The 72,089-nt window shown below is 35.8% G+C and overlaps 6 protein-coding genes and 1 long non-coding RNA gene across 9 annotated transcripts; 3 read left to right on the forward strand and 4 right to left on the reverse strand.

Annotated features, from left to right (window-relative positions):
• Positions 1 to 14,922: 14,922 nt before the first annotated feature.
• LOC125674955 (allograft inflammatory factor 1-like) lies at positions 14,923 to 21,650 on the reverse strand. 2 transcript variants are annotated; one of them, XM_048912354.2, is made up of 6 exons: positions 21,355 to 21,650; positions 19,938 to 19,999; positions 19,438 to 19,504; positions 16,664 to 16,705; positions 16,370 to 16,532; positions 14,923 to 15,154 (listed from the first exon to the last, which is right to left on the reverse strand). In XM_048912354.2, exons 1-6 carry the CDS (start codon positions 21,374 to 21,376, stop codon positions 15,070 to 15,072), a joined length of 441 nt encoding a protein of 146 aa, XP_048768311.1. In that variant the 5' UTR covers positions 21,377 to 21,650; the 3' UTR covers positions 14,923 to 15,069. The 2 variants fall into 2 exon arrangements, with proteins under 2 accessions (XP_048768311.1, XP_056014391.1); XM_056158416.1 differs by lacking the exons at positions 19,438 to 19,504; positions 19,938 to 19,999; positions 21,355 to 21,650 and adding an exon at positions 18,786 to 18,864.
• A 5,701-nt stretch (positions 21,651 to 27,351) lies between these two features.
• LOC125675032 (uncharacterized) lies at positions 27,352 to 30,318 on the reverse strand. Its single transcript, XM_048912502.2, has 6 exons — positions 30,159 to 30,318; positions 29,774 to 29,909; positions 29,285 to 29,406; positions 28,763 to 28,913; positions 28,451 to 28,593; positions 27,352 to 28,089 (listed from the first exon to the last, which is right to left on the reverse strand). Exons 1-6 carry the CDS (start codon positions 30,199 to 30,201, stop codon positions 27,533 to 27,535), a joined length of 1,152 nt encoding a protein of 383 aa, XP_048768459.2. The 5' UTR covers positions 30,202 to 30,318; the 3' UTR covers positions 27,352 to 27,532.
• On the forward strand, positions 27,903 to 29,458 carry LOC130052693 (uncharacterized). The gene is made up of 3 exons (XR_008801076.1): positions 27,903 to 28,112; positions 28,447 to 28,998; positions 29,276 to 29,458. It is a non-coding gene; the product is annotated as an uncharacterized LOC130052693 (long non-coding RNA).
• A 4,875-nt stretch (positions 30,319 to 35,193) lies between the features above and the next one.
• On the reverse strand, positions 35,194 to 38,544 carry LOC125677260 (mucin-2-like). 2 transcript variants are annotated; one of them, XM_048915265.2, is made up of 6 exons: positions 38,490 to 38,544; positions 37,961 to 38,108; positions 37,626 to 37,747; positions 37,088 to 37,241; positions 36,746 to 36,888; positions 35,194 to 36,634 (listed from the first exon to the last, which is right to left on the reverse strand). In XM_048915265.2, the coding sequence occupies exons 1-6, from the start codon at positions 38,530 to 38,532 to the stop codon at positions 35,292 to 35,294; spliced, it is 1,953 nt and encodes a 650-aa protein (XP_048771222.2). In that variant the 5' UTR covers positions 38,533 to 38,544; the 3' UTR covers positions 35,194 to 35,291. The 2 variants fall into 2 exon arrangements, with proteins under 2 accessions (XP_048771222.2, XP_048771221.2); XM_048915264.2 differs by lacking the exon at positions 38,490 to 38,544 and having other exon boundaries at positions 37,961 to 38,446.
• A 4,881-nt stretch (positions 38,545 to 43,425) lies between these two features.
• Positions 43,426 to 47,017, reverse strand: LOC125677442 (uncharacterized). Its single transcript, XM_048915508.2, has 6 exons — positions 46,808 to 47,017; positions 46,467 to 46,608; positions 46,074 to 46,195; positions 44,916 to 45,057; positions 44,520 to 44,653; positions 43,426 to 44,228 (listed from the first exon to the last, which is right to left on the reverse strand). The coding sequence occupies exons 1-6, from the start codon at positions 46,911 to 46,913 to the stop codon at positions 43,864 to 43,866; spliced, it is 1,011 nt and encodes a 336-aa protein (XP_048771465.1). The 5' UTR covers positions 46,914 to 47,017; the 3' UTR covers positions 43,426 to 43,863.
• An 8,468-nt stretch (positions 47,018 to 55,485) lies between these two features.
• Positions 55,486 to 56,927, forward strand: LOC125676353 (uncharacterized). The gene is made up of 3 exons (XM_056160961.1): positions 55,486 to 56,038; positions 56,367 to 56,473; positions 56,850 to 56,927. The coding sequence occupies exons 1-3, from the start codon at positions 55,486 to 55,488 to the stop codon at positions 56,925 to 56,927; spliced, it is 738 nt and encodes a 245-aa protein (XP_056016936.1).
• Positions 56,928 to 66,991: 10,064 nt separating this feature from the next.
• On the forward strand, positions 66,992 to 71,080 carry LOC125674868 (plasminogen-like). Its single transcript, XM_048912229.2, has 3 exons — positions 66,992 to 67,685; positions 68,806 to 69,042; positions 69,825 to 71,080. Exons 1-3 carry the CDS (start codon positions 67,361 to 67,363, stop codon positions 70,058 to 70,060), a joined length of 798 nt encoding a protein of 265 aa, XP_048768186.2. The 5' UTR covers positions 66,992 to 67,360; the 3' UTR covers positions 70,061 to 71,080.
• Positions 71,081 to 72,089: the final 1,009 nt, after the last annotated feature.

Here is a 72,089-nt window from a genome sequence, read left to right on the forward strand (position 1 = left end):
TTCAACCTCCCCATCCCCCAACGATTCAACAGATCAGATATTTGTTAACAATTCTTGAATAGCCTACCATTCACAGCAGAAATTGACACAAGAAAACTTCGTGTCTTGGGAAGACTTTGTCGAACGGACACCAACTACCTTCCTAAAAGATTTTTACATCACGCTTGTTCTAGTCTCTGTATCAGCTTTCCGAGAACCAAATGAGCTTTATTCCGGATGTCTTGTCTCTCCTGCAAACTTACAAACTGTCAGATTATCTTTATACCTGGATTTCAGTCGGACCATTCCCTCCAAAATCATCCTGGAAGTCTCTAGTTCGCTCTTCCGTGTACAAAAACCACACTACTCAACGCAACAACCAAAACAATCTTGATGCAGATTTCTTCTGCTTCAACATCATCTTCTGCATTTCTAAAACAACCTGCATGTGGCATTCTACAAGCTCACTCAGTAATATTAACAACCTTAAAATTACGTGCAAGCGTATTGCGTCTAAAACGTTAAAAACACCAATAATTGTTGTGCTGTGTGGCCATGCTATCACTGACGTTTTCATCTCCGGTCCGTTACTTACAAACAAGCATTCTGCATGGTGGAATTCCATATCAAACTTATTTGGCGTATACGTGGAAGTTAAACCTTGCTCCCTGCTAGAATACAATCTATTCCTTACTCTCCTCGGACGCTCCACAGTCCTATCACATTCGGACATCATCGAACTCAGGAAACGAAACGCTAAGTACATAGTCACCTCTTGTGCACTTTACAATAGACAATACAAACATCTAGTCACGTAAAAGGAATGCCCTAGTCGGATTCCATTTCTACAGTAAGTATTCATCACAATTCGAAATCATTATCTCCATTCTATACTTGGGTATATATAACCCCTTCTCATCTCTTTTCCCCTTTTTATTCTTGAATGCACAATTCATCAACAATAATTTAATTCCTTAATTTTTTTGAGATATTTGTTTTCGTCGCCTATAATGTAAGACTATATTTTATCAGTTTATCCTTTGTAAATGTATATATGTTGATAATCTCTGTAATAGAGGAAATAAAAGACGAATGAATGCTTTCACATCCTGACATTTTCCCTCAAACCTGCTCTGAATTTCCTCCATTCTCGTGTTTGTCGGTAATTCAGGGCACTGGGAATTTAAAGCCAATGAACCGGTCTGTCCTATATACATGTATATACTCTCAATTCGTTCTCCTTTGTCACCTCTACGGTGACTGAACACAATGCACTAATCCTGCCGATCATTCTATTCATAGTACATGTGATATCCATGGCAGCCAGCGGCGAGGCGACTTTAACAAGGTGGCGATGACTAAACGTGGATAATTCATTCTGTCGATCTATATTTTAAGTCCGTAATGGTTTCGAAATACGATAATTCAAAATAGTTGTTGTGAATTGATCAATGTACCACATATTTGATGAACAATATACATATTCATTATTTGATAACTTAAAAATTCATACACTACGTGTATTCTCTTTAGAGAAGTCGATAGGCATAACCTTCATCGACTTCTCTTCGCAAGCATTCATGTTTTGATTCTGGAAAACGTGTAAATGCCGGAGTCGGTGACGGTTTATGCTTCGACCGACGTTTCGACTCAGATGTGCCTGGATTTACGCAATAGACAAGTTGTTTTCAAACATTTAACAGTATTGCTCAAAACTGTCACAAAGAAATCAACACGTACTTGCTTTTAATCCATTTTCAACATGTCTCCTGTCCCGGGTTTACGTTAACTGGTCTTAGGAGCTGTCACAATAGGGGACCAGTTAAGAGAAAAGCAGGCTGACGTAATCAGAGTTGTGATTTAAACCCGGGACAGGGGCATGTTGAAAATGGATTAAAAGCAAGTAAGTGTTAATTTCCTTGCGACGGTTTTGTGCATTGCTGTTAAATGTTTGAAAACAACTTGTCTATTGCGTAAATCCAGGCACATCTTAGTCGAAACGTCGGTCGAAGCATAAACCGTCACCGACTTCGGCATTTACACGTTTTCCAGAATCAAAACATGAATGCTTGCGAAGAGAAGTCGATGAAGGCTATGCCTATCGACTTCTCTAAAGAGAATAACACTACGTGATGTAAACAAAGCATATTCCATTTAATGTCAAAATACATTACAACATGCCTTCCTAAACAAACTACATTTCATTTGGCACATAAGTGTCTAATCACTTGTATCCAGACTTTTATAAACTTGACAGTGTCTAAACAAAGACAATCTTATACAAAATCTTGCTCTCTTTTTTCTTTTCTTTAATTCCTTCTCTCCTCGTGGAGAATAGGGCCATGAACAAGTCCTCTCCATTTACTTCTGTCCTGGGCTGCTGCCTCTGTCCATGACCCAAAACCTAGTTCTTTCCTCTCTCTTTCTATTGTTCTTCTCCACGTTTCCTTCGATCTTCCTCTCTTTCTTTTTCCTTCTGGTGTCCAACTAAGGGCTACATATGGGTGTGCGTGGCCCTCCCCCCCCCCCTCTTTTCCACATGGTTCAGCTGGACATGTCATTACTGGTGATTCCGATATAATCGAAAATGGCAATCTGACGTCACTTATTTTTTAAAGTCCGAAATTCAGTTTTCAAGTTTTGTATTCTTCTTAGAATGTATGAAATTGACCACTGTTCGTTATCTTCAGTGTATGTTAACAATAGGCACAGAGGCTTTAATGGTCACCTGAGCATTAGTTAAAGGAAAGGTGAAGATAACGAACAGTGATCAATCTCATAATTCCTATAAGCAATACAAAATAGAGTTGGGCAAACACGGACCCATGAATATACCAGAGGTGAGATCAGGTGCCTAGGTCTAGGGCTATGATATCTAGAAAGGCATTCCTGTTTTGTATATCTAAACTAAATTTTGATATTCAGTAACAATATGGGAGTGTCTATACTGATGAAATACATAATATATGTAACATGTAATCCGTCCTATCACTAATTTGGACTCGTCCTAGAATCACAACTCTGAGGTTGCGAAATTCACAATGTTGGTACATCACTTTGTGCTTTTCCTAAATATGCATAATTTTGGTTTTCATACTGTATCAACAAAACTTAAAGAAGTCTATCAAATGATGAAACTAATAATCATTATAATAATTTGGCCTCACCCCGGAACCACAACCCTTATCCCTGGAATCATGAAATGTGCAACTTTTATAAAGGACTACCTACTCTTTCTTAATATCTATTTAGTTGCCATTTAGTATCAATGGCATTAAAGAAGACATTATTTAAATGGTTTACACACATACTCTATATATATATATACCAAATTTGGCCTCGCTCTGGAGTCGGAACTTCTACCCAGGGGATCATGAAATTTGCAAGTTTGGTAGAGGCCTCCCTGCTCTACAACGCGATGCGTTCACTTTTTTTTTCAGACGTGCAATTGTAGAGAAGATTGTTTACTTGTGGTAAATTTTTGACGGATTTTGCCCCGCCCTAAAGGCCCCAGGGTGCAGGAGTCATAAAATTTACGATTTATGCCCCCTTCTTCCAAAGCTGCTTCATTCCGAATTTGAAAATAATTGGAATGGTAGTTACGAAAACACTGTTCAATACTCGTAGTTCACGCCTGACGGACGAATCATGCAACTCGGGTAAATTTATTAAGAATTCCTTTGAAATTAGAAATACCAATGTATAAGCATAATTTCTATTTTTCTTGACCTTTATATGATTTTAGATTTATTACATTGTATATTATGTCTATATAAGTTGTATTTGCTTATGACTAATAAACAACAACAACACCGAATCACGTCGCATGCCGACAGACGCTGACCGATTGCAATAGGTCACCTGAGTTTATAATGAATACGGACATTGATTAATCATTGTTGAACACAACCTGTGTGCTTGGAGTTTTACGAAGAGGCTTACTTTTACAATCGACGGCTGACTTTTAGAATTTAAAGGGGCTAACTCCAAATATGAAAAATTTGGGAGTAGTATTTGCAAAATTCAAAACTTTTACGACATTCAGTTGTTGTATATTATTTAACGTCCCACTTGAGAATTTCTCATTCGTATGGAGACATTACAATTGCCGGTGAAGGGCTGCAAAATTAAGGCCTGTGCTCGTCGCTTATGGCCTTTTTGCAGAGAGGGATCTTTATCGTGCCACACCTGTCGTGACAGGGGGCCTGGGATTTTATGGTCTCACCTAATCTAACCCAGACCCTCACGGGGTACGGCATTTGGGACAAGCACATGTCAAATGCTTATATCGATTATGGACAGTATATACTAGTATACCAGGGAGTGCGATTTAAACCTATATGTGTAGATCTGCTTCTTTTAGCATACTTGATTCTAACGATCCGACGCACCTGGGTTAATCTGCGATGACCGGCGACACACTTGATTGTGAGCTGGAATTGCGCACGCATCATGCCGGGTAAGCCTATTGTTTGATAGGCGAAGGCGGCTTCAAGCTCAGGTTGGCGTCCTTGGAGACAGTAGTATCGGGAGTGGCTTATTCTAAGACAAAATGTTTTTAATGTTTACTCTGGTGAAATAGACATGATTTGTAAATATGTTGGTCATGTCTATGCGGAATAATGTTTATACAATAGAAGGTCAACATTTTCATTACTGTACTGTGGCCGGTTCACTTTATTCATAGCGCGTCGCCGGGTATACCCGGCTTAGTTTGATTCGGCCGGATGTTTTCAGAATCAAACATGCTATTTAAGTCAAGTTTTTCAAGGTATTTATGCGTTTACCTGATCGAGACGTAGGGCACATGGCCGGTCGACAGGGAATGCTTACTCTTCCTGTCCACCTGATCCCACCTCCGGTTTGTCCATGGGTCGGTGTATGCCCAACTCTTTATTTTCCTTGTGGGAGTTGTGGGATTATCTTCACCTTTCATGTATGTGTGTGTTATTCAAACTTGGGGTGTCATAAATTTGTGGAAAAGGGGGAACCCTAAATCAAGGAAAACTGATTTACCACAAATATCGTTGATTCTATCGTGTATCTTGATATACATGTATACAATATACACATCACATGTTGGTTGTCTTCACATTTAGACCTAGAGAGAGTTTCAACACGAAAGAGAGATGTACAAAGACGTTGCGGGGGGAGCCAGAAACCCAAGATAAAATATGTAAAGAACTTTCAAGAAATTATAGGATAACTTGAGTTCGTCTGATTACATTCAGTGCGCTGTGGTACGCTTACAGTAATGTGTTCTTTTATGGCAATTTTCTGGGTCCCTTTATACATTTCTCAGCTTCTCATTTAACCTAATTAAATTAGGTCAAAATGAGTAGCGCATTACGAAAGTGTCGAACGAATATAGAGAGAATATAAGAGTTGCTAAAGAGTTTACAATACTCTATTAATAAACATAATTGTCGGTTTTGGTGTTTTTACGGAAGCAGTCTATATACATGTATTTATTTCGGTCCAATTTCTGTAGTTGGAGACGATCCTTTTAAATTGTAAAAGTCAGCCGTCGATTGTAAAAGTCAACCTCTTCGTAAAACTCCAATAGTAAGCAAGTAACTAAATATTAAAGTGACATAAACAATACTCAACACATCTTCACACAATTTTACAATGCACAAAAAAAAACCACCGCGGAGTCCATCTAATCTATAAGTTATTTGAAGATAAAATATAGAAGAATATGATGTGTTGTAGATAGCCTGTAGATTTTGTATAGAAATTACTTTTAGAATCTGTTTTACTTGGGGTTTGTTTGTTCCCAACGTCAATTCAGTAACGGCCATCAAGAGATTTCTAAATTTCTAATAACCTACACATGTACTTGTTAAATTGAAATCATTCCAGTTATCAACCTCTTGACGTTACCTTTATTGACTTAACCTATTGAGCCTGTGTAGGAGAGTAGTATAAAGTTTGATATGCTAATCGGATTAAAAAAAAAAAAAACTAAGAAAAATACAAATAAATCATAGCATCGGTGGTATGGTCCAAACGGATCTGTAGGTGTTGACTACTCGAGTAAATCATTTCTAATCTTTTAGAGAAGTTGAACTAGACCTTGGACAAATTTGCAAAATTTGATGTATAGCAGGCCGTAAGTGCAAGCCGAATATCAAAAGACAAATGCCATTACAACCAGATTTTATATGGATTCTTGAAATTTTGATATAAAATACGAAATTATAGAATGAAAAGAAAAATGTTGCATAAAGAAACGCGCAGTTGTAACGAAAAATAAGGGCTTCAGTAAAATATTGACCGTGAGTCCACATCCTATGTAGCGTTAAGACCAGTTGTATATCCTGGCATGTCATGTTTTGACTGTATAAAACCTTCAGGGAGAAAAATTACCCTTGTATACACCATAACACCTAAATATTGTCTTGATATTCTGGAGCAGGGCTCAGATCTATTGTAATTTGTTAACCTAGTGTAGGAGTGGTTTAAATCTAGCCAGTTATAGTTTCAAAGGCTTACTTGGACTTTGCAGACACTTTTGATGTTGTTAAAAGTTCGTTAGGAAGAGAACAAATTGCTCGTTATAGACTTAATCCAATAATATTTTCAATTCAGCTTCCGATGACCCTAAGATATCATGCAAGTACTGGAAATCTGTTAAATACAAATATGCATGAGGATTAACTCGGAGTGCTCTATTTCCAAAATGATAAGGATGGTTTCTATTGCTATTATATTGTAGAGAGGTCGTGGTATTTACAGCGTGCATAGTTGCCAGTTAGTGACGGTAATCGTGTGACGTGTTAGTGACGGTAATCGTGTGGCGTGTTAGTGACGGTAATCGTGTGACGTGTTAGTGACGGTAATCGTGTGACGTGTTAGTGACGGTAATCGTGTGACGTGTTAGTGACGGTAATCGTGTGACGTGTTAGGGTAGAGAGCTATCGATGAGTCCCTATATCTATCGTGATTTTATACAAATGATTAGGAAATATACAGCGCACGAGTCAATATATAAAGATTATACCTATCCAATAAAAAAAATGTACGAGTCAATATACATGTATACTGATATGTGCAAGATTTCCTATCTTTATAATAAAAAAGTAATTCTATCAAAGTAAACGTAATGAGGAATTATATGTCTTGAGATGACTTAGGTCACGTGATTTCATTAACCATTCAGTACTTAGTGTAACGTGATTCCTTCAATGCAACGATTTTCGTTTTCATTATATTTCATGGATTTTCAATAATTTGGACTAATATTTCGACACAATATTTGTGACTTTTGAGGAAAGGGATCAAGTTTCAACTTGAGTTTTCGGTCGTAGTTTTGTTGTTTTTTTTTTTTTGTTTTTTTTTGGCCACGTGTGTTTATTTTGGATCAAACTCTTTGAACCTTTTCTACACTTCTTTTTATTACATAATAGGTCGACATGGCTAATAGATCAGATCGTATATACTACGCTGTCTTCGACAGTTTAACTAGATGTAGAGTGTTCGTCCCGCATGCTGAAGGTCGGGGTTCAAATTTCGGTCGCGACAAACCTAAGTCGTTAAAACAGGTAGTGACAGTTCCATCGCTAAACGCTCGACATCAGGTGTGAATGTCACGGGTCCTTGGAGATGACCTTGAAAATGGATTATCCTTTTCACAGCAGGTGTAACACGCCAAAGGACCCTCACTGCGCAATGGCCGTAAGCGCCGAGTATAGGCCCAAAGAAGCCCTTTACCGGTATTGGTGATGTCTCTATATGAGTCAACAATTCTCGAGAGGGACGTTAAACAAGATACAATCAATCAATCTTCGACTGTCGATTGTTTGGTATCGGGGGGGGGGGGGGTTAATCCTACAAAGACAGAGACTTTCATGTTTTATCTGTCGACGTTCCTGAAGCAGCAAGAGAGGAAATAGTCCAGAATTTTGTCATTTCCCTCAATGTTGGCGGAGCTTTCTCTCCCAGTTTCGCGCCACGAGACACAAAATGGCGGCCGTGATCTCAGCGCTGATTCCCAAAAACAAACAACATGGCAGCCGCCAGTGCGGATAAAGATGATCTATACTGGAGACGATTACTGTAAACCAACCTCTATTCGCTTGCGAGAAATTTTTTGCGAGGTTAGCGAGAACCTCTTCATCGCGAATACTTCTCGCCACGAACCAGTCATTTAATGTCTCTTGTATTTGTTTAAGATAACCTAAGTCGCGAAAAGTAGACTATGTGAACCAGTTCATTACTAGTAAAGCTCGAAATAAAGTAGTCGCAAATAAAAGTTGGTATACCGTATTTTCAAAACAGATGTAACGATTCCAATAAAATTACACATTTTTTATTTGGCGTAGAATGTATGTCAATAGAACCAATAGAAAATTGGTGTTGATGACAAAATCAAGAAGATATATGATTTTAAAATTGTTGGCAGGAAATTGCAGGGTAATTATCCATCCCCATATTCATCCAAGAAGGGACCTAAATTTTCGAGACCTTTCAACAAACATGGAAACAAGATAAATGGTTCATTTTGGGCAATCCTACAGACAGGAGCAGAAGTATGTTTTTTTTGTTTTTTTTTTTGTTTTTTTTTAGAGAAAACCAAGGGCAGGAGACTTCCAACTCCAGCTCAGCACATAACAGTCTGAAGTCCCTACATTATGTTTACAGCATGATCACAATATAATTAAATCAGATATCTGTTGATTACAGCATGATCACTATGTAAGTAAACATATATCTGTTGTTTACAGCATGATCACAATATAAGTAAATCAGATATCTGTTGTTTACAGCATGGTCACAATGTAAGTAAATCAGATATCTGTTGTTTACAGCATGGTCACAATATAAGTAAATCAGATATCTGTTGTTTACAGCATGGTCACAATATAAGTAAATCAGATATCTGTTGTTTACAGCATGGTCATAATGTGAGTAAATCAGATATCTGTTGTTTACAGCATGATCACAATATAAGTAAATCAGATATCTGTTGTTTACAGCATGGTCACAATATAAGTAAATCAGATATCTGTTGTTTACAGCATGACCACAATGTAAGTAAATCAGTTATCTGTCTTTTTTTTTCAAAACGTACACTTTAAAAATATCCCGAAAGAATTTTGAGCAGAGAAAATTAATGACCACTTTCCAAGCTGGCAAGATTTGTCTTCTTATCGACGAGTTTTGCAAACTGTACTAGGATACAAGTTAGAATTTCTACAATCTCCTATGCAAGAAAAAATTCCACATCAGATAAGATTTTTTAAAGATGAGTAGGTTGTCATTACTAATGAGATTCATTCCCTCCTCAAGAAACGTGTAGAAATTGTTGAAAGGAATGATGATGATGATGATGATGATGATGATGACGACGACGACGACGACGATGATGATGATGATGATGATGATGACGATTACATTTCCAACATATTCACAAGGAAGGAGCGAGTTGGTACATACAGAGTTATTATCAATTTACAACATTTAAACAATTACACTGAGTACCATCATTTTAAAATGGAAACAATTAGAAGTCCTTTGTGTTTAGTTAAACCTGATTCATGGTTCGCGTCAGTAGACCGTAAAGATGCCCATTATTCTGTGTCAATGCGCTCAGTAGATAGGAAATATTCAAAGTTTATATGGAGAGGACAGTGTTTTCAGTATACATGCCTTCCAAATGGAGTATCATCTGCAACACGTGTTTTTACAAAACTTTTAAAACTTATTTTAGTACATTACGAAAACAGGGATTTGAAAGTGTACCATGAAAGGCGAAGATAACGAACAGTGGTCAATGTTATAGCATACATTGATGAAATTTTTCTTCTGGATGATAGTTATGAACATGGTCAAATAATGTGGTGTCTATTTCTACACCGTTTGACAACTTGTAGTTCACAAAATCAGTTTTTGAGCTCTGTGCAACAGATAATGTTTTGGGGATTTCATACAGATTCTACGAAATTGAATGTTTCACTTACACCTGAGAAGGCTAAAGAAATTCAAACTTTGGGAACAAAGGTCATTGGCAAACGAGAAATCACTATCCGAGAATTAGCAAAGCTTATCGGGAAAATGGTTGCTTCGGAACCGGCCGTTCAGCATGTACCATTGCGCTATAGAGAACTTGAACTGTTTAAGATTAATATGCTTACACAGTCTCGGGGAAATTATGATCAAAAGATTTTGTTGACAGTAGAAGATATTAGAGGAATTACATGGTGGTGTGAAAACATTAGCAGAAGCTGCACAGACATTGGTGTACGAACAGTAGACTTTGTATTGGAAACAGATATTTCTGAGAGTGGATGGGGAGGCTGTGTTGTAGGTTCATAGACCATTATTGCCAAAATGTAGCTATACGTGGGATGTGTCTGTAGTTTTAGAATTTGTGAAAAATTGGTTTCCTTTGTGTACTTTGTCTTTGAAAGACTGACTTGTAAAATATTGATGTTGCTTTGTTGACAGAACAACGAGGTCAAACACTGCATATGTTAACTGTCAAAATAACTGTTCATGATGTATGTTTAGATGTAGCTGCTCAGTTTGTAGAAAGGTATAGCTCATTATTGAAGCCATCAAAGCCAGGAAAGTATGGCATTAGTGTTAAACTAACTAGGTGTACCAGAAAGGACTTGTGTATTGTAGAAAATGTGGATGCTTATTTAAAGAAAACAAGAAAGCCGAGAACTGATAGCATGTTATTGTAAGCACTATGAAACCGCACAAAGGTGTCGGTACAGACACTATCAGTCGATGGATAAAAGATACAATGATGCTTTCAGGAATTTTCTCCACATTCAACAAGGACTGCGGCTTCAGCATACCGAGCAGGGGTGTCATTAGACATGAAACAATGCTAGTACGTTTCATAAGTTTTATAACAAGCCTATTGAACAGCGTGTACAATTTAGTCATAGCATTTTGAATAGTGAACAATAACTTGATATGATTATTTGCATAAAGGGTTATTCAAAAATGCTTTATGTTATTATTTTAATGGAATTATAGCTTCATATGTTCTGAAATCTCATATGATTCCTCAGTACGTTTGATTTGATTGAATCTTTAAATTAAAGGAATATAAAAGATGGAGTTTGTAATTCTATCAAATCAGATTAGTACTGAGGGATCAAATCCATTCCGTTATCACCTGAATATGGTGTTTTTATATCTCTCAACTGATTCGATACGCAAGAGCTTGTTCTGCGTATGATCAGTTTTTAAATCAAAACAAGCTACTGACACTGTCGTATTTACCACACAACAACGTATGCTTACAGAATGGTTAGACTTTAGTAAACAGATGTGCACACTGAAGGTCCGGAAGCAAGCTAGGCATGCGCAATAAAGTTTCGGAAGTCAATTAGTCAACTACTATGGTTGATGATCGAACTAGGCCCTTATCTTATTTCTTTACTTTGCACAATCCTGAAAACAAATCCCTATGCATACTACATAAATTTAAATGGCCACAAATCGTGTATAAACATGTAACACGTGTCATTTGTCATTCAAAGTTGAATGTTTGTCTAAGATAATTCCTACGCCTCATCTCTCCAATATAAAAAAAATCTTACTGTGTGTCCTTACTGTAACTGTCAGCTTCATCAGCTGTTCATGGGATACGTGAGTGAAATATATTAGATGGGTATACAGATCAACATGTATGTTGCGGCCCCACCCACCCCACCCTAATATTTTCAAATTTAAGGTACATTGTGGTATCTTGTTTAGAAAAATGTACTAAACGATGAAAGAGGTAATAATTTCTTTCACTCCCGGAGAAATAATGACAAAATCTTTTGATTTCTTGAATTACTGTAATGGGAGAACTTCATTTTCCCCAAAACCCCTTAAAATTTGCGTCATTGCATTAATTTCACCTTTCACGGTATGAAAATGCACTTTAAGTGGCGAAGTATCATACAGGAAGAAGAAATTGATTGGATTTTCATTCGTTTAGAAACAAGACTTAGCAGATAAAGAAAGATAACTCTAATTATTACACCGAAGAAAAAGTGACAGTACAAAACACTTTGGCATGGTGCCTTTTTAAACCTTAATTTAATAAAAATGATTGAGATTTTTTACTTTGATATTAAGATCTGATATTCCTCGACATTATTTTTTCTGCACGTACATCATTCTGTTGACATATATAAATCACAATCAAATGTAAATGCGGAACCACGCCTCCGTTTTCCGAAATGTGATATCTTAACGCTATCCATTTGATTTTTACATGGCGATATGAGAATGAATGTCCGTTTCAATTCCTTCCTGGGTGTTCTTATCATCTTATCAGTGAAATTTTAAGTTGAGATTTTGTGTTTTTAAAAAAAGGAGGGGGTAGAGATGATTAAAGCTTTAGAAAAAAAATCGGTTGAAGAACAAATAACCTTTTGGCGGATGAGAGCGTGTCAATTACATTGTACATGTCCGTGAGACATTCAGTATACATTGACTTTTCATGTACGTAAAGGTTTTACAACGATCCAAATGTTCAACATATGGAATTACGGGGGCAGCCGAAAGTGGGGGAGACGGATGGGAAATGGGGGGGGGGGGGTGTTCGGACCAATTCAAGATTTCCACCAGCATCATAATATTTCTTTTGTGAGGATCTGGGTTAGAATAGGTACCAAATTATCATCAACAAATACATGGTACGCTTGTGTAAAAAAAAAAAAAGAAAAGAAATGTTCACATTTCGCTGCTCCAGTTACTACAGATATCGTAGAACTTTGTGTTCGCTGCTACAACGTTACAGATATTGACGCAAGCTTCAAAGATCAGCTGCAAATAATGTTTTATTTCACCGACCGTCATGAATTTGTCATTTTTTCCTCATCCTCTCTCCTTTTTCAAAATTATTGGAGCGGCATCTATTAGTTCCTTATTGAGATTGCATCTACATAGACCGGCGTAAGTGGTGTACATATACATGCATCCAATTTATGTACATTGTACATGTAAATGATATCATGACCAGTAGAGATTCATATAAAACTTTGTCTCGGGATATAAGATATATCACACATTACAAGTATGCATTAATCATATAAGCAAAACCATCAAAATCCAGTTTGTTACTTTCGTTTTACATTTACATTGTGCAAAGCCTTCTCTAAAATATTTTTTTCAGATATAAAATGTAAAATTTAATTGTAAATCACATGTATCGTATCATAGTTAATAGTTTAGCATCGTTCAAATTATTATCCAAGGTTGTAAATATGCTCAAACTTCACATGTCTTATGAAATTATGATAATGTATGATTTTTTAAGATTTTAGGGGGTGTACTTGTTGTAGAGCTGATAGCTTCTAAAATAATACGTCAACATATGATTTTCTTACTTAAATCCTTATTCTAAGATAATAATCTGTAAATTAAAAACAATTCATTCAAGGTTTAGTCCATAATAATTGGGGAAAAGACCAATATTGACGTCAACTGGTATTTCCACAGTATTTCTTTTAACATGTTTGGGCTCACAAAGTGTACATTATGAAAATATGCATTGCAATTTATTAGAATAAATGATTACTTATAATTAAATAAAGGGTATATAGTCTATGTTGCTTATTACAGCCCATTTGTTTGGGAAAATAATAATTATTAAGAAAAATAAAGAAGGAGGAGTGCATTTTCATTAATGTTGATGGGGTGCCTACTTTTGAGAAGCAATAACAATGAAAATAGCACGTCAACATATATATTTTTCAATGTCTATCTATTACTGGAATATATATTTATCTTGTAAAGGCAATTTTTTTCATGAGTGAGTCCATTTAAGGCCGAGTATAGATCTAAATGGTCGAGTTGGCTTAGTGGTTGAACATTCGCTTCATGATCGGGAATTTGTGGGTTCGAACACCCCTTGTACCTTGTCCGCGATAAAAATAGGCAGTAGCTCGGAATTTAGAAGCGAGAGTTGTACGTCTTTTGGATGAGACCTTAAGGTAGCTCCACCCTCATATGCCTTATCAATATTAATGGTTGAAAGTGGAAAAAAAAACCTATTAATTTCCACTCAATATAGTTTGATTTAATTAGTGAGCAACGAAAATGTATATGTTACCACCTATTTAAAGATGTCAGACATGCAAAAACAGAAGTACATGTCAACATTAGAAAATCACACATTTGTGTAACACTTAATATAGATAAATGTTAACATGACGTTTTTTTTATATCAACTTTTTTTGTTTTTTGTTTTTTTGTTTTTTTTTAAACTGCTAATTTATAAATATGTATAAATTATGTATAAATTAATAGTGGCTATCAGGGAAATCATTCGATAATGGACATGCAGTAGAGGGAATAGCACCATAGGATTTATTGCCCATGACATTTTTAAAGGAATAATCAAATTTATATAAACGTTTTCGCCATAAATAGTTTCCCATTTTTTATTTTATCCAGTGAATAAAACTCCTCTGACAGATATAGTACAGTCCTGGGTGTCAAGCATAGGTCTACACTAGTGATATTACCTGCAGTAGGTGGTATCGTGATACGAGTGATAAATTCTCAATGAAAGTGATATCATGAAGTACAATTATTCTGCTGGCACGTTTTTCATGACATTCGCATCATCAAGCGAAATATTTCAGTTTATAATGCCAAGATCACTGATGAATGTAGTTTTTTTTTTTCATTTCTAAATATTAGTATTTAGAGGAGTACGTGTGGGGGTTGTAACCCACCTTTGGTGAAACACATTAAACAAAAAAAGTCTCTCTTATTTGTTGTTGTTGTTGTTGTTTTTTGGCCATTTTGGAGTCTTCGATGCTTCTTTTTGGGCAAAAAATAAATAAATACAAACTTGGGTCGCAACCCCCCCCCTCCCCGCTCATTTAAACATTTTCTGGATCCGCTTCTCCACCGGTCACTACTTGCTCCAGACTGATCATGCGTCATCCATAACCTCGAACTTGACGTGTATTCAAATTTATTTTTGATTTAACTTTATTTACTAAAAACATTCGCCTCAAAGAAACAAAAACAAAGCCCAGTCATTCAATACACCACATTCCCAAGGATCGTCTTTCACCCTAAGCTATGTTAACCATTCACACTCGGGTATTTCCGGGGTATTTACGGAAGGTCTGTGAGGGATTTCTTCGGGGGAAGTCCTGTCGGCTTGGCTTTTTCCTTATTTTTTTCTTCAAACATCAGTATACTGCAATGAAAAATTGATTTCATTTAAGTGTTGATTTTATTGAGACATTGGCAATTAAACAATTGCCATATTTCTTTGTCAATTATCTAAACTTACTTGTTATGCATGACAAAAATGTTTCTAAAGTCAATATCTTAACATATCTAGCCATGAATGTTTGTCGTTCATCAGCTGTAAGACCCCGTATTTCATGTTGGGCAAGCACGTGGAAACAGGGAACAGGCCATCTTCCTCTATTTTGACGACATTCATTTTCCATTAATTTTACATGCAAAGGTAAAATATGTAGCTATTTTCACATGAAAAATAAGATAAAATGTTGCCTCCTCCCCCGATTGGGAATTTTGAAGTTTGGGCAAAAAAGATTTTTTAAATGCTTGGCAAGGATTCAAGAGAACTGTGAAGTCATTTTCTCCATCGGCTGCCCCCTCCTTCCCCCGTCCATTGAAACACGATAAGTACTACGTGCCTTTAGGGCATAAATTGTTTTAGAAAAATATCTGAAGATTCCATTATTTACAAAAACTACCACATCAGCAAATAGAAAAGCTAGACACGTCTACCGTTAAAGGGGCATTAGCTGTGAAAGCGATGACAACCTTTTTTTTTTTTTTTTTTTTTAATCTTTCAATGGCATGGGAATATATATTAATGACTAATAGAAACATTTATTTTGTACAAAAACAAGAGAAACCTAATAAAACTACGTTAGATAACCGTTTTTAGTGTAAAGAAATATACAATGTATACGGAAGAATTATTGTCTTGCAAGACAATAATTATTTAATCACCAAAATCACATATTCATGTGCCTGTTTTGTGGGTAAAACGTTTTTGAATTCATTAAATACTGGTTTTATTACTGAAATATATAAGATGGGACAATTTTCATTGAATTAAATTCTTGATGACAAAATGACAGCTATTATGCTCCTTTAACTTTATTTAGTAGAAATATACATGTAGTTCAAATAGTATGCATACCTACTTATCAATAGAAAAATATTCAGAAATCATTCGAGCTTTTTATATCGGAAAGTCACTGAGTATATACAAACATTATTTCATCTAGATCTTTGTAAATTATGATAAGAAAGTCGTGGGCATTATTTAAGAAAAACCCCAGTGTTATCATACTCTGCATTCTCTTCACCTGTCAATGTACCTGCCCTACGTGTGTGGGAAAATGTATTGTTAATTACATTGTATACTAACATTTTAAGGATGGAATTCTTTTTCCCCAGCATCATGTTGAGGAATTCTGTGTAGTTAATGGTGTTCGACCCATCTGTGTCGATTTCCGCAATCATTTTCTTTAACTCTAGGTGAGTCTTGGCCTGTCCTAGTTTCTCCATCATTTGCTTCAATTCCATGATATCTGTTTCGATGCAAACAGAACAATTTAATAATCTCAAAATTCTTAAACATTCAAACCTATTCTAACTCGCTTACAAGTTCAGAGTATTTTCAATCTATGAATGAATTAGTACACTGTAAATTGCAACTTACCGATGTCACCGGAATTATCAAGGTCATATTCCATAAATTTAGCTACAAATCAAAAATATATGACCATTAGCATTGAAGCGACTACACAATGTACTGATGATATCGAAACACACTAATATTTTTGAACACACCAAGCATCACTATAAGGCATCAGGATTACCGCCCCTCCCCAATCAGCATCACTACGCAGGTACATTTAAACTATTTTCATCTTCAGAAATCTGTTCATTTACATAAAACACTATTTGTTTCTACATACTATGTAAATGTATGTTTAATAATGTAAATTTCTGGTCATTTCGTTTGTGTATAATTATGAAATGTTTTCAACATTGTGGGGCCGTTTTTGGTCCCCAGTATTCATACAAAACGCTGACATCCCCTGGTATATAATTGTATAATGTTCCATCTCCAGCGCTCCGAAATTTTTTTATTTATCATTTTACTGCACATGACTTCTGAGTCATTTGAGTTTTAATTTTGGCTGGTGACAATAATCCTACCGAGTTAATAAAAAAATAAACAACTATTTACAGCGGCAGGCTTTGTAGGAACACGGCATTTTGTTTAATGATGTCATGTACATGGGGAACATATAAGCCTAGAACACATTCCATTTCCATTCAAGGGCCCGCGAGGGGCAGCGTGAAAATACATACAAACGTATTACATATATCAGTAAAGAAAGAGAAGTGTTTACATGACACATGGTTTAAGCACAATGTCACAATTGTTAATTGCATATATCCTATTGTTCAAAACATTTCCCAATTAGAGTTAGAATAGATGGCTCTTCAGAATATAATATGTATATGAATTTTTGTTCATCATTAAGTGTAGGAAAATTCTGTATTTTTTTTTTTTAAAAAAAACCCTCACAAAAACGTTTTCTTTTATCAATATCGATTTCGTATTTCGATTGGAACGCTTTTTAATCACTAAACGGTGAATTCATTCTCGCTATCTACAAGACATGGCTTTTTCCCCCAGATATCTACATGGAATATCTATAGGTACTGTGTAGGCCCTACCGTACCAAAGGATTTCATGTCAATCGTCAAGGAAGTCTGAAAACCCGCAAACAAAAAAGTTCGTAGAAATACAAAAATAAACATTTAAAAATATGTTCCTAAACTACATTTTGGGAACCATTTTCATTTGAGTCACGAGTGTGTCACTAGAACAAGCTACAGATCATGTGTGTGCCCCTGTGACGTCTCACTAAACCTCTTATAGCATTGGTACTTCATTAGCGGTTGACATTTTCAAGACGGTAAATATTGTAACAGCCTAAATGTACTGGTTTTAGTAACATTGATATCCGATATTGAATTTACACGTCAGGCAAAATTTGCATGAATTTCATGTAAGACCAAAGAATAAAGGTATTTGTTTCCTGTTACAAAGGCCAAAAAAAAAATCCAGGTAGGATTAAAAACAAATCTTTCCTAGAGGTTGGTTCACGCAACTTCAAGAAAAGGACCTAAACTAAGAACTAAATAACAAGAGTTGATCACACTTATAGCATAAGTCACAATCTCAGAACTAAGATTCTAAAAGTGATTGGACTGTGCACCACAGGAGTATCCTTGCGGCGGTGGAGCGTTCGATTCGTAACCAGGAGGTCGTGACTCGTGAGTTAGAGCTCTGCTCGTGTCATGGCCGCGTCACACCTTTACGATAGGTAGTGATTGTTCCTTTGTGGTAATGATAAGCGAGAATCACTGGTCTATCGGGACGGAGGTCCAGCTTCATGCTGTTGAGATTAATATCTAAGAAAGTACCAGAGTTACTAACTGATGTAATCACCGAGTTCTCATTGTGACGACTGTATTCCCATGCCACTGGGAGCTGCCATTTTGTTTAATATATAAGCTAACCCGGATCGGAATTAAGACACATTCCGGAAATTATTTTTCTCTGAGAAAATCCAGGTTGGCAACTTGGAATCCAGAGAGGTCGGGTAACAGGAAACACACATAATTATATTATTTGGCCTAATCCCAGCTGCAACAATCTGTGTTCCAGATATTTCATCTACAATACCTGCAATTGTCTACACACCTTTGTAGTCCTGTAATTCCGTCTACACACGTTTGTATACTTGTAATTGTTTACACACCTTTGTATTCCTGTAATTGTCTACATACCTTTGTATTCCTGTAATGGTCTACACACCTTTGCATTCCTGTAATTGTTTACACACCTTTGTATACCTGTAATTGTTTACACACCTTTGTATTCCTGTAATTGTCTACACACCTTTGTATACCTGAAATTGTCTACATACCTTTGTATACCTGTAACTATGTCTACAGACCTTTGTATTCCTGTAATTGTCTACATACCTTTGTATTCCTGTAATGGTCTACACACATTTGCATTCCTGTAATTGTTTACACACCTTTGTATACCTGTAATTGTTTACACACCTCTGTATTCCTGTAATTGTCTACACACCTTTGTATTCCTGTAATTGTCTACACACCTTTGTATTCCTGTAATTGTCTACACACCTTAAAGTTTGTACTCCTGTAATTGTCTACACACCTTTGTAAACCTGTAATTGTCTACACACCTTTGTATACCTGTAATTGTCTACACACTTTTGTATTCCTGTAATTGTTTACACACCTTTGTATTCCTGTAATTGTTTACACACCTTTGTATTCCTGTAATTGTCTACACACCTTTGTAAACCTGTAATTGTCTACACACCTTTGTAAACCTGTAATTGTCTACACACCTTTGTATACCTGTAATTGTCTACACACCTTTGTATTCCTGTAATCTTTCTTCCAAATCTTCCACATCGCTGTATGCATCTCCCTCCAGAAAATCCTTAAAGTAAACAATGTTAGGTATTAGCTAAAATAATTATAGCCCCAGATAAGTGAACAAAGAGACGTCAATACTACATGTACGTATATTAAGTTACAAATTATCATGAAAACCTTTTTAATTCAAATTGTCCAGTTCTACATCCCTTGGATCAGCACATTTTATCACTACAGTATATGTGTGGTTTTGAGATTTCCTACCCAGGGATATGCACCTTTTATCACTATATGTGGTTTTGAGATTTCCTAATTTGGGATCCGCACCTTTTATCACTATATGTGGTTATATTGGGATCCGCTCCTTTTATCATTATGTATGGTTTTGAGATTTCTTACCTAGGGATGCGCTCCTTTTATCTCTATAAAGGGGTTTCCAGATTTCCTATATTGGGATCCGCTCCTTTTTATCAATACGTGGTTTTTAGATTCCTTACCTTGTTAACTTCGTCCAGTGCATCTTCCTGTTCCTTTCGAAGCTTACCATATCTTTTCCCTCCTAAAATGTACGCATGCGCATAGTGTTAATTAATACCAAGAGAAGAATCACAAAATGTGGAAGTGAGTCGTTATTCTTTTTAATGAAAGTTAAGCATGAATTCATTGTACACAGTCGGATATCTAAACACACTCCTTCTTAAGAGGCGATTAGTGTGTACACATATGTACTTGTAAACGATACCAAGCATAAGTTGATGATACTTGTGAGACGGAATTAAACCCGGAAAGGAATAATTTGACTACCATTCTTATACACATGATTGGTAGAACTTGATCATTTCAAGTACACACTGCATCGACTATCTGTGGGAAATCGTTGACACATTTTGCGTTAGATTTTTAATTGTGAAAATAAAGACGGATAGCATTACGGAGTCGGCGAATTTTGCGTGTTCCAACAATGTGATAAAAATACCTCAGTTTGCGATTGATGTTTGGCATGGCCTAGATACCCGAACATTTCTATGTCACTACAAATTGCATTGGCGCATGATTAACTAGCTATCAGTGTCAGTGGAATCGTCGTAAGCAAAGCGAGGTTCAACTCCACTGATTGCAAATTAGACACCGGGAAATATACCGAGACCGACCCTTTGTACCTTATAGAAGAAAATGTAAATTACGAAATTACGATCATCAATGGATTCAGCGAGATATATTCTCTCTCTCTCTCTCTCTCTCTCTCTCTCTCTCTCTCTCTCATAAATATACACCCACAACTATTACGTAAATAATTTAAAATATACAGTATTACTCATAACGAGGTAGATTTACTTGAAGTAGGTCACATCTTAATAGATTGCTTGACTGACAAAGTTTGGCCTGGGGGAAATCCGTGTGGTAAAAGCATTACTACACACATTTGTACAGCTTTATCTGGCGTCCTGTATTCAAACGTCGTACTGATGTGATGTTTCTAAACATTACAACGTATTACAACCCATTTTATGAAGTAGGAGGAGCGTTTCTGTGTCAGCCCTGCTTTAAGGATGTGTGTAGCTTTTTGTTACGGGCCTGTTGAACTGATACTCCGTGATAAAATGAATTTTAAACTGTTTCCATTACGCTGGGATATATAGGAAGTTTAATTTACTCTGTGTGTGCTTTGTTCTACAGGGGAAAGCGAAACGCTTTATTCAACAAATGTACAAATGTATCAGGAAGTTATATAAAGGAAATTAAAATTAAAATCCATTTGTTGGCAATATCGTTATATACTTGGAAAGAACCTCTATCGTTTTCCATAATAGAGGAATTGCAATAATCAATTCATTGATGGAAAGAAACTTATTAGGAATAAAAACATTGAAAAGATAGCATGCCTAGGTTTGAAATCTTGAAAATTTCCATTACCTTGTTTGTCAGCGAAGTCCATGTTGATTATATGTAACGTCCGCCTCAAACTTGAAACACACAAATAACTGAATAACGACGGTCGATTTCCCGTAAGTCTTTAAATACACGAGTGCCCGGAGTCAATGATGGTTAGGTATCTAGTGTGTATCTCAAGCTTCCTGTTATGTCACGTGGGGTCCGTAATATAGATGACATGTACAATTAATGAGTAACTAGTTTACTCAAACATACTCTCGTAATATGGTTTCCTTAACTGGAAAACATTGATAATCGGTTGTGTTAGTAACAGTATATTATTAAAATATCTACTTTTTAAGGAGCTACGCGAGATTAGACAATATTAAGATTTACAAACAATACACAAAACCGGTTATATCACAATACACAATATCAGTTATACAGTATATCTAGGGGTCCGGGGTTCGTGTTTACCCTACTCTCTATCTACATGTAGTATTCCCTATAGGAGTTATGAGATTGATCACTGTTCCTTATCTTCACCTTTCAGCAATACACAATATCGATTATATCGCGAAATACTGATTGTTTTATAGATCGCGGTAGCCTTGGGCGACCTCGGTTCGAACCCGAGTACGTTCCTAGTCAGTGGGGGTAAATACTTTAACGCTCTTTATAATAATCCAGCCAATCACATCTATCGTTTGAAAATTGACACATGCGCAGTATCATTACACTACCGCCATATTGCTACCTCACTAACCCTAGTAGAAGGCAGGGTTAGTGTTGGGTAGAGCTCACATGTCACAGAACGTCAAAAGAGTTGACACTCTCTCCTTTCGATTGCAATTCGGGTAGTCTGAGTTTACACCCGAGTACGAAATGAAATGGCTCATTGTGGTTAAGGCTACCGCTTCCTAGCCTTGAGGCCAGAGTTCGATTCTCGAAAATGTTCAACGTAGGTAGTAGGTGTTGACTGTTCCTTCACTAAGCGCCCAGCATTAGAGTTGACAGTCACGGGCCATTTTCTACCCAGAGTTCCGTGCGATACTCGCGCTTTACCTCTGTCAACGCTCAGTCAACGGCTTTTTACAGAAATCTTGTAAAAGTTTCCAATACCCAACATTTATGTTTTGGACTAAATGTTTAGTCATATCATGAAAGGCTTTTGGTGCAATTAAATTGATGCTTACTGTAAATTGCTTAAAATGGCTGTTTTCTGATCCTAAGATTGGAACAGTTACTACAGTGTTCCCTCGATATGCCCCGCACCCCCTCCCCGCCGCGGTGGCCGAGAGGTTAGAGCGTTTGCCCCGCATGCGGGAGGCCGGGGTTCGAATCCCGGCCGCGACAGACCGAAGTCATTAAAACAGGTAGTGAAAGTTCCATCGCCAAACGCTCGGCATCAGGTGTGAATGTCCTCGGAGATGACCTTAAAAGCGGATGACCCGTGTCACAGTAGGTGTGTCACGCTAAAAAACCCTCACTGCTCAATGGCCATAAGCGCCGAGCATAGGCCTAAATTTGAAGCCCTTCACCGGTCTTGGTGACGTCTCCATATGAGTGAAAAATTCTCGAGCGAAACGTTAAGCAAGATACAATCAATCAATCAATCATCCCAGTATAATGCCACACTCGTTAATTGTCTAAAAGTCCTAAAGAACAGATTGCTCCCCATGTTAACCCCCTGTTATAATGCCAACCCCGCATAATGCCATATGTCATTTATTTCCACATACATATGCTCAAATGTTATAGGGTGTACCCTCCATAATGTCAGTTACCCAACACTCCTCAATAATCACACATGTACAGAGAATAGAGCGGTAAAGTGTGGCATTATGGACAAAGTATTCAGGTGGTTAGGTTAATTACAAATAATTGTTGAATTAAACTCGAGATTATTCAACTGTTTATACAGAATGGAACCCAAACGCATTATTGTATTAGAGTCTTAAAGGGACATGGACACGATTTGAGCTGAAAATTTTCAAATTTTACTTTTTGATTTTTAATGTTTAGAATGCTTAACTAAGGTATTACTAATGATCAGCAAAAATTTGAATGTCAGTAGTCAAGGTACATGTACATGGGAGATACAGAGGTCACAAGTCCTTGTAATATAAACAAGGCTCGTGTCATGTTTTTGTTTACGTAGGTTAAATGAACTAGTAAAAGTTTCGTTTAAAGCAGATTTTTTCAATTTATAAGTGAATTATTAACACAATTAAATATTTTCTAGTGTTTAGCACATCTCATGTTCTTTTAACACACTATTTTCTATTAAACAGCCTAATGTAAACAAAAACACGACGCGAGCCTTGTATACATAACCATGAATTGCAAGTGCTGTATCTCACTTATAACTCAACAACTGATATTCAAATTTTGGTTGACCATTAGAAACACTTTCGTAAGCATTGTAAACAATACAAATGGGAAAATAAAATTTGAACTTTTTCAACTCAAATCGTGTCCATGTCCCTTTGAAAATTTCGGATTATTAAGTTTATCATTCGGACAAGTAAAAGTTCAGGTTTACTTGCCCGAAGATCAAGTGACATAAAAACTTCATGGCTATTCCTGACTGCTCATTGAATTGCATGTAACGGTAAATTCGTTATATTGCCACCTTATATTGGGCTTTATTGCCCAAATTGGTCTTGAACAAAACTTGGCAATATATCGAGAAATTTTGCAATATCCGAATGAATGTAGAACATTCACGTGATGGGGATTTAATGTAAGCATAGAATCAAAAAATAAGGAAGGCTGTAAAAATATGATAAAAATTTTCAAATAAGAGACAAACAGATAAATGGTAAAAATGCACGTAACAAAGTGTCAGTGGGCCATGAAAAGAGCCTGATGTATCAACTGTTGCCAGAATTTTTAAAGGGAAAGGAAACCGAGATTGAGTTTTGAAAAAGTCCTTCCTCTATGCAATTTGTGATTTCCCGCGCTTGTGCGGGTTTTTATCTAGTAGCTTTATAAAATACGACACTGGGTATCTAAGGTACATGTAAAAGGTATAGTGTTCAAAAGTAGCAAACTGTGGTAAACTATGTTCAATATGTTGATGCTGCTAGTAATATCCTTGTTTTTCTAGTTCATTCCAAACTCGGATATACTGACCCATCAACAGTGTTAGAGTACACACAAAACATCCGCAAAGGGTCAACATAACAAGTACATTCCAATGCACATCGCACTACAAATGTGATGATGAAATCACGATTCAGGGGGGTCTTAAATTTCACTGGAGCATGTAGTCGCCGTCATGTCTGTCCGTCCGTCCGAGCTCGTATCTCCTAAACCTTTCATCACAAATTGATATACTCAGCGGTAATCTATCACAAATATTTCTTGAGACAAGGATGTTTGAACTAAGGTCTTTCAATGTCATTTTGGAAAGGTCGAGGTCACTCAGAACATATACCCCGCGATACCTTATATAAGTAAAAGTTCTTTATTTCAAAGGTTTTTGAACAGGCATTGATCGTATATCACGCGAATGGGTAATATGAAAATGGTTTTCAAAGGTCACTCAAGGTAAGGTCATTTCGTAAATGTCAACGTCACTCAACATATATTATACGTAAAAAAAAAAAACTTCATTTCAACAATATTTCAACAGTTATTGATATGAAGTAGTTCGTTGGTTAGAGGCATTTCGGGGAGCATCCATCAGTTTTACTGATGTTCTTGTTTTTTGTGGGTTTTTTTGTTTTTGTTTTTTGTTGTTGTTAGATAATTCAATTATGTACGCAATCGTACTAAATATTTGACCATTCGAATTTATGTATCAAAGAAGACTATCGTTTCATGCTTATTAATGGAGCCGGGGATCTTATTCGTCCTATACATACACATGTAGTAGATAACATTTTGGTAAGAAATTCCAAACCTGTGAGTTTTATCTAAAGCCTAGATTAAAATATTTTTGTTTCCTATTTCTATGTATTGGTAGGCAGGAAAGAAAAATACCTTTAAAACGGAAATGTGATATCCAATGAGCCTCTGTACATTACATATAAAGAGCTTCAATAAGTGTACCTTTTCGCGATGAGCTAATTAAAAAAATATTGAGTTATATTGGTACCGGATAAGTTTTACATTATGACCCCTGGGTCGAGGCCTCTGCTGGTAGACTGTTAGTCCCCGAGGGTCTCTACAGCCCAGTAGCTAAGTACTTCGTTACTAGCTTGCAAATACGGATGTATATTTAATTGCTGTTTTAAAATTTAGAAATTCATTTCAAAATTAAGGATTATCTCCCTCACGCATAGCTCTTATCCTTAGACGAATTTGACTCCACTTTTTGGCACACTGTTTTTCCCTATAATAGCTCTAAAACTTCATTGTTATTTCGGATTTCAAACTTTTCTGTTGAGCATCACTGAAGAGACATTATTTGTCGAAATGCGCATCTGGTGCATCAAAATTGGTACCGTATAAGTTTTACATTAAAAGAACGACTAATTTTTTTTAATAAAAGTCATTAAGGAGAAAATAAGTACTTACAAACCGAGGTCACGTGTTACAAAAGGCGGCACATATATAAACCGAGGTCACGTGTTACAACAGGCGTCACACTTACAGACCGAGGTCACGTGTTACAACCGGCGTCACACTTATAAACCGAGGTCACGTGTTACAACAGGCGTCACACTTACATACCGAGGTCACGTTTTACAACCGGTGTCACACTTATAAACCGAGGTCACGTGTTACAACAGGCGTCACACATACAAACCGAGGTCACATGTTACAGTAGGCATCACACTTATAAACCGAGGTCACGTGTTATAACAGGCGTCACACTTACAGACTGAGGTCACGTGTTACAACAGGCGTCACACTTACAAACCGAGGTCACGTTTTACAACAGGCGTCACACTTACAGACCGAGGTCAAGTTTTACAACCGGTGTCACACTTATAAACCGAGGTCACGTGTTACAACAGGCGTCACACTTACAAACCGAGGTCACATGTTACAGTAGGCGTCACACTTACAGACCGAGGTCACGTGTTACAACCGGTGTCACACTTATAAACCGAGGTCACGTGTTACAACAGGCGTCACACTTACAGACCGAGGTACCGTGTTACAACAGGCGTCACACTTACAAACCGAAGTACCGTGTTACAACAGGAGTCACACTTACAAACCGAGGTCTCGTGTTACAACAGGCTTCACATATATAAACCGAGGTCACGTGTTACAACAGGCGTCATACTTATAAACCGAGGTCACGTGTTACAACAGGCGTCACACTTACAGACCGAGGTCTCATGTTACAACAGGCGTCACATATACAATCCGAGGTTTCGTGTTACAGAAGGTGTCACATTTACACACCGAAGTCCCGTGTTACAACAGGCCTTGATACGATAAAGAACCCTCACTGTTACAGCGTGATTCTCGCACATTTCAGCTATATCCATGTATGGTGACATCTCTAAATGAGTGAAAACCTCTGTAAACAGCGAAAAAAAATCCAATTACAAAATGTTAGGAAACGCTGACACTAAACCAATAATCACAAAAGAAAGGCGGCCATTTTAGGTACTCTTTGTACTTAAAGTAATCCGCCTGTGGAAAGTATTTTAGAATCATATTAAAAATTCCTTATCTAATTATTTGTCATTGCCATCATTTTTTTGTTGTTGATTGTTTTGCAAAAAAAAAACCCACCAACATCAGTAAATAAAATTTGCACCTTTAGTTACATGTATAATGGTACCACACGTTTTCAGACTTAGAAACCGTTACCAATTTACTGTATGTTGTACAAAGCACGTAACTGATTGTGAGTAGATTTCAGTTCGTCAAATTTCTTGATATACAGGTGAAACTTTTAAAGTTGTTTCTATAATTCAAGACAAAATATAGAATTGATTATGTTTGTGTTTTCGATCATCATACAACCCTGTACATGCAAAGAAAAAGTAGTACCCCCTTTTCCCCACGTTTTTAAAAAAAATATCTTTTTCTGAGGTGGTTCAATGAACACCAATAACGTAATGTCTGTACAGTTTAACAGCATTTTTATTTAAAAACCCAGGAAATAAAATTAACAAATGTAATAAATAAAATAAATATTGATATAAACTACAATGGATTTCACACTATATACACCATTCTTCAAACTTAAACATAATGACGCCGCGACAGTCTCATAAAACAATCCCCGAAAAGCTACGAAACATCTCTATGCTGGTACATATGTCGAATCCATCTCTACTCTACATTTACAATAATGTTTTGGACAAAATCCCTGCGTACAGACACTATTGCACCACTGTGAACCGATGGAGTTCATCTTAAATCTCAGGTCCATCGCTTCACACACAATCCTTCTTCTTACTGGGTGGCAGTTACATGTGCACGTGCCCAATGGACAGAATCCCTGGCGGCAATTAATTTCACACCAGTCATCGTAACCTTGTTTTATAGACGAAGCTAAGCCGTGTTTGAATACAGAACAATATCTATCGCATTTCGGTACAGATTTTGGAACACCCTTTACAATTTCTTGAGTGAGTAAGCTGTTTGACTGATCCGGAAGTGGACGAGTGTTATGGGTAATAGGAACGTCCTTCGATAGGGAAGCTGGGACACTATTCCCTTTGTCAGCAGCGTGTATGTAGTTTGAAGGCTCCGGATACAATTCATTGTCTGTTGGGTTGTTGAATGGAATGGCAACGGTCGGGATCAGTTTATTTGTGAGAGCCAGATTGTCGCCTCTTGCTGTATCTGCCGACATACCTGTTAGACGAAATTAAGATATTGTAAATATAGCAATGTAACATAACATTTCAGTGGCGGATCCAGTACATTTTCAAAGAGAGAGAGAGAATACGCCCCAAGTTTGTACCTTTTCCCGCCCGCCCCCCCCCCCCCCCCCAAAAAAAAAACGTGGTTAAAGACTACAAAAATGGCAAAGAATGACCCTTTTTGTTTTAAATATTCATCTAAAGATGAGTGCAACACCCGTACCCCCACCCACTTGTAGACCCGTCACTGAATTTTGTTGCTTGGATATATACATGTATTTATATATTATTATATGATCACATTCTTTAATATTTGGATATAAAACGTAAGAAAGGACATGGTGTGTAGGTACCTAGTTTTGACGATGAGCATGAGAGGAACTCAGACAATGGTCTGATGGTGGCGTCCACGTATCGTTGGAGATAGGCTGCCGGAGATTCGCCACAGTTTCGTTTTGCTGTCTCGAACAGACAGCTGCGAACCGCGGAGGCAAGTCTGAAAACAAAACAAAAAATTCTAATTATTTTCATCGACTCAACGGAATCTTAATTCATGTACATCTAAATGATGCTGACTCAAATTGGCATTAATGTATGATCTATACATAAATATTGAATCACAATGTGTAATCTTTTTGTGTTCAATTTATAAATAGGCTACTGACCCGCAAAGTTCCTTTGACATCCATTTGAGCTCCGATAGATCGGACATTGTTAACACAAACGTTCTGATCAGTGTGATGGCCTCTGATGTACATTTCTGCATGCTCTTGTGAGAAGCCTCACTGAACAGGCAGTGAGCATGTTTAATGTAACCTACGGAGAAAGGAAGATAAGTCAAGGCAACTTTAAAGATATTCCGACTATGTGCTATAATATGGGAAAGTACATGTACATGTAGGTAGGTATGCGAAATCTACATTTCCCCCTCTTGAAAACGGGCAAATTTACATATAATTGTTATTCAAAATTGGTTATAGAAACGCAGCGACGCAGATAATCCAGATTGATAAACAAAATAATGAAAATAGAATTTCAGTTGAAATACATGTAAATAAAGTGAAAAAAATTTGAGTTCAGGAGAATTATTATCAACTTTTCAAAATGTTAGCCCTAAAAACAATTTTAGTGAAAAAATAAGTTAATCATTCTGATATTATTTTTGTCTCGTTATATAGAGTACCTACCCTGTTTGCCTTGGTTACAGAGGAAGAAGCCCGAGGACTTTGCGGTGTCGTACAGTAGACGGTCGCCTGGACTGCAGGCCGACATTTTGTTTTCAGTGCATGTAAACACTTTCTGTAGTCCACTGTTAGTAAAATATCAGAATATAGTGATTAAACATTCATCACACATTGACAGAGAGGGACATGAAATCAGTTAATATCTTTATACAATTAGATGTATTCCGATAGAGATGAAATGAAGAGATAACAACAATGCCACATTTCTTACTACTATTATATTGGGTAATTGTTGTACCGTGTTCATTTCGTCCGTACGAAAGGGTAATAAAGTTCCGAATTCACCGAAAACCCTACCTCTCGGAGTACGTAAATTTAGTGAGTGGCTTTAAATTCATCCAATTTTGACTTATAGTCAATTTTATTATGAGAGCAAAGGGGACGGAAATAAAACAGTGTTTGTGTTCCGGTATACAGTTGTGAATTACTTACTTGCAGACATTGTTGACCTTGACAAAAGGTGGAGTATAAGTCGGCGAGGAGCTGGGAATGAGATCCCCCATCGTGGCTGTCATCGGGGACCAGCATGCATTAGCAGAAGTTATATCGCAAGACTGACTTGAGATACCTGTTTCAGAAAGTAGAATGTTCGATTAGAAAGGGTTTGCGAAACTGACAAATTGTCTCCACAAACAATAATCTTAATATACATGAATTTAGCGAACATACCTAACAATTGTGCGTTTTAAAATCGAGTGTTTGTCAGGAAGTTTTTCCTCATTTTTAAAGGAAATATATACTTGTATAACAATCGCCACAATTTTAAAATGAAGTGCGTAAAAATCATGATGATATTAGTACTAATTATTTTACATACCATTAAAAATACTGATGCACAACAATATTTTAAGTAGGATCATCGTAGTGATTGTGTTTTGTCTTCAGAACAACGTAGAGTTATCTCTCTTGCTTGTAGTAGTGTGGAGAAGCCTATTGTGTTCTCTGAATGGCATTCCTGTTGTTTTTATTGAATAGGAAATCAACCAAGCGTGTCTCCTTACGTAAACAATGCATGACATACTTGGACCGCTGTGGGTTGTTTTACATACGTCCATCTGTCAAAAACATCTCCCCGCTCTGAGGGCGAACATTTAAAAAAAAATACGTCATAGAAGTGAACGATTGAGAAATATTGTGAAAAAATATGAAATATCAGTTTTAGAAAAATAATATTTTTTTTTTTATAAAAACCATTGGTCATTAATAACATATAATTACTGTTAATTATTTAAAAGGTGTTACAGCTAATGAGTAATGTCAAACCTCTAATTTCTTTCAGACGTAAAGACAGTGTTTGTGAATGCAATTCGATTGTAGGAAAAACAACCAACAATTTTATTATAGGTTGATAATATATATTATATATATTCAAATTTTCCAATAACGTTAAACTACTCATAAACTACTTAGAATCTCCACAAACATAATAATAAGATTATTAAAATTGCTACATATTTGTATTCAGCTGATCTACGCCAAACTGTCTAGATAAATTTGTCTCCTGCAGGCCAGGAATTCAAGTACAATTTTCCAACAGTTTAATAAGTTCAAAATCCTCCTAATGTTGATACATTACAGGGAAAATTTAAAAAAAAAAGGGGGTTTACAGGACCACGCACGTAGTCTGCGGTTACTGATTTATAGTTTCCGGTGGTCAGTTTGTACATAACATCACTCGTCATTTTCTGTTCTCAAAGATTGTTACACATGACTTTAATGCGTTTTTCTAGTGAATCGAAATACTCACTGAATGTTTTGAATAATATTTGATTATGATTATTTCCTTATACGTGCGCCTTGTATAAACAAAAACAAAACAACCAAAATCAACAAGGACGAAAGCGTCTAGTGTCGTTTATCAATGTAAGAAATATCATTTCTGTGCTGTGTATGTGAGGTTTATATGGCGAACGCTCGGAGTTCAGGATGTTGACAATGTTTTCCTAAAGTTATGTACTCTTTCAGTTGGAGTATTAAAGAAAATTGAATGATGCTTGTATCTTGTTTAACGTCCCTCTCGAGAATCTTTCACTCATATGGAAACGTCACCAATACCGGTGAAGGACTTCAAATTTACATGTAGGCCTATGCTCGGCGCTTGTAAACAACTTTTGAGCAGTGAGGGTTCTTTAGCGTGCCACACCTACTGTAACACGGGACATCCGTTTTTTAAGGTCATCTTCGAACTCCGATCTTCCGCATGCGGGACGAACGATCTACGTCTTGACAACCGCGGCGGTTGTTTAAAGAAAAGGAAGCATTTATGGTGCTACGGTTTGTATTAAAGTGTGCTGTTTGTGATTGGGGTGTACAAATCGTAAGACTTACAGATTATGTTCTAAGGGCCTGTTATAAAACCCCGATTGTAGATTTGAAAGCCAGCAAGTTATATCGTAATTCAACAGCCTTCGTTAAACCAAAGTAGTATGATATATTTTGTCTTGAGAATTTTAGGGAGAACCAAACGTTTCTAGCATATTTCCAAAACATTTTTCTATTACCGAGAAGAAAATCTGGATGCATGTTGTCAGTTATGTTTATCAGTATTACTAGCACACCGAAGTATTTCATTTTATTTTCACGTGACTAGGGATTTTTGTTTGCCGCCACATAAACTCACACCTATATAAACCCATACCTGAAATGTTTGAAAACATACTATAGCACTTGTCATGTCACTCTTTGGAAATCGTTTAGACACAAATAATTTGCAAGAGACTATGATTGACTTTATTTAATTGGCTTTTGATGAGGTCTAGCTACTCATAACTATACGGACCTGGCTGTGGTGGTCAGTTAATAGTTGTCTGAGGTCTACTACGACGTCAGTCAACCGATACCTAACCACTACGACCTCCATCAATCAATACCTGTCCACTACGGAGTCAGTCAACCAATACCTGACCACTACGGTGTCCGTCAACCAATACCTGACCACTACGACCTCCATCAATCAATACCTGTCCACTACGGAGTCAGTCAACCATTACCTGACCACTACGGCGTCAAGCTACCAAAACTTGACCACTACGGCGTCAGTCAACGAATACCCGACCTCCATCAACAAATACCTGACAACTACGGCGTCCGTCAACCAATACTTGACCATTACGACGTCCGTCAACCAATACCTGACCATTACGGCCTTCATCAACCAATACCTGACCACTACGGCATCAAGCTACCAATACTTGACCACTACGACGTCAATCAACCAATATCTGACCACTAGGGCGTCCGTCAACCAATACCTGATCAGCTCCGTAACTATTATAGTACAGTGATTCCGAAGGTCCGTCGGACATTGGCAAATGTCCGGTAATTTTTGTTTTGGTCCGAACATTATCAGTTATTGGCCGGACCAAGTGTCCGATAATTTTTTTTTTCAATGAAATACATGATTAGATAAATTTTCAATTTTTAGCAGCATGTCCCAAGATTTATTCTGTTCTTTAGTCATTGCAAACAGAAAACGTGTTTACGTTTAACTCAAATATCTATCAAACTTGCAATCATCTTCAATTCCCCCGAGAGGGTGATAATGCAATTGAGCAATATTCCGTGAAACTACTGACGTGTTTGAAGCGTTTGAATTAAGTAATAAATAACAGGTAAATATAGCGTTTAAACTATACTCTGATCAAGAAGTACTTGAGCAACTCGGGCACGTTTGTTTGAACAATTTGAATTTGAGTTACGCGATTTGCTGGAGTTTAAAGAAAACGTGTATTTCATAACACTAGTGTTGAACACGGGTTGGTAAAGTTTACTCCACTGACGAATTTGAAGTGAAATGTTTGGGCTAATAAACTACATGTACGTCGCCGATGCTATTCCGAAGTCTGGGCCAGAAAGTTCAAATTTACATGAAAGTTTCCTGACATAGTGCAGATTCAAGTTTGTTAAAATCATGGTCCCCGAGGGTAGGGTAAGGCACCATAATTAATCCCTATCATTTGAGAAAGGAATATGTAATTCATCTAATTTCAAAGATATTCAGGATGTTTTCAATTATTTTAAAAAAATGTCTTGTCAAAAGCATAATACGTAGAATTGGTATATAGATTGTTATTACACAAGGAAAGCACGTGTAACATATATTCAAACAAGTACTTCAAAAGTTGTTCACACTTGGAAGGCATGTATATAACGTCAATTTATTGAGAATTACATTGCAGTAAGCATGATCATATATTCTGTTTACTTCTGATATTATCGTATACTACTTATATACTTTTTATCATCTAATTTGGCAGCTTTTTAACAGTTCACTTGTGTTTGGTGTTCCTCAGTGCTGACTGAATGGACACGCAGAGCGAGGAATATGCTGACTTGCAGGCCTGGATTTCTCAAAATAAACTTAAGTCGAAACTTGGGCTTAAGTCTGAGATTTTACTCAAACTTTGGCTGCTCAAATAGAAGAAAACTCAAACTTAAGTTTGAGATTTTTTCGAGAAATCCAGTGCTGATCTCATCTATATACAGTGAAACTTGTCTAATCCGACATACACTAGGATACCAAATTTTATCGGAATACAAACTAGTAGTGTGTCGAAATAAACAGGGTAAAACAAGGGAAACACGAAATTGAGAATGAAACTAAGGGTCGAAATGTTCAGTCAAACGGATTGAAGAGGTATTGGATAAGGCAGTTTCACTGTATTAAACATACATATGTATAATGTATAATCTCTGGTGATCGCACTGATGAGTCTACCGTTTACTGCTCTCGCATTTATCCTACAGACTAAAGACATGATAGCGATGACGATTTATCATATGAGGCATCTTGAAATGTAATATGTCTCAGGCAGAATAAAACTTAAATATTATTTCAGCACAACTTAACACATGTATTGCATTCCTTTATATAGATGCATTATACAGTTCCGTTAAGAAGGTTTGCATAGTAGTTCATTTGTAAGCTACAGAACAAGTAAATTTGCAAAAGCCTTATTTTTAGGGCACGATGCCAGATTTTGAAATATATATGTATACCACCAAGAATATATGAACATAACATTTGATCTAAAAATGAATGTAATATTACTTGTATGCTTCAATAACGTATAATTATGTCAATAAACTAATGAGAAACTTAGATGACAGTTTTTGCTCCAAGCTGGAACCTATAGATAGGGATATCTCAACGATGGCTGTATGCAAACAAGACGAAACGACACGATGAAACATTTCTTATAATGTGGCGTTTAAGTAAGTAAATTCTATCTAGAGTCTTCAATTCTAAAGTCAGCATTTCGCACATTATGTGGTCGTTATAATGATCTTATTTGAAAATTCAACCTGTAAATATTAAATCGAATACTGTCTGACGTGTTGCATACCTATTGTTAGACCGTTCTATACATAAAGACTTTGACCATGGGTTACCCCGTTTATCTGATCTAGATAGAGGGCTACGGACGGGTGGGGGTAGTCACCAGGGGAACACCCAGTGCGTGCTCCGTGTTTGTTTTTGACATTCTGTATTTTTTATAGGAGTTACAATATTCATTTGATCCCTGTTCATTATCTGAACTTTTTCAAATTATGTTATACGTCTCCATAAGAGTGAAATATTCTCGAGCGGGACGTTAAACACTGTACAATCAATCAATCAAATTATGTTGATTTTATTATCTGAAATTATGTTAATGACGTCACTAAATTTCATTTCCCATCAAGATTTGAACATTACTCGACTCTCAGAGAGTGAAAGTGAAACTTGTAATGTTTGCAAATCAGACTTGGAAGAGTACAAATCTGATCCGTATTCATCAAACCTCTCGTAATGACAGTTAGAACGGCTGAGGAAGAACAAAGACACCAGAAAAACCTCTTACAATTAAAAATATATATGTATATATTTTATTGCGAGAAAAAAATATTGCACTCTGTAAATAATTCAAGTTTGGAATTCTTTAGTAAAAAAAAAGGAAAGACATATGAATTAGGCATAATGACAATCACAATGAGTTCGTCGACACAGAGGCGAGCCGCTTCGACATAGGTTATTACACCAGTGGTCTCCGGCCCAGCGCCTTCTTGGACCCGTATAACGGCACATCAAGGTCCTGGGACAGCCACATGACCTGGAACATACCCTGCTCGGACACTTCCCTGCACGACAAGTGTTATCACACAATATGTCGTATTGTTGTTTCTGACGCTTTGTAAAACTGCTAGAGTTTCGGAAACGGAAGCAGTACTTCTTACATGTTCGTGATATTTTGGCTATAACTACTGGAGCTATCGTAGTTGTTGTGCTTGATAAAGACTGTGTCTGTAAACGAATAGGAACACGTACACGGATCACTTTTGGTCCAGATTCATTAACATTCGTTTGTCTGTTATTCCACCTGTGTGTGTGTTTGTTATCTACACTTCTGGTACTTGGAAGAGGCGTTGTTTTGATCAGAGTGGTATGTGGTATCGCAGTACTATGCTCTTTGGGTGGGAAATTTGAGGATCTCTGATTTGCTGATTGTGTTGTTCGGGGATCGGGTGTGGTTCGTGTATTCTGTCTTGTAGTCGGACTGTATTCTTCTGCTTCAGGCAAAGGTTCATCTGGCTCAGGAGTTACTGTTTCCTTGGGTCTTGGATGAGGAGTTGACACGATACGCGAGCTGTGTTGAACAATTGTGTCCGATGTTGGTTTTTGTTGAGTCGGTTCAGGTAGTGCCAGTTCGGGTGTACCTGTAGGTTCTTCGTGCGGTTCAGGTACTGGGTTCGGTTGCTCAGGCTGTTCGGGTTTAGGTTCAACATTTACTTCTGTCATTGGATCATGTGGCTGATTAGGGAAAGTGCGTTCTGGTTCAACAGTTTCTGGTAACGCTGATTCAGTGATTGATAAGTTCTCTTGATGTTGCTGTGGTTCAGGTGTCTTGGCCGGTGTTGGAAAAATATCGAGGTGAGACTGTATCACGCCTGGCATTGACGAGGATTTCCCATTAGTGCGTTTATCAAGTTTGGAATCTAAATTAACAGGAAAATCTGATTCTGATTGGACTCTGGATACCACCTCTCGATGTCTGACTTTTCTGAGTTTTGCTGTGTTTTGTAAGTGATGTGTAGATTCTTGATCTACTTTCCCTGATGTCTTGCCTGCCTTTCGAAAATTTTCCATTGGCTCTGGTTTCGATATACCACGTCCAGAGGTTGGGTCCGATTCAACCAGAGGCGGGTTATTAGTTTTCGTGTCTGCTGAAGCTGCTGAATCGTGATGACCATTAAGATATTTGGAGTCTGCCACATATGGAGCATTTTCGGTCGTGGTTTTGTAGGAATATGGTTCTGTAAGAATAGTTGCATAATGTGGGATTATAATGTATTTATCTCAAATATTTCTAGGAAATTGTACAAAAATATTTCAGTAGGCATGTCAGGTAACAAAATTTCGCCTACCTTCCATTTCATCTACACAGGAAAAGAAAGATTTGAGAGGAGAAATAAAAGACTCCATGTATTGCTGGATGAAGGTCACTGCACTGGTTCCGCAGCCAGTGCTCGTGGACTTGACGACACATTTCAGTGTATCGTTTGCCCTTCTGAAATTGATAAAGGAGAGATCTCAACAGTCATATTCACTATCTCCGTAGATACTAGTACTGCATTATTGGTGTGAATGTTATATTAAAATCACACCCATCAAATTGTAATGAAACATTTCTCTCACTGAATAATATATACTATCTTTTAAAGTAAATTCTTGTGATTTCAATGTAGATTTGTTCTGAGTTGACTTACATGCAGAGCTCGTCTGCTCTGGATGCTAGATCGGGCAAAATAGTGGCTGGATTGGAGAATATATCTCTGATAACAGTTATAATTTTGCCGCCACAGCTGATTGAATGGTTCTGCAAATTGTGTGAAACCAAGCATCTAAAGTTGTCGATGAAACCTGTAATTAAAAATATAATACACTATTTTTTCGCAAACGAATTGCATACATATGACGTCATTTATTGCTTTGACTGAATGTAAGTCATTTTTGCCTAAAACTATAACTTGCATAGATGAATCTGGAATGTCTCTTTTCGAATTAATTATGGTTTAATTTGCGGTTGATGTAGATTGTCGGGAATGTTCAGATGATTGTTTTTGTTTTAAATTTGTAGCCGTGATTTTCAAACAGCGGTATGTTAAATTGCGCTTTATGTATTTCCTGTGGTTCTTAAGTAGGATTACACTCGATGACTACGTCACCAATCAACATCCACCACGTGTTTGAGGTTTTGTATACGTGCTGTAGATTTGAGGTATATGTGCCTGCACGAAACCCTACCTTGTTTGCCGCTCCTACACATGAATCGTCCAGAGGACAAAGTGGTTTCGTAAATTAGACGATACTGTGGTGCACATCCCAGAAGTTTGTCCCCGACACATTCATAGAGATCTTCGAGTTTCCTGCAGAAAACTCCATAAATTAAATCAATCAAAAAAAGGAAGAACGATTATATAAGGAACCATGAAAAAACAATTTTCTAATCCAAAATGACTTAATACCGATACATATTTATCTCTTGAAAAAACTCGCATTTACTTTACACATTGTCTTTGCGAAATAAGTTCATACCGTATATGTACTAATAAACACATCAAATACACAGGATTACTTACAGACATGTATCGCTAACAAGATCTGTTATATTTCCCTGGAAATCTTCTGTGTTGGAGGAAAATTTGAATTTGGATACCGATGAATAAGTCGCCACACACTGGAGGGAACCAGCCAAGTCGCACTGTAGTCCTCTAACTCCGAGGATACCTACATGTAGATAGAACAGTTTAAAGATTTGAAAACAAACTTCCATGATACCCAGACAGAACAATTTAAAAATCTGAAAATGATTCTTTCAGGTACAAATACATAAAGAATGTTTTCATTTTGTACGCATATACTTATATACATTTCTTATCAAGCAATTATTGTGTTGTACATGCACAGTTGTACACGTAATCAAGAAATCATCAAATGTTTATATTTATAACCTTTTCATAATACGTAACGAACATTTCTTTGGGGAAAAACGTTTGTAAAAATAAGTGAGCATAAATACTATGAATTTGTGTTGATTAAATATTTTTCAAACTTGTGTTTCTCTGTATTTCTGTATTCCAATGTAATATTTTAAGAATAGTAACTTACCGCTACCAATCAAGACTAATGATAAAAGCCTTATATCTCCCATTCTTGTGTGATTATGATTGAAAATTTCATAATTCATAATTCTTTATATAATACCTACTATCACGCGTCATTTGTCAGCTGTTTAAATGCCATTCCACACGACACCTACATTTCAAATGTTTAATTATTTTCTAGCACGTGACGTTAATTACGACATCCCGCTTGTCGTGTTTCAGTGACGATGTAGTCAGATAAACAAAGACAAGAATACATTTACATATATTATATTCAAAATTATATATCTAATTGAAAATGCGATCAATTGATCGAATGTGTACGTATTGTTGTTTTGTTTTTATTTTCTAATACCTTTGAGTAACCTGTGTTTATGCCATTTTTGCATATATTTCAGCTCATTATAATATTGCAATCCTTTCTTTGATTTAATTATCAAAAGCGGGGAGGGGATATTTAGACAGGTATCAATATATCAAAATGTTTAGATAACAAAAGAAAAAGATCTCCTCCCAGGCACCTGATCCCACCCATGGTATATCCAAGGGTCCGTGTTTGCCCAAGTCTTCATTTTCTATTCTTTATAGGAGTTATGAGATTGATCACTGTTCGCTATCTTCACCTTTTATATGAATTTGAAATAGATGGACGTAGTGTGAGACCAACTTCTTGATATAAAGCCTATTTTTGTTAATTTCCATGTCATCATATTGAGAAAAATTGTGATTGTTTCGAGGTATCAACCTGTATTTCACTTCAAACTATGCGTAACTAAAGGTATGTCAAGCAAGGAAAAAAATTATCAGCAACAAAATGAAAGTACATATATAATACAATATAATTCCAATATCATTTAATATTACAATTGTTTTGATTGGACAAAAATAAAACTGAACAAGAGTTTACACATCAATAAATCCGAAAACGCGATGTATTCATTCACGCCTGAAAACAAATAACATAGTACAGGGAATCTATTCAAATTTTTGCAATTGTTAATAAAGTGAACGAATTGGAATTATAAGAATCAAACATTCTTTTTGAAGAATTTATCGATGTGTAAACTCCGGACATTTTACTCACAAACTTAACATAAAAGTGCTTCGCACTTTTATTCAGTTTGTGAGTAAAATGTCCGGAGTTTACACATCGATAAATTCTTCAAAAAGAATGTTTAATCCTATAATATAGTACATAATATTGGGGAAAACGCTGCAAATTTACACAAAATTTGTACAACACACTTAAGAGATAAATTATTCATGAAAGGTATTCTGGCATGAAACGTTGCTGTTCATACCCTCGTGTATTTTTAAGCATGAAATTTGATTTTTGTATATACATTTTACTTCCCTTTCTGTCAGAATTCCCAGATGATAAAATAAAAGTACATTGCTCACATCTATGAGAAAATGACTATTATTTTAATTGATAAAGATATCGAAGATAAAAACATTGGGGTTGTAAATATATCAGTATTTTAAGATGTTTTCCATGTAAGTACTATATATCAAGTTTGGTCCCGCCCTGGTGTCAGCACCTCCATACCGGGGATCAAGACAATTTCTCACGCCTCCTAGCCGATATTCGAATCTCGATCCCGATGTCGCATCAAACCTTAGACGTTTGACATATAGAATGGATGTTCCTTCATCAAGCACTTGTGTGGAAGTCACGGGTCTTTTGGTTACATATGATATGTATGATCTTAAAAACGATGGTCTCGTGAGAGCGTGTCACTGTAGACATTGAACCCTCACAGCCGTCAGCGCCATATATAGATCAAAATTTGAGTCACTCCACCTAAAGATGGTGTACTCTGAAAATCAGATTTCCTCAATTAGTTGGTCAAAACAGACATTTAATTCTACTGATATTACTGATCCCGTAGGGATCCGGGTTAGAATAGACCCTCAGTACCTTTTGCTTGTCGTCAGAGGCGACTAAATGGAGAGATCCTTCGTCCCCTGTCATTGTCGTCAGAGGCGACTAAATGGAGAGATCCTTCGTCCCCTGTCATAGCACGTTGTGATACGATATTTAAAAACCACTCCCCGCTCAGAGGCCGTAACCACCGAGCACAGACCTAAATTTTACAGCCCTGCACCGGCAATGGTGACGTCTCTATATGAGTGAAAGATTCTCGAGAGGGATGTTAAACAATATTCAATCAATCAATCTGATATCACTGCATTATATGGAAATGGGGACAATGGAGCAATGACAATAATGCACCATGTTAACTCTTAGGTTTGACGCGGTCATGGCACGAGCGGGACTCGGAACTCATGACCTTCCGGTTACGAAGCAATGTGAAGGGGTAAATCACAAGAGTATCAACCATGGGTTTCGTGTTGTCCAAATGAACCATAGAACCCCGATCTACAGTCTGTCCACGCCTGCCTGCAGAATTGAACGATTTATCAAGCAGTCAGTTTTGCTTGCTAGATGTTCATGAGCATGGAGAACATTTTAGAACATTCAATGCCTTTTCAGCGAGAACCCGTAACCCAGGTGGTGAGATCTAAGGGTCCTTTTACAAATTTTGAATAATGTAATTGTTTGCTAGTGTTCGTTTGATCAAGGCAAAGGGCTCATGGCGGGTGTGACCGGTTGACAGGTGATGCTTTCTCCTCCTCGGCACCTGATATGTCCAGGGGTCCATGTTTGCCCAACTCTTTATCTTGTTTTCCTTATGGGAGTTATGAGATTGATCACTGTTTGTTATGTTCACATTTCATGTACATGTATATAAGTTCTTTATTATACCCCCCGCAAACGAAGTTTGGGGGGTATACTGGAATCACTTTGTCCGTCCGTCCGTTTGTCCGTAGACGCAATTTGTCCGAAATTTATTTCTAATACCGCTGACATATTTCATTCAAACTTTATGCACATCTTCTATTTATTATGTAGTTGTGCATCTCCTATTTTCATTGAAATATTTTAACAGTTATAGAAGTTACGCACATTTTCTTTTCATTTTGGGGGTTGCGCACTTTGTCCAGAGTTTAATTCTAATACCGTTGAACAGATTTGATTCAAACTTTATTCTCATCTTATATATATAATGTAGTTGTGCATCTTCTATTTTCATTGAAATATTTTAACAGTTATGGAAGTTACGGACATTTTCGGGTTTGGCATCCACATACTGTATCTGCAATCTTGTGACTTCTCGGTAAAACATAAAGTGGCTCATGTGTGTTGAATACTTATTTGTCAGATAGTATTTATAATCTCAACTATCCCTGGCAATGGGATTCATAGTAAACTGCCTTTATTGCAGCTACTTAGAGTTGTTATACCAGTGGAAAAGATTACAATAATACCAATACTTGAGCTAATGTCATTTATTTACTTACAAAATCAATGACAAAGTAAAGTTGGCATAACATAATGATCTTTAACAAAGTGAATATAAACTAAAGACTAGAAGAGTTGACCAGGGATTTGCAATCATACAGCCTAAAATGTGCCAAATAGTATTCATTGTTTATATTAAGCATATTTTTAATATTTCATGTACTGCTGTACTGTAGGATATACACTTCTGCATTCACATTGATTGCCCTGTAGATAATGTGAAAATATCCAATGTGCTTGCATTAAATATTTCCCATCATCTTATATGCCCCGCGGGGGGTATAAGTCCCATTAGGACAGTTCTAGTGTATGTCTGCGGACTTGAGGAAAGGTATTATCATATTACATTATAATATATTGATCATCTGTATTTATATTTGAAGAGAACTAGATGTGTACTGTCACTACTGGGATCCGATGCCAAGCATACATGAACGTTTATATTACAAAATCTAAATTTCCAATGTTTCCAATACATCTATTTCAAAAGCTGGGGATTCAGACAGAAAGAATGTAGAATGTAAAAAAAAAATACTTTCCTTTTTGAAAATACATCAGGGTACGAAAAATACTTTCCTTTTTGAAAATACATGAGGGTATGAACTACAATGCTTCATGCTAGAATACTTAACGCGCTTAATAAAGTCTGCCGGCATGAAGCGTCACAGTTTATACCTTCACATATTTCCTAAAAACCGAATTTTCTTTCTTAATATTAACAAGGGATCCTTTAAAAGTGAAGTATCAAAAGGGACAACAAATAATAAACAATAAAATACTTTAGCAAGCTATATCAATCTCAGAGAAATTCATGGCGTAATAAGATCTACTTAATTTCATAATTCAATTGAAAATAAATGTTTTGATATCATAAACTTAAACTTTCTAAATGAAAGAGAGAATAGATAGAAAGACTTTTCAAAAAAGTATATTTACGCCACATCAATTTCAAAGAAATGCTGAAAAATACATGTACATGTATATAACTATGCGAGGTGATTTTCATAAATAACATAGAAATAGATGAATTCTAAGTTATTTTGATATCATGTTCGTTAAATGAGATCAAATTTCATAAATTCAAAACATTTCAATACTTGTTCCAAATTAAAAGAAAGACATTTTGCAGTATATGTACTATGACATTATCAGGATTAAGTCCGATTCCGAACTTTCTTAAAATCATTTCATTTGAATATGAACGCTATGCCAAAAAGTTGTGATCGACTCAGCAACACAAAAACAAAGTATTTCTATGAAAGAGTTGTTACATATGTAGCTATCGATTAACATTCGAAATCTGATAATTACACAGATTTTAGGAATTGGCACACTTTTCGAACAAGACGGTTAACATTGGTATAGTGACTGTTCTTTTGCTTAGAAAATGAAAGTTACAGGTCTTTTGGATCTGTCATTATAATGTTGGTCCCATGCCACGATAGATATGAATACTACGGCTTTGAGCGCTATGTATAGGTCAAAATTTGTACGAATTCACCTACAGTTGGTGATGTCTCCAAATGAGTGGGAAATTCTCAAATGGGACGTAAAAGAAAAAGCAAACAAAAGATCTTATATTCGCTTATATTATACAACCAAACAAATAAAATCAAATGCAGATGGAATGGATGTAAACATTCGAAAATTTGTTCACAACTTCCAACAAAATTTCCTTGTGTTGGCAACAGCGTCAAATCGACATACAAAATGTTACAAATGAATAGATATTTCTCGTTGTACATAGAAAACTTCGTAAGTAATATCATAGATATTTGTAAGTTGTACATAGAAAACTTCGTAAGTAATATCTAGATATTTGTAAGTTGTACATAGAAAACTTCGTAAGTAATATCATAGAAAACCCAGGTTGTCTTAATACTAAACAGTAAAATAAATCACAACACAAAACAATGAGTGCGAACTATAATTTGGGCAAAAACAATGGATTTCATTTGGTGTAACAAAGGTGTATTATTTACCCCCTTTTGAATCTGTCACCCCAGCTCTATCACCTCCAACCACTTGTAATAGGTCTAGGGAGGCTATACAGAATATGACATTTACAGTATTCCTCTGGACAATGACCAGCTGTGCATGTGTTATGACACCAGGTGGCGCCGTCCTCCTCGGCAGCAAATTTTGATTGGACTGGCTCACACACGAGAACCTGCGTGGGAACTTGGCAATCACAGGTACACAAATTCTCAGGACAATTGCCCAGTTTGCAATTCGCTGTGCACCATTCATCCATTTCTATTTTGGTACTTTCCAAAACGGGAGTGATCGATGTTTCCGGGTATTTATAACAGTATTTCGTACAATGTTTATTATTCTGATGTCCATTTGTAGTAGGGTATTCATTAGGAGAGTGGCCTGTGAAAACAGATCACATCAACATGCTTAAAATGAAATTCAATTGTTTATGGATGTATTGCATGATAATTGAGATATATGAATATACATTTTCACGAATCAAATATGCCATGATTTGGTTTAATTCAAAGTTATTTGAGAGAGAGAGAGAGAGAGAGAGAGAGAGAGAGAGAGAGAGAGAGAGAGAGAGAGAGAGAGAGAGAGAATCAGCTTTTTATAGGATTGTATGTGACATATGGAATTATGAGAGCACGCTTTCTGTCAAGCAGAGGAACAGGTGCTTGGACTTACTGTGATTGCAGGTTACACCTTTCATCAGTGGCTGGATGGTCGCTTCTAGGTAGTGATGAACAAACTCTTTTGCCGCATCTCCACATGACATTTGAGTTTTCCCTTCTATACAGGTAAACGCCTCCTCTGCCGCGCTGTAGGTACATTATATTATAACATTGATTATCATTGGTCAGGTATAAAATTGATTATCATTGGTCAGGTATAAATTTGGTTATCATTGGTCAGGTGTAAAATTGATTATCATTGGTCAGGTATACAGGTTTTAAATAATGGATGCATACAAAAACAATCTTTAGCATTTTTTCCTCATTGTTATTTTACACCGTTTGTCATATTTCATATACACTTGTATGAAGAAAAGAGTATCAAATATAATGTGCTAAGAGCATTTACCTGCATTTTTGATGCGAAATGTCATAACCATTAGCCTGGGCCTCGCTAACGTTTTGGACTAGTTCCATGATGTCATTCATACATGACAGAGTATTGTTTTGAAATGATCTGGACATCAGACAGTGGAAATGATTAATGAAATCTGAAAAAAAAATTAAAAGATTGATGTCATAAAACTGAAAAGCGTTTTATTTCATTATTGTCCTTTGTGTGTCAGGACCTCGGTACGTGTGCACTATATTACAAAAACCTGAATGAATGTCAAAGAACAAGGTACGGTTGTATACATAAAAAGGCCCAAAAAAATTCTCTCTATAAAATGTGTCTGGAATTAACCTTAATCAGCGTTTTAAGAAAGTAAAATAAATGCCAGGTATACTATGTCAACAAAATCAGAATTATAGTTTTAAATGGATAGCATTATGACATCATGAATAAGGCATTTCCCGCCTTTTTCTCAAAATAAGCCTGAAAACTGTCAAATGTCATACAAATTATTGCTCAGGAAAAGATGTGCACATTTGTCGAGCAAAATGAAAATGATATATATTGTGTATTATTTTGAGATGAAAAACATGCTTCAATATGAATTTGCTCGACGCATGCGCTGTATGTTTCCTAAAAGGAAAACCACCTGAATTTGTGGATATTTCCATTGAAAATGGCATTTTTGCAATTTTATGCCAACTTCAAGCTCTCGTCATATGACACAAATCATTTTGCTGATCAAACTGAGTGAATTTTGGGTTTGCTAAACTATTCCTTAATTGAATGCCAGGATTTGAGCTCCAAGTGAAATCATCAATATTTTGGGCCAGATGACTGTAGAAACTGTACCTACTTCTTTCGATATTTTGACCCTCCCTCCTCACACCCACACAAAATGGAGTGAATGTCAATTTGAAAGCATTAATGTTTTACCTTTCCAAAAACTAGATAATCGTCAGTGCAACAATATTTAAAGCATATCACCAACAAATAATAATATGATTAAATTATATAAATCGTAAAATAAAAAAATAATAAAACCTGGGGGGAAAATGCCCAAGCATCGATATTTGGACCATGCGTCTTTCCCCAAAAGATTTGCAGATAAAGTTCCGTTATCCTGTCTTGTTTACGTTTCATAGAACATAGAATGTACACAGTGTACTATACCTTGTTTTCCCTTTGTGCACAGAAATTTTCCTGCAGATATAATGGTGTCTAAAGACAAGGTGTCCACGGACTGACATTTGTCTTTGAACGCTTGCATGCAACGGTCAAGTTTCTCCTGGGCGCTGTTTTAATAAAAAAAAAATGTTCGAATCAATACACTTGGAATATGAAATTATTCTGTATTTCATATGATGAAAATGATCTCTAATTCTTTTGGTAAATAGTTATGTACATGTAAAATGAGGAATTTGTCTACAATTTACTACTCCCGTTTCTATTATGCGCATATTCCAATGACGTAAAGAAAAGCTTTGAATAAAGAAATCTGAACTCATTCTCTAATCAACGTACTTTGTTGACTATAATCAAGTCAACTTAGTGTCATGTACTTGCCTGCAGTATTCATCTGCGGCATATTGAGCATTCAGGGTCTTTAACAGTTCTGATGACGCAAATTTCTTAGAAATTTCTGGTACAGAGGACTCGGTCCAGCATTTCAGGACACCTTCAATATCACAGGCTTCTATAGGGCTCCCTAAAAGTAAGAAACGTATCAATTAATTTGGAAGGATTACGACTCTAAATAGCCAACCCTTTTCATTGTGAAAATATTACGTGTACTCATTCTAGATGTAAATACGGACGGATGTCTTTGTTTCAAGGAATGAGGCACAGCGTGTTTGCATAGACTAATTTACAAGATTTGAAACTTCACTAAATCAATGATAACTTACCTGATAAAATAACAGATGCTATCAGCAGTAGAAACTTCATACTTGCTAACTTTACGATAAATCTGTGTTCTGTCCGCCGAATGTACACTATAAAGGAGATGCCCATCCCTCAGGGGAAGTAAGTCCAGGAAATTGTTTACCTACAAAAGTACATCCTTATGCGTTGTGTACGTCAAACAGGTGCGCGTCAGAAATCTGAATGCATTGTTTCACGGCCTGAGAAGTATTACGCACTGATCACCTTGAGAAATAATGGAATTCCTTATTAGTAAATAAGGCGGAGTCATACAGTCATGTATATTCAAAAGACAATGTCTCTGATCATGAACTCTTCGATGCTGTCTTTTTGACACACTAGTATTCTAACAGGATATTGGTATTTACCCGTGTTCCGCGTCTGTAATAAACATTTTGATGTTTCGATTTTAGAATTTTCGATATAAACTGTGACATAAAAGTGACATTTCAACTTAACATGAAACAATACTTGTTAAAGAAACATGTTATAGATACAAACACTTTTCTGCATATTAATTAGTTTTGCCAATTATACTGATTACAACATTCCGCTTTCCTTTATTACCAACAAACTAAATGTTCTGTCCTTGAGTATAGAAAAGTCAGTATCATACATGTATTGATTTGCTTTCCTTAGCGATAACAACTTTTAACTGACGCGAAATCAAGAACAGGTAGGCCCTTCATAATCATAACTCCTCCCTATATGTCACCCACACAACAGAAAAACACATACATGTATATGCTGAAAATACATGAAATATACTTTGATCAACAATAAACATGTAATTAGAACAAATATAAAAGTATCACTTGACTACCAAAATATTCCTAAAATGTAGCGCATATGTGTGTAATAAACATACAAATCTACAAATTGTAGAACAGAACTTAAAAAACATGCAAATAAGAAACTAAGACACGTGGTCAGTTGCTGATGAAAACATGTATGGTCCAGCACCAGGTCTGCAGCTGACAGGGTAAGTGGATGACCCCATATGAAAAGTAGATTTTTAAGAAAGGCAGACAGGGTTCTTGGTTGTGCACAGTGCCTAAATCCCCTCACACGATACTGTGATGGTGTGTGGGTGGTGCGGATTACCTCAAATGAGAGAACATCAAAGCGAAAAAGGGGGACCTGCTCAGGGCATGTTTTGTGCACCAGCACCAGTATGTATAGATTACATGTAATTTAGGGTTATATTTTATTAACTACATCAATATGAAATACAAGTATTGACATAAAAGGATAACCTGATTTTTCATTAGTCTTTCATAATGTGACTTTGATGTATAACCCCTACCCACATGTTTCAGAACCAAACAAAAAACTGTCCCCAACCACCCATGCTGGTGCGAGTTGCCGCGCTCCTTTGTAGCATTTCTTTGACATGATTTGTCCATACTACGGCCGATAACACACCGTAAGCATTTATGAATAAGTGTAAATGTTTTTGTAATGGTTTCACATATTTTTCTGAGCATTAAGTTGGTATTCTTACATGTAAAAAATACGTCGGGAAATACCCCTATGCTTTAATGAATCTGTATTTAATGCAGAATATAGACCAAGGCATTTTGTGCACGCATTTGTATTCTGTGCAATATAATACACAAATAGTCAAATATATTAATTACTTGTCTCTTGCTGTAAAACAATATGACATTACTCAGAATTATTACATGCATTGTGTGTATATTTTCTCATGCATTAGTACAGGCCGATTCTTACAATGAAGTTCATGTTTGTCTTTATGTGATGATCTAAGTGACAATTACAAATGTAAGTGTTTTAATGTCTATCTGAGGTGTGTATTTGGTATTGTTCAGTGCTAGTTGTAGCGTCACCACATTTTTCAATAAATTTTGGAAAGCCATTTAACGTAGTTCATTACACCAAACTTTTATTTAAAAGAGGCAAGTTAAAATACCTCTTATTAAGTATGATTTCACCATCGAAAGAATTATACAAGCTCTCAATCATTTTTTGTGTGATATAAACGTTCTATTTTTTAGAAAAGAAAAGAATATTCATGAAAATTGAAAACGTTATTTGTTAATAGTTTTTAAATCTACGAATAAAATCTTAAAATTAAAAAAACAAACAAACAAACAAACAAAACAAACAAAAAAAAACCCACTCATGTTAGATGGTATTGCCCAAATGAAATCATTGATTAACGACGAGGAATCGGGATTTGTGAAAGCATTCAAATACGTGGCAGAACAATCGGGGAGCAATTACGATGATATACGCTCGTATATTATATACGCCGGGAGAATGCCCAACTTCAATTCAATTCAATTCTTTATTGTCCTTGAGTTATACAAATCATCGGAATACATCTAGCACATGTACATTTGTATACACAATATATCTAATTGTATAATATAAACAACAGGTGAGTGGACAGGGGAAGATAGGAGGAGAAGAAATTACAAATAAAAATAATATATATGCAATCGCATTATGAGATGCACATGTTATTATAAAAATACTAAAATTACATTATTGATTTACAATGCTAAATTTCGTACTTTCACAGCTAGAACTAAGAATTTTCCCAAGTTATTGATTTCTTTAGTATTGTCTACACCAAGGAGCTTAATTAATTTTTAAAAGACACTTGGTTTTGTGTAATAAAAACTCTTAATATATTTCTTTCTCAAATCTTTGTAAAATGGACATTTCAGGATAAAATGAAACTCATCTTCTATATCATTATAATCACATAATTTACAAAGCCTCGCAGTCCTTAAAACATTATTATGCCTGCCTTTTTCAATATTCAAAGAATGTGAAGACGTTCTGAGTTTAATGATATTTTTTTTCCTTTTAAGTTGATTGGTCTTTTGAGATATGATTATAAACAAAAGTTATCTATTAAATGTTGGTAAAGAACACTTTTTGGTGAACTTGAAAGAGACGACATTAGGTTTTGTTAATGTAAATATTCAATATTCTGAATTCTATTATTTTATAATCTTTAAGCTGATTCACACACGACTTTTCAAATAAATATTCTAAACCAATGCTTGACAGATCATGTTTCACATTTACAATCCAGCTGTCATTGTTTGCAATCATATTTTCATAACAATCTTTCAAAATACAGTTATTCGTGGTTTTAATTTTTAACCAGAATTTAAAAATTCTCAATTTTCTTCTAACGTAAAGTGGTAATCTACCAAGTTCACAATATACCATACTATTGTTGGTTCTTTTGTTTACTCCTAACACCTTTTTACAAAAAGAAAGATACAAAATAAACGAACTGCTACTCTCCATCAGTTACAATCTCTTATTGGTTCATTGAATTTTGCTTGTGCATTTGTTCCACCGGGCCGGGCGTTTCTTAGACGAATCATTGACCTTACCCGGGGTCTTCAGAAGCCTGGTCATCATAGGCGTCTTGATAAAGAAGCACGCGCAGATTTGCAGGCATGGGCAGTTTTCTTGAAACATTTTAATGGTAAAGGTTTCTTCCCTTCTGGGGTTCAACACACATCTTCGTCATTGCACCTGTTTACAGATGCAAGTAACATAGGTTTCGGTTGTGTGTTTGGTCGTAAATGGTTCTATGGTCCTTTCGCTAAGGATTGGATTAGTTACCACATATCAGTTCGGGAGTTTCTACCTATCGTCATTGCATTTGACCTATGGGGTAGCCAGTTAAGTAACAGCACAGTAGTTGTACATTCTGACAACATAGGGGTAGTACACGTTATCAACAAAAATTCCTCACGAGATCCTTTTCCCATGCAGCTTATGCGGAGACTTATGGTACTTTCCTTGAAGCATAACATTTTCTTTAAGACCAAACATAACCAGGGTATCAGTAATATAGCTGCGGATTTACTCTCTCGATTGCAGGTTCAAAAGTTCAAAGCACGGTTCCCATATATGGACCAGGAATGTACCGCTGTGGATCCCACCCTGATAACTCTCTGACAAGGACGTCAGAGTTCTTGCTGTTTAATTCATTATCTCCAACTACTATAACGGCCTATAAGTCTGCTTTTCAGTCTTATAAATCTTTCGTAATGCAAGTTTATGGTCGCAATACTCCTCTCTTTCCACCGCTCGTAACACATCTCGTTAGTTTCATTGCTCATTGCTATCGGATGAATTTAGCTGTATCCACGACTCGCACAACCTTATCCGCCCTCAGCTTTATTTTCAAGCTAAGTGCCAGCGAACACTTAACACAACATTTTTTAATCAAGAAAATGATCCAAGGTTTCAAAAATGCCAAACCAACTTGTGATCCAAGGTTTCCCATTACCCCGGTTATTCTCGGTAAATTGGTACAGGCCTTGCTTTTGACTACTGATTCCATTTTTTTCAAAAACTATGCTTCATGCTATGTTTGTATTAGCCTTCTGTGCCTTTTTGAGAGTAGGGGAAATTACTAAAACCCATAATAAAAAATATCATTATCTCCTTTTCGGAAACGTAGCTAGTGGAATTGACGCGAACACTCGCGGCTTTATTGACATCACCCTTCCTCATTTCAAACATTCCAAGTCTTCTACTACTATCCATTTAAAGCAAATCGTTCCAATTCCTTACTCTGCCCCTATAAAACCCTGCTCGACTATATCTCCATCAGAAAACATTCTTCCCCAGGGTCCCCTCTTTTCTCCTTTATGGATGATTCACCTGTTTTACGGCATTACTTTACGACTCAACTTCGTGCTGCCCTTCATTTTTGTAAGTTAGACCTGGTACGGTACCAGGCTCATAGCTTTAGAATAGGAGCAGTAACAACGTCAGCTGCCACGGGTTACACTGAAGTTCAAATTCAAAAGATGGGCCGTTGGAACTCTGACGCCTTTAAAAAGTATATTCGTATCCCCTCCATTACCTTGGGCTAAAAGCCTGTTGCTTATATGCATTGTGCTTGGTTCTCAAGTGATATATCCGTCTCTTCAGACAGGAGCTCCAGCCTCCTGTAATACACCCGTTACCTAGAGACAGGGGCTCTAGCTAATCCTTCTGTTCCTAGAAACAGGGGCTCTAGCTAATCCTTCTGTTCCTAGAGACAGGGGCTCTAGCTAATCCTTCTGTTCCTAGAGACAGGGGCTCTAGCTAATCCTTCTGTTCTTAGAGACAGGAGCTCTAGGTAATTTGTACCCCTGGTCTATCACGTCTTAGATCATTACATGTACATGCCCTCATCCTTGGTCTTTAATGTTTTACCCACCTTGTACTGTGGCTGTGTGATGGGGTGGCAACAAGCCAGGTTTTAGGCCCTTTTTGTGTTCACTATGCTGTCTTGTTGCGGTGGCCTATGACACCCCATCTTGTATGTTTTTTGTGTACATATAGGTGTTTTGTTCACCTTTACCTGTATATTTTGTATTAAGTTTTGTCACAGCAATGACTCAACCATATTGTATTTTTTCTGTACATATGTTTGTTTGTCCCCTTTTACCTGTAGATCTTTGATTAGGTTTGTCACAGCAATGACTCAGGGACATACTGGTTTGCATATGTTGTTTATTTTTGCTACTTTGCACTACTAGTCAAACCTTATCTATGCATTTAGTCACATTGCATTATACTGTTTATTGGGGTTGCTGCTAGTCAAATTTGACCTTATTTTTTATGTACTGTCCCAATTTTTAGTTGGGATATACCATCGTTATTTGGCTTATTACTTTGTCATTTATCTATTGAATAAATGACCTTTCTTATTCCTCAATATGTGTTTTGTCTTTCTACCATAGTAGTCAACCGACATAAATACATATATATTCTCAATAAAATATGTTTAAATCATAATGCATTTGACAAATTTCAGTATGAGATGTTTATGAGAAGAAGAAAAAGTGCACTGCAATTTAGTATTCTGAGCTACAAACAATGTTCATAACATGAGACATTTTGAACATGGTATTAATACTTAATGTATTACATGCAATTACCAACAGGGGATGCTTACTCCTCCTAGGCACCTGATCCTACCTCTGGTGTGTCCAGGGGTCCGTGTTTGCCCAACTATCTATTTTGTATTGCTTGTAGGAGTTATGAGATTGATCACTGTTCGTTATCTTCACCTTGCATGCAATTACCAATGTGTATCCTAATGCAAACAATCAGAAATACATACAGAAAAAAATATATAACAATTATGCATGTAATAATAATATAATAGGTTGTATTATAAGTACAGTACCTTACCATAAGTGAGTCATCATTTCATTTTTTAACTATTATATATTTCATTGAAAAAATAATTTTTTATAAATGAATTTAGCACCAATTTTCATTATGTACAATTATTCAGATTTTATTTTCCTATGATGCTTAAGGAAAAGGTGATAACATCATCATTTAGAATAGTTTATAATGAAATCATCAAAGCAAAATTTTTAACCTCAAAATACTTTTTTAATTTCTTAACTTGTGGCGTAAAATTTCAACTTTGCATTTGATGTGTGATTTTACCGCAACACCTGCAGATAACATTATATTGAAATCACGTGAAGAAACTACAAACAATTCTGTATGTTTTGATATTATATCCAGACAAATGAGCTTCATATGAACGCTATAATATTATATATATAGTTGTGTGTTTTCAAAAAGGTATATTTCAATGAAATATATAGTGAAAAATAGAATGATGACTCACTAATGGCCATATACTGTATATGATTAACACTCCACTGTAATGCAACAGATAGCACGGTGCATTGGTACCAAGTCAACATGTCATGTTTATAATGAGTGCATATGTGCAAACATGGTTTCTCATGGTTCATACATAATACACTGTATTACTAGTAGTATGTGCTTAGACAATGTAAATCACATGAGACATTACATCATACATGTAACCATAACATGCGTATATGGTATACATGTGTATATTGTATCAAGTTGTTATAATGTTCAATTGTTAAAATTGTATACTATAGATAAGTTGTCTCGAATACTTAGGGTACACGACTAGTCGGCATGAGACGTACATGCAGGCACTGTCCCTTGGTACCCCCCTGTGTTCAGAACAACAACTCCCCATATATCATACATCTTATACAGTGCATTTTCAATCAGTATTGTTACATTGTATGAGCCAATTCTAGACCAATGTCAATATAGAAATCCTTAACATGTGTATTTAAGGTATACATGTGTATCATTATCATGTAGTTATAATGTAATTGTTAAATATAGTATATGTTGTGTATATATATTGTTATATATATATTGTAATTGTAATTAAAAGATCTATATAGCGCCCTATCGACATTAGTTCTCTAAAGTGCTTTACAAATGTGAAAGAAAATATAATATAAAATCGATGTGCACATACATGTGAATAAAATATTTATAGTGTCAGAATTAAAATGCGTAAATATTATTATTAATATATAGCGATATGATATGATTACCCTAATAACATATGGAACAATTGAAAACAACCCTTAGGAATAATTAAATACATAAAAAGGACATAGGTATAATAAGAAACAAACAACAGGTTATATATATATATATATATATACACTTGTAATAAAATTTTAATCAAACATTTCTTATTGTAGTGTATAAATTGGATGATGGCTGTGTTGTTAAAGGTAGATCCTACCGGTCCCAGAAGAAAATGAGTCTCCACACACAATGGAGGTAAATATTCAATTTGATTGTTTATGATGTTTTATCAGTCATATGTATCATACTGACTAATTCTTCTTGTTACATTTGTGAGATACCATCTAATATGTACTACTTAACCTGTAAGTTACAGTCACAAATACCAGTATACAAATATTATTGGTTAAAGCATATGTTTGCTTAGAACTCGGGTTTCCCCTCTGAAATTTGGGATTGAGTCCAACTTGATAGGGTGGTCACTCACTCATACATGCATGTGGGGGGTTCCTCCCTCCAGATAAACCCAGTCATATCAACATCTGTACCAATGTATTGATCACTGGATTGAAGTTGTATAATTCATATTTAGCTCACCTGAGCTCAAAGCTCAAATTAGCTTTTCTGATTGTCCGTTGTCTGTCGCCTGTCTGTAAACTTTTCATACTAACGACTGCTTCTCCAGAACCAATTTCAACCAAACTTGAAACAAATCATCATTGGGTGAAGGAGATTCAAGTTTGTTCAAATGAAGGGCCATGCCCACTTCAAAGGGGAGATATTGGGAAAATCTTTAAAAGTCTTCTTCTCAAGAACCACTGGGCCAAACAAGGTTACATTTACATACAAAGTTTGTTAACATACGGCACCCAGAGTTAGGGTGGGGGCACAATAGGGAAACAAAGATTTACATACAAATTTATAGGGAAAATCTTTAAATATGGGCCAAGGTGAGCAATGTGGCCCATGGACCACTTGTTGTTAAACACTGTACAATAAATGAATTGACTATTAAATTATTACCTAAATTCAACTATACTTGTTTTAAAATATTCAAATTTACATTACTTTACTTAATGTTTTTGAATTTGTCTTTACAGATACATTTAAAATCAGGACCAATATTTGAGAGGGATGACAGCAGTTGCTCCTGTCCAATTGGAACCTCGGGTGCATGTGGTCACATTACAGGTCTTTTGTATACCCTTTCTCATATGAAAACAACTGGAATGCTGGTTATTCCAACAGATGTAGCAAAAACCTCACTTCAACAAACATGGCATGTACCAAGAGGGTAAAGGTAGCAGGTAGCTCCATTGACAACGTTCGAGTGTTATGTTTTGATATGAGGAACCCATATGCGCCACCTAGAGGAATTCGAACAACATTATACAACCCTATTGAAAATGTGTCCGAATTACCTTTACAGGAATTGTACGATAACCTTGAGGAAGTTGACAACACCTGTATGCATTTGAGCGTGGTAAATTTAGAACGTCAGGAGAAAGTTGTAGACACGAAGTTTGGGAAATTCCCCAAGGGGAGTCCACTTGCAGTGCAGCAAAAAATGAACAGTAATTTAATTCTGAATATATTGGATGCTGATGACTTTCCTAAATTACCATCTCAAAATGTGATGATTAACAATATATCTACTGTGTTATCTGAAACAAAACACTTGAAAACTGACTCATTAAGTGTCACTACTGATGAGGCTTCAGAAATAGAATCTCTGACTCAGTTACAGTCACAGGATCCCAAATGGCACAGGATTAGGCTTGATAGGATAACGGCATCTATTGCTGGTTCCATTGTCAAAAGGAGAAAAGGTAATTATGTGAAAAATGTATCGTCTTGATACATGTAATGAACATTACTACATTTCAAATAAGATTCTGCATTTTTAATTTGATATGTACACTTAAAATACAACATGTTCAATTCAACGAAATAGACAAGATCATGAATTATTATTCTAGAGAACAATTGTATATATAGTACAATGTAAAGTTAAATTTTTCTTGTATGTCTTAAATTGAAGCCCTCAGTGGTACTTTATCTTAGCTTGTTTAGTTAATTGACCAATAGCTACAAATTAAAGACATTGAACAACTTCGTTTCAAAAACAAATTTTCAAACAATGTTGTTTTGGTTTAGACTATGACCCCTTGGTGGAGCGACTAAGGACCTCCAGATCTGTGGTGACAGCCAGTATGAGACATGGGATAGCATGTGAGCCTACAACAGCTGAAGCATTTGTAGCAGTAAGAACTCTTACAATATATGTTTGCATGTGTTTGATAATAAATGCAGGCACAAATATTTTTTAGAATAACTAGTCCACTTATTATATGTCCAGTTGTAAATACCTTAGGCATTTAACCCAAAAACTAAATGCATTGGTCTATACATGTATATCAATTTGATAAATACATAAATTTTAAATAAATAAACAAAATATACAAGATTGTTTTAATATAAATAATATGGTCATAATATGAGGTCTTTGGATTGGTGTTTTGAATAAAGCACCAATGTATTGATGAAAGATTTCATGTAAAAAAAATGATACAAATAAATAAAAAATATATGAGTCAGCAATATTTTAAAACTATGTTCTACTACTATCTGTATTTTCAGAGGATGAATGACAATGTCAACATTTATCCCTGTGGAATATTTGTCAGTCCATGGTCACTGACCTTGGTTGGCAGCTAGCCCAGACAGAAAGGTGTATTGCCCTTCCCTTACTCCATTTATGGTTTTCTGGAAATCAAGTGTCCTGTCAACCCCCTATCACAATGTGTCTACCTCAACAAGGATGAAAATGGGTTTAAGCTGAAGAGGACACATAACTATTTTCATCAGATTATGATGCAGCTTGCGGTAACAGGACTAAAGTGGTGTTACTTGTTTGTTTGGACTTCAGATGAATCTCATCTTGAGCTTATCACATTTGACTCAAGTAGATGGCAAGAAATGAAAGACAAGCTTGATGCAAGGCGAAGACAACGAACAGCGACCAATCCCATAACTCCTACAAGCAATACAAAATAGATAGTTGGGCAAACACGGACCCCTGGACACACCAGAGGTGGGATCAGGTGCCTAGGAGGAGTAAGCATCCCCTGTTGACTGGTCACACCCGCCGTGAGCCCCATATCCTGATCAGGTAAACGGAGTTATCCGCAGTCAAAATCAGTGTGCCAAGAACGGCTTAACAATCGGTATGAAACACGTCAGACAGCATTTGACCCAATGCGAGGTTGTATTGACGAACTAGATCGTTATAACGACCATAGAATTTGCGAAATGCTGACTTCAATCGAGACTGTTGAAATCCCTGTACCATCAACTTGTTTGTCAGTAGCTTACCTCGATTTAAAAACTGACTATACCCAGAACAAGCTCTTGCATATCGAATCAGTTGAGATATATAAACACCATATGCAGGTGATAATGGAATATTGCTACATAAATGTGGGAAGTTGACGATGGAGAAGCTGAAATCATCCCGTTTGTCATACAGTTCAGTTGTTAGTTTTATTTTGACCATTACTTGAAAGGCTGATCAATATTTGATATAGATCATTTTCATTTGAAGGAATGTTTTCATTACTTAAATTATTATTTTCTATATCTATTCAAGATTTGCTAATTATTTCCATTCAGTTTCAACATGTTTATGTCAAAGTAACAAGGTCAATGGTCATGTTATTAAATGCAAAGTCTTGCCATAAGAAATATATATACAAAATATGAAAGCATGCCTTAAATAATTCAGGAGATATTTTCTTAAAAGTAGATCAATCTCCAAGGTCATGAGGTCAGAAACTTTGGTACCAAATCAAATTTTCTCACATACGAAAACTGAGAGCTTTATCACTTACCATTTAAAATAATGTGCCAGGTTATTTTTTTGGACAGACAGGACAAATTTAATATTCCTCCAACATTAGTTGCAGGAGGAGGGGGGGGGGCTGAAAAACTTTCTAAATATGGTTGTGTAATTAATTAGAGTTAATGTTATTAATTATAAAACAACCAACACATAGGTAATATGTGTCGTGAATTACATGTCATGAAATTGATAGATCTTGAATTATGTTACTTTAATTTCTGGTACAATTCTGGTACAATTTTTATATTCTGATAATTGTATATATTTATTTCATTTTCCTGATTGATTTCATCTTCAATTTACTTCCATTCCTTGACAAGAGGACCCTTGAATAAAGTTAGAATGTTTGCCACTGTCCATAATTGATTTATTGTTCCAACCATACTTAAGGGAATGACACCATCAAAAAGGTGGTACTCCTTGACTCTGCGGATATGCCTCTCAATATGTATCCTTAGTTTTGCTATCACCTAGGTTTGCTCCACTTCCTGCCTTGACAATTGACCTTGACTTTGGAGGAATGGGGGCGTGTTAACTGAAATACCTGTCCCCTCTAATACCTTGTTCAGAACAAATCCTTTGTCTGCCATTATTGAATCACCCCTATCCAGGAGATCAATCAGGCCAGAAAGGTTGGTAATTTCTATATCTGACAATTTCCTGTGTACCAACTTGATACAAAGGTCAGAGCTCCATGTGGAGCAATCCCAACAAGTCCTTTCCATGTGTGAGAGCTTTTGTATGACGAATAACACTTGGAACTGGAACAAGAGATGAAGGTCTCTCTGTCTTTAACTCTGTACAATCAATGATTACCCGTGTAGAGGGATACATACTTTTGAATTGGTTAGGCATGTTCTCATTTATTTGCTCTCTACTTGGCCAGATATTTATGCTACCAAGAGCAAAGTATAAAAGATTTGCCCATGTAATAATTTTCCTACTTACAGTAGACAAATGACATTTAAATCTTACAGCCAAATCCTGCTCCATAAGACCACATTTCAAACGGCATAAAAACATGAACAATTCGTCAATGAGCAAGATGTTCCTCGGATTGCCCACCAGTACATGCTGGTTGATTCTGTCAGAAGATCTGTAATAATAACTGGTCATTCTATTAGCACCAGGTTTGATAAATTCATAAAAAGTTGTAAACATGATCATGGATGAAAAACCTGTATAAAATGAAATTAATGCATTGTCATTTGAAAATCTTTGAATGCCGAATCTTTCTATTTCAAGTCGTTGCTGTAATTTTTGAATTCCCTCTTCCTTCTTCTTCAGCAAATCCTCTAACTCATTCACCCTATTTGTCTCAGGCTGCACTTCTTCATACATACTGCTGCAATATTTAATGCATATGTAACTAACATCCATACTGTATAAATAATTGGAAAGTTAGTCGAACAATTTCATAGCCAGTTACAGACTGATCAATCCCCCTATCTTTTATAAAGGATCTCTGTGTTGTGTCGTAATAAGTATTTGTGTACTTCGATGTATTCATTTATTTATATATTACAAAATTATGTATTATCTCTGATGAATGTGAAATTTATAGGAGCACGCTCAATACCTTTTCGAAGTTGGTAGATATTTTAAACTACATGCATTTATTTGTATCATGCATATTAAATCATTACATAAGAATATCATTTTCTCAAAATTAATATGGTGGTGTAAAGAACAGCATCCATACTATGAATTAAGAGAAGAAGAAATATACATAAGTACAGGTGATTTTCAAAGTTATATAGAGCATGTTACTTTAACAAAGTGTATAACATACAGTATTTTTTATTATTATAGACCATCATTATAGTGAAAATAGTTCAATACAATTTCTAAGTCTGAATGAATAATACAAAATTTCATACCTCACAAAGATCTTGATGATCCAGCATCCTACTGTCCAGCAGCAGATGATCTTGTTGTGAGTTGAATTATTCAAAATAGTTCAATACATTTGCAAACCAGCATGAATAAAACTAGTATGACAATTGATTAATCATTCTGAGAATAATTCATGAACAATAAGTAAAATCAATTCCACATTGAAAGTCCCAGTGATATGCAACATCACTGAAGGAACTTAAATCATACTTATTGCTAAATTATATTTGCCTCGATTCTCCTAGTATTTTCAACTGTTTATAGAAATAGTAATTTGAAGGTAGAAAAAGAAACATTGCTTCAATTATTACATGTGCTTCTTGTAAAATTAGTCTGACCTTCTGTTAAATAAAATGACACACACATAGACCTATATAATGTTATGGATACATCCTGATTCATTCTGACTGACTATCACATAAATTATAGAGATTTTGAAAATGCCATTACCTCTCCACATTCAAATTTAAATTTTCATTTGAGACCGGGTTGTTGTTATTCTCATCAGTGTCAAATCTAGGCATTTTCTCTGGAACAGGATGCTTAAAAATTTCCCGTCATGCAGGTTTTTCGTCAGATTTCCAATTGAATATGGAAGGAACACTTTCTTTCTTGAGTGTCTTCCTTACTGGGGTCCATTTGAAGTCGTCCCTCTTAAAATGACGTGAGCAAACAACTGTTTGATCACAGATCTGTAAGAAAAATTATAAACCGTTAAGAGTTGTTTGAAGTCATTTCATTAAACACACAGTGACGTACACACGAGCAAGGACCAACCTATTTCGAAGCCTACTTAATTCTATGATATAAGGGGGTCATCTCTCCGTATTATTTGGTACAAAGTTATATAAATATACTCTGAATAATGGACCAGGATCCCTCCGAATAGCATGTATCCAAGCCTTGAGAAGCTCCAATCTTTGTGGGATTTGATGAAAAGAGAGCTCAGGGTTGCGGCGTCCATTTCCATTACAGTTCGGCACACAACAATGTCTGTCGTTCTTGCCTCCGTCTAAGGTTGACGCCATACTTGTTTATGATTGGATACGACGGTAGCCTCGTTTTCGATTTATAAGCGCGGTTTATGAATATTCTGCGAAAAGGGAGTATTGATTATTATACATTGTACATCCATTTCTCAGTTTCCATAATTTTGCCACTATTTCTAAAAATAAACTTGGTTTTGACACATTCACAATCAAATCCCAATCATTAGAATTTAACATATTTTGTAATCCTGATATAATTATCTCCGATATAATTACCATGTCGTCAGCATACATTAGTAAGAAAATATTAACCAATTGTAATTCAACAGATGGACAATTGTTACTAATGAAATTTATCTCAAAAGTCATTAACATAAAAGAGCAAAGAGTAATGGCGATAACACTTCGCCCTGCATAAGACCCATTTCATTGCTAAAATATTCACGTAAAACCCTATCGAATTTTACACATGATTTCACACTACTGTACATAGATTGGAAAACTTGAAGCAGTTTCCCTCGAATACCAATATTAAACAATTTGAACCATAACTTATACCTATTAATAGAATCAAACGCGTTTTGAAAATCTACAAAACAACAATATAAACGTTTATTGTTTTTCAGAGTTTTGTTAATTAATGACTGCAAAACAAATATTGCATCTACTGTCGATAATCCTGGTCGGACACCAAACTGTGCATCAGTCAAAATATTGTGTTTGTTATCCCACTCCAAAATTCTGTTATTCAAGACACTAGTGAATAGTTTTCCAAAGCAACTAACAAGAGAAATACCCCTGTAGTTATTTACGTCATCAATATCTCCTTTATTGCGTAAAGGTACAATACAATTCTTTGTCCAAAGTTCTGGGTATATGCCTGACATCAAACGTTCGTTAAATAATTTGTGTAATAGTGGCATCAGTATATCCTCACATTTGATAAACAACTCATTCAAAATCCAATCTTCACTACAGCTCTTATTATATTTCAATTGATGTATAGCTTTCTTAATTTCATCGTTCATAATTTCCTTGTCTAACTCGAAGCGAAGTCGATTAATTAAGGGCCTATGTGATTAAAATGGATTTAAAAAAGAAGACATTGTGATGGAAGTGGATTTTTTTAAAAAATAGAAACCTATACTCGAGTAATAGGAATATAAATGAAAAAGCAGATGGTAAAATAACTGATATATTAAAGGTTTTTAGTGTTCCTAAACTATTTGATGGAGAGAGAAAAATCAATAGAAGGATATATTACTCAATAAAGAAGCAGCTATAGTTTCTGGTAGTGATGGTTCCACAGCTGAATTTTTTAAAATGTTCGGGGGGGGGGTGTGTTGGGGGGGGGGGGTGTTGTTGCGCGATCAGTAACTTATGGATTTGACCAGGGGGAATTATCATCAACACAAAAACAATGATAACTTGCATACCCAGAAGAAAAATACAAATTCTCTTTAAGCAACAACCAATTACTCTACTCAATACTACGTAAACAATCGGGTCAGGCTGAATAGCAAGAGGAATACAGAATAAAAACTACCTAGTCAAATGATTAGTAAGGACCAAACAGTTTCCATACCTGGGAGGTACATAGGTCCTCAGTACACCTTGCTTGACGCAAGACTCACTCACTACACTAAAGCTTATACTCTTTATAACACTACGTCACAAGAGGGCGATTTAAATGTATCGTGAAATTATTTGAATCGATCGATATTTTTTGTCTATCATCGTAGGTCAGTGGTTAAAGCATTGTCTTGGTGAATCGCAGATCTCGAGTTCAAATCCGCCAGAGTCTTTTGTTCATTTGTGTTGAAATGATTTTTTGAAAATCATGTTTATATCCAAATTTGCCTATTTTCAATTCGTACTGATTTGAGAAACTATTTCATGGTGTAGTGAGCCATGCACCTTAAATGGGATGGGTGGTCCTTCGGATGAGACATACACAGTCGAGGCCCCGTGTCACAGCAGGTGTGGCACGATAAAGATCCCTCCCTGCTCAACGGCCCTAAGCGCCGGGCATAGGTCTAAATTTTGCAGCCCTTCACCAGCAAGCGTGATGTCTTCATATAAGTGAAATATTCTGGAGCGGGACGTTAAAACAATATACAATAAATCACATATACACGTATAATATAGAAATACTCTTCACATCGACTCTGTTGATAATAGTATTCATTGCTAGTAAATCATATTTTTGCGTTGAATTAGAAATATCTCATTTCATTTAAGAAAACTGCTTTACAAATGGGTATGTTAATACACATGCATGTGCAGCAGTTAGAACCTTCCACTTAGGACTTACACAGGGTAAGTCAATAGAGCAGTTCCATTTCTCGCTGTGAGAAGCCTGAACAAATACTTTCTGCAATGTCTGTCATTTTAAATTAATAGGTTACATCATCAATGATGCATTAAAATCACCATCTGTGATCCATATCTACAAAGTTATATCGCGAATGAAGATAATTAGCGGTAGTTCATTGTGAATCATTTTAAATTGATAGGTTACATCATCAATGATGCATTAAAATTACCATCTGTGATCCATATCTACAAAGTTATATCGCGAATGAAGATAATTAGCGGTAGTTCATTGTGAATCTTTGTATGAGTGGTTTTTATAGCGACCAGATGGCACGACGAGGAAAGGGCCATCGGAGGGTTGTGCTTCACTAACGAACATAAACAATATTAGCATCGTCAAAGCTTTTTTGAAGTCAAGGGCACTAGTGTATGTTGATGGGGACATAATTTGAATATCATATTCACACCAAAATGAGGACATTCGTAATTTTTCATTAAATATGTGTGATTGATAGAATCCTTCATTAGCACGAGCGTGGGATCGGCTTTGCCGAATCCTAGACAGCGAAATATTGTTTCAGAGATGGAATTTTCCTATCCCAAACAAGTAAATAATGTAGGATTATTGTTCTCATATTTTACCTACATTTTAGTGCATAAATTTAGGAGCTTTGAGAAAATTCTAAATTATCAAAATACTCATTTGAATTTCGATGCAAAAGCTAATTGGATAGGCAGAACATATCCGAAAATGGTTTACACTGTAAGTGTCAACTAAAAAACCCAATGTTGTCCACCAGAAAGCTATACTACATTAAAATTTAAAGATATTAACAATGCAAAATAATTTTACTTCACCGTGTAGTGTAAATCTTTACCGTGTAACGTAAATCATAGAAAATATATGACGTCACAATCATTTAATACTTTTAAAGTGTTGACTTAACAACGATGCTGATTGGATGAAAAATTCGTTTGATTTCTTAGTAAAAAAAAAAAAATTCATCCACCGTTCCTACGACACAACAAGTGTTCAACGTCTCGAACACAATGCAGCATACATCCAGTCACCACTTGTTCTTTTCCTTTATATCCAATTCAGCTTTTAACCATTGCACCTTTTAATTTGGCGTATAATCCAATAACTTCTGCACAGTAACTCTACCTAACTTGAACGCACAGCTAGTTTTGTTGTTGTTTTCATTGTTACGTATGGGTATTCCTACGCGCCATTTCAAAAACGTTAATTCAAGCTCTTTGATGAGAGAAACTATATTTTTTCTATTTTAAAAACATAATTAAAAGATAAATAAAACTTATAATTCTTTATTTGATGCATGTATCAATCGAAAAATTGGACGGAACACTTTTTCATCAATGCACTACGCGCATATATGAAGTTTTCCGTCCAGTTTTTCGCTTGATGCATGCATCAAATAAAGAATTATAAGTTTCAATTTCTTAAATCAAATGACGTGTAAGACTAATAGAATCCTTCATTAGTACGAGTGTGGGATAGGGAAATTCCACCGAGGGGGACAAGATTCACAGTCTAGGACGAGGCTTTGCCGAGTCCTAGACAGCGAATCTTGTTCCAGAGGTGGAATTTCCCTATACTTCACGAGTAAATAATGAAGGATTATTCTTCTCACACTTTATCTACAGTTTAGTGCATAGATTTAGGAGCTTTTGAGAAAATCCTAAATTTTCAAAATCCTCATTTGAACTTCGATGGAAAAACTAAGTAGATAGGCGGAAAGAGCATACCGGAAAATGGTTTACACTGTAAGTGTAAACTAAAACATCCAAGATTGTCCACCAAAAAGCTATATACATTAAAATTTAAAGATAACACTGCAAAATATTTTTACTTCACCGTGTAACGTAAATCTTCACCGTGTAACGTAAATCTTCACCGTGTAACGTAAATCATAGAAATATATGGCGTCATAATCAAATGACGTCGCAGCAGTGCGAGACAGAAAAATCTCACATGGATAAAGTCGATCTCACACTGGTGATACTGTGAGAAAGAAATATCTCATATGGCTGTCTCCCATGGGTAAAGTCGATATCACACTGGTGATAATGTGAGAAAATCCTGTGAACTGAAATATTTTGAGATATACAGATGTGGAATCTGAATAATTATCTACGTCTTTGTCCACGATAACTTCTCAAAATGGGGGCCAAATATAGCCCTTATCCTATCCCCTCCTTTGAGGGATGAATGTGTCCAAAGTCTGTGAGAAAAGGCATCATACAAGTTAAAAGAATTCAAAAACAGAAAAACACCGATGTTGATGTAGTGTTGGTCAAAGATGACTTTCCCTAGTAGAATCTGAAGAATATAGGACGTTTATATGAATATTGGACTCCCCCCCCCCCTATCATATAACATATACCGAAGAGCAGGACGATTATATACTACAAGCACAGGAAGAAATAAGAAACGATGAGCACAAAAACGGATTTTGGGAAACCAAAGGATCTGCCAAAACGAAACGATGCGCAAAGAGCAACGACAAATATCAAAGACTGCTTAAGTGCATAATGCCACCTACAATGTCAAGAGTGTGGCGAATTCGTCGTAATATTAATGCATTATGAAACATTCTGGGTTTTGTTTTGTCGTTGTGTATTCGTTTTATCAAGTTTATTCTGTTTTGGCCACCGAAAGTTTTTATAGGAAAAGAGAGAAATTGTGGAGAGGTTTCTGCATCATCTTTAACTTCTATCTAATCCCCATTAACATACAAAACAAAATAGCACTCTGTTGCCTTTGAACTACCGTCATTTTTATACTACTTTCGCGGGCTAATTTCTGCTACAACAACTTCTGGTGGTCTTGAACAAACCCAAAATAAGAATCCTAATCTGCAGGTTTTAGATTTTGCGTGTTCCTACTCTGTGTGGAGTACTGGAAATTAGATCTTATTGATTAATCTCTGTACATTACTATTCCATTAAAGCGTGTATTGATATCTATATGAATGTCAGCAGTTTAGAAAAAGTCCCAGGAAGTTACATTTTGAATTTAGGACGGTAAACTCTGAGAAAAATTCGCAGCGCTACATGTACCATTTCAGTAATATGTATTCACACAACATTAAGTTAACAGTGTCCACTGTCTCTGAAACTGGCACTGTCCTTAGATGTGTGAAGCAGTTGTGGTTATTTATTATTGTATAATTCATTTTGTTAAGATAAATATTATCTGCAATCAGTATTTCATATAATTATAATTATGGATGTGTTCAGTGCAGAAATGTGAACTCTGACAGTATTAGTACTTCTGAATGATTGTTATTTATTCATATTGTTATGATTAATTGCTTGTTAACCCGTACATGCCCCCAAATAGGGTCCTTGATTGGTGAATAAACATATAGAATTATTTATTTTAATTTTCTAACAGTGCATTCTTCATACCATCAGTATTCCAAATATCTCGAGCTCTCTTTAAAATATTTTGTAAGTTTAGAATCAAAATATATTGATTGGTAATCAACGCTAGGATTCACAAGCTCCATTAGTTTTCGACTTTTATATTTTACATTGAACATTATCCATGTACATCGAACGAATTCAAAATTTGCATTTACTCACAACAGATTTATAATTGATATAAGTTTTTTTTTTTTTTTTTTTTTTTTTTTTTTTTTTTTTTTACATTTATCTCTTCAACAAATGGTGTGTTATATTCACTTAATCAATACTTTCTACTCTTTCCTCGAGCGCTTACATGTACATGTATTTTTTCTTCAAAATCAAATACATACACGTGTAACAATATAAAACGCGCGTGCGCGAGTTAAATATGGTATGATAATAAAAGTATCATCGTGCTCCATTAACTGCCTACGTAGAAACGTTCTTCTCATGTCCCATGACAAAAATTGATTTTGACTTTTCAATTGCTAGGTGTTTGGTCCCGAAAGAGTGTTTTATTGCGGGCAACAGAATCAAGAGTCATTTAAAGGTTTACGGATATACTAGATTGTCTGCAGTCAGACGCGAAGTTTCAATAGATTTACAATCTGTCTGAAATGTACTTCAGTAAAAACTACTCAACATATATTTCAGCAACTATATGCATATGGCTTGTCTGGTGCATTCTGTCACGGTGCGATGAATTTCGCTCATCATATTTTAGATTTGTACCCGAAGCAGTAGATATGGAGCCGCAGATAGGGATTATGAGCGATTCCCTAAATTGCCACAGCGTATCTAGTTGTGGTATTCAATGCCTTAGCCAGGATAATTGCCAATCATTCTTTTACAATGGTTTTCAAGAACGATGTGTACTAACCGGGGTAGTAAATTTTTCATCATTGCGAACGTCTTTAGGATTTTCACATTTCTCCATTAATGGTGAGTATTTGTTAACGTATGTTTCTGTATCAGGGTGTAGTTAAAGTAAATGTGGTAAAAGATTGTTTTATTCTTTTTATTCAAACAGCACCCTCATTTTACCGATAATAAATTTTCATTAAGAGGTGAACTAAATATCTCTATTAGAGAATGTCTTTTGAAATAATTTTTATTAAAACAAAACGTTTTATCCCTCTGTTTTCAATTTCAAAAGCCACTATTATGCCTAATTATAATTCTTGTTCCCCCTATTGACATTTTTTTTATCTGTTCGTTTTCGTGTTGTGCTTGCTACGATTTGAATTTGTATTAGCTTCATCTACAAACATTTATACCATCTACCTTTTCCCCTACCTACTCACTCATTAAACCGATCGCAGTAGTTCTGTGGTACAGCGTTCTCTTTGAGATCGTGAGTTCGATCCCTGCTCGTGCCATGACTGCATAAATCAAAGTTCCTACGCCAAATGCTCGGCAATTAGAATGAGAATCACGGGTCTTTGTGATATGAGGTCCCGTGTTAAAATAGTTGAAGAAGTCATTGAGAATAGGTGTAAAGTTCTAGTACTTCACAGAGCGGTTACAAGCTGCTATGAGATTTGTTTCCGCAGGTCGTGAGTTTACCCCCCGGTTAGAATCGGAAGTGGGTGGGTACATGTATCCAAATAGTATAAAGTGAATCTTTTGTGGTTTATTGTATACATAATTCTTCACTTACAGCAGTCATGTTTATCCAGATCCATTATTATTTCGGTGTTTTATATTCAATCCGGTAACATCGCTCATTTTAGTTTTTATCTGATATGACAGGTGAAATTAAAGGACTATATGTATGGTATGGGTCTAATTCGGTCCCCTAAATCACCTTCAATTTTATTTTGATGCCTCATTGTTCTGCTATAATTATTTTATAATAGAAAATCATTTTTTCATAGAAATGGTATACCAGATTTTCATATCTAATATGATAATATGAGAGAAACAATTTCAAACAGGACGAAATCGTACTTCATTTCATCACTATGACCAGGACGAAAATTATACGAATCGACAATTCCCTGTATACGTTTTTGTTTTAAAAATTAATTCATACTCGGGGGTAAACATTCGCTCCTTTCAGATTGTATACAGTCCAGAGCTGGCTGGGGTTACAGAGGGGAACGTCATCACACAGTAAACGGCCGACTTTGTCAGAGATGGGATCAACAGACTCCACATACTCATAATTATGGAAATCTCTCGGACCACGAGAACTTCTGTCGAAATGTTCACCTGGATAGAGATGAGGACGACGGACCGTGGTGTTACACAACGGATTCAGGCGTTAGATGGGAATCATGTGGACTCCCTCTTTGTTGTGAGTATGCAATACTATAGACTGTGTGGAGTCTAATTATATCGCTGTGGCCTAAGACTCAAGTTGTCATTTCCAATTTAGTTTTTCAATATATGGAATTGTCCGTAATTGTGAATTGGTTATATTGCCACCTCCGTTTTATTGTCCAAATTCGTCTTGAACAAAAGTTGGCAATATATCGAGGGAGCACTGTATATGGAAACCGAAATCACAACTAGTTCTTATTGTAACGCGGACCGTTACAGAAGTTCAACAAACGTCCCCCATTTAACAAGTGGTCATTCAGCTTCTGCATAACCAATCATTATACATTCTGGGTTTTGTAGTGTGTACCTATTATTTCAATATCAGTCTTTTTTCTCATTCATAAGAGATTTACCGGTGCGGTTATCGAAATATTACATTGGAGCCAATCAAAATCAAACACATGTGCTAGTTATGAGATTGATCACTGTTCGTTATCGTCACCTTTCGTGTACTTCATGAAGCGTGTTACTGCGAAGTACTTATACACGTACGCTGGCGGGAAGCGTCACAGTTCATGATTTCCTTTAATTTTCAAAATAGAAATTCATTTTATAAATACGTTTTACTTTCATCTCTGTCGGAATTTCAGTGGTTAGAATATCGGTGTTATATAAAATATCTATACGCACATTGTTCGTATTCATGAGCAAATGGTTATCATTTCAATTGCGAAAGATGTCAAAGGCAGTAAATGTTTTCTATTGTCATTGTCTGTTTTAACTACAAGTTGAACGGTATAATTTTGAAATTTTCAGACGATTTTACAAGAAATTGTTCTACGACATCAAATGGGATTGATTACTACGGCAAAACCAACGTGACTAAAAGTGGAGCAGCATGTAATTTCTGGTCAGATACCTCGACACGGGCCCATCGCTACGCTTTTTTAACCGATCAAGAAAACTATTGTCGCAACCCCTTCGGAGATGAGTCTGCCCCATGGTGTTACACTGGTGCATCCTGGGATTATTGTGATATCAATGCTTGTTAATTCTGTAATTAATTAAATTTCACTGCATTTGTATTAGAAAGTTCATAACTTTCATTTTGATTTCATGGGGACGTTTGTCTTGTATTTTTTTAAAGAACGGTGTATTTTGTTGGTATGCATTATTGTTTTACCACAGACTAGAATGACGCTCTGTCATGTGATTTGGATTGTATTTCTACTTTGTCCACATTGGCATGTTAAACGTATTGGTTCTAAACAAAACACGTATATATGGTCTGTAAAACACTGTCTACAGACATGTATTACGTATGTGGTCTGTAACCCACTGTCTACAGAAATTTATCACTTATATGGTTTGTTATTGACTTTCTACAGAAATTTATCACTTATATAGTTTGTTACTGACTTTCTACAGAAATTTATCACTTATATGGCTTGTTATTGACTGTCTACATAAATTTATCGAGTTGTACAAGTGAATGCAAAATTCGAAGCTTTTGCACAATCCTACATATGTATATATCTTTAAATGAGAGATCGGTCCCGTCATCCCCTTTGACGGTGAATGGTTTCTAAGGTCAACAAAGTCGCTCTTGAATAACAGGAATAATTCATGTCGAAGGAATGGAAAGAAACTTTTGATTTGGAACATTTTTTCCAGATTGGTCGAAAAAATGCAGCAAAGGTTTATTTATAAGTTTTTATTTTTGTTCACATCTATAAGCATAAACATAGCAAAAAGTACAATATCCGAGGAAATGTGTTAGAGAGAAAGAGAGAGAGACAGACAGAGAGAGTTAAAAAGAGACACAGAGTTTAGGATTCATCCATGATATTGGAGTGCTCAATTCGAAGGATTTTTAAATAATTAAATACATTCTGCTGTACAAACATTGCACCTAACCCATCTAAACACTAGTGTTTTTTTAATCTTGCTTTTATCTGAAATAAAACCAAGATCATGTTTTTGTAGTATTATCTATCAGTTCAATCTTCCAGAGACTTTTAGCCTAAGCTTTACATTTTACATACTTTATATTTGTAAAGGCAACATTAAACTAATTTACAGTGTTTATATGTGACTCGTTTCCCCCAAGGGTTGTTTTATAAATATGATTGTTAGTGCGAATAGGTCAGTCAGGTTACATGTATGGTAATGCTTATCGATTGTAAATAGCATAAAAAGGTGTATTCATTAATAATGAATTTATCTTCAATTTTAACCGGTTTGTAATTTCTCTTTTCAATTTAAACCCATTTATAATCAAGAAAAGGACGTTACAATTTGCGATTGAATTGAGAATGAAAACCGTGAATTTCCAATGCATTTTCATCATCTGTTTACAAAAATTAATGCATATTTTATCTCATAGTAAATGATGCCCACGCGATTTAATTCTGATTGCTAATAAAGATCGATATTCGGTCCCAGAGTACCCCGCAGGTTTTGTATGCAACAGTTCATGTATTTCAAAACCAAAATGATACCCGAAAGAAGCCCACGGGCCTTATCGTTCACCTGAATACTGATTAAATGTATCACTAGGGAAAGACTGCGAAATCTGTAATAATTATCCTGTTCTGCCTTTCTAAGCTCAATTCTAATGATCAGCAGCAGTGAAAAACGAGAACGATAGAATATTGTTTACCATCCCGCTCGAACATTTTTCATTCATATGGAGACGTCATCATTGCCGGTGGAGGGCTGCAAAATTTAGGCCTATGCTCGGCGCTTACGGCCTTTGAGCAAGAATGAAGTGATTTTACACCCATGTGAAATAGAGGTTTACTAATGTGCAATCAATGCAAAAACCTTTTACAAATATTGATAAGTCATTTATTTATATCATACAATATTTACAAGAAAGCGATTTCTACAGAAAAATATTAAAGACTTTTATAATCTAATTGTTCATATACACAAAATGATATGTATCTTACATGTTTACGTATTTGTAACTGTTATGTCGTTAAGGAATTTAGCTCTTGAGCCTTTGAGCACAACTGCACAGGATGTTACACTTAAGTATCGACTGATTCAATACTGATCCCATTGATGCAAACATGT

The sequence above is a fragment of the Ostrea edulis genome, chromosome 3 (genome assembly GCF_947568905.1).
Source record: "Ostrea edulis chromosome 3, xbOstEdul1.1, whole genome shotgun sequence".
Lineage (NCBI taxonomy): Eukaryota > Metazoa > Mollusca > Bivalvia > Ostreida > Ostreidae > Ostrea > Ostrea edulis.

What these genes read in the sequence shown, in the direction of transcription:
- LOC125674955 (XM_048912354.2), bottom strand. Translation starts at nt 21,376, where the DNA reads ATGGACTTCGCTGACAAACAAG. An exon ending in AAGATTACAGGAATACAAAG is followed by an intron (nt 16,706 to 19,437) that starts GTGTGTAGACAA and finishes TTTGATTTGTAG; the next exon opens with CTAAATTTATGGAATATGAC. An exon ending in AAGAATTCCATCCTTAAAAT is followed by an intron (nt 15,155 to 16,369) that starts GTTAGTATACAA and finishes TTTTCATTGCAG; the next exon opens with TATACTGATGTTTGAAGAAA.
- LOC125675032 (XM_048912502.2), bottom strand. Translation starts at nt 30,201, where the DNA reads ATGATCCTACTTAAAATATTGTTGTGCATCAGTATTTTTAATG. An exon ending in AAGGTCAACAATGTCTGCAA is followed by an intron (nt 29,407 to 29,773) that starts GTAAGTAATTCA and finishes TTTTACTAACAG; the next exon opens with TGGACTACAGAAAGTGTTTA. An exon ending in ATGCTCATCGTCAAAACTAG is followed by an intron (nt 28,090 to 28,450) that starts GTACCTACACAC and finishes TTCGTCTAACAG; the next exon opens with GTATGTCGGCAGATACAGCA.
- LOC125677260 (XM_048915264.2), bottom strand. Translation starts at nt 38,154, where the DNA reads ATGGAAGTTTGTTTTCAAATCTTTAAACTGTTCTATCTACATGTAGGT. An exon ending in CTTGTTAGCGATACATGTCT is followed by an intron (nt 37,748 to 37,960) that starts GTAAGTAATCCT and finishes AGTTTTCTGCAG; the next exon opens with GAAACTCGAAGATCTCTATG. An exon ending in CTGTGTAGATGAAATGGAAG is followed by an intron (nt 36,635 to 36,745) that starts GTAGGCGAAATT and finishes CTATTCTTACAG; the next exon opens with AACCATATTCCTACAAAACC.
- LOC125677442 (XM_048915508.2), bottom strand. Translation starts at nt 46,913, where the DNA reads ATGGGCATCTCCTTTATAGTGTACATTCGGCGGACAGAACACAGATTT. An exon ending in GCCGCAGATGAATACTGCAG is followed by an intron (nt 46,196 to 46,466) that starts GCAAGTACATGA and finishes TTATTAAAACAG; the next exon opens with CGCCCAGGAGAAACTTGACC. An exon ending in AGGTGTAACCTGCAATCACA is followed by an intron (nt 44,229 to 44,519) that starts GTAAGTCCAAGC and finishes CTGTTTTCACAG; the next exon opens with GCCACTCTCCTAATGAATAC.
- LOC125676353 (XM_056160961.1), top strand. Translation starts at nt 55,486, where the DNA reads ATGGCATGTACCAAGAGGGTAAAGGTAGCAGGTAGCTCCATTGACAAC. An exon ending in CATTGTCAAAAGGAGAAAAG is followed by an intron (nt 56,039 to 56,366) that starts GTAATTATGTGA and finishes GTTTTGGTTTAG; the next exon opens with ACTATGACCCCTTGGTGGAG. An exon ending in CAGCTGAAGCATTTGTAGCA is followed by an intron (nt 56,474 to 56,849) that starts GTAAGAACTCTT and finishes CTGTATTTTCAG; the next exon opens with AGGATGAATGACAATGTCAA.
- LOC125674868 (XM_048912229.2), top strand. Translation starts at nt 67,361, where the DNA reads ATGTACTTCAGTAAAAACTACTCAACATATATTTCAGCAACTATATGC. An exon ending in TTCACATTTCTCCATTAATG is followed by an intron (nt 67,686 to 68,805) that starts GTGAGTATTTGT and finishes CGCTCCTTTCAG; the next exon opens with ATTGTATACAGTCCAGAGCT. An exon ending in ATGTGGACTCCCTCTTTGTT is followed by an intron (nt 69,043 to 69,824) that starts GTGAGTATGCAA and finishes TGAAATTTTCAG; the next exon opens with ACGATTTTACAAGAAATTGT.